This window comes from Lithobates pipiens, unplaced genomic scaffold, assembly GCF_037356315.1.
Source record: "Lithobates pipiens isolate NorthernLeopardFrog02 unplaced genomic scaffold, aLitPip1_a1.2 Scaffold_1, whole genome shotgun sequence".
Taxonomy (NCBI): Eukaryota; Metazoa; Chordata; class Amphibia; order Anura; family Ranidae; genus Lithobates; species Lithobates pipiens.
In genome coordinates, this window is record NW_027507685.1 from 238,817,882 (window position 1) to 238,889,970 (window position 72,089).

A 72,089-nucleotide genomic window follows, 5' to 3' on the forward strand; every position below is an offset into this window, starting at 1 on the left:
CAGGAATAGAGGAGAAGAACATCCACTCGTGGGGCTGCCAGTGCCTTCAGGGCTTCAACACGGGTCTGCTTTGGGGGTGTCTGTGAATAGACTACATTGCACTGTGTCTGTCTCTCTGGCACAATGGACGGTATCACAACTCACAGGCAGCGGGAAGGGGGGGGGGGGGGGCGGCGGGGGCACTTATTGGTCAGAAGTTAACAAAATCTGCACCCAGCAGCCATGTTATGTGACACACTGTGACAGAGCCATGATAGAGTGCCCCCTGCCTTTGAGTTATCATAATGCTGATGATCTTAACCAGTTTCCGATCGCCTGATAGCAGATTTACTGATACAGGGCGGTCTCGCTGCACAGGATCACTTATATACGTGATCCTGCATTTCTGGGTATCAGAGCCAATCAGCGTATCCGAGCGGACTCACCTAGTGATCTGCCCAGGTAAAAAAGGCAGTTTGCCAGTCTGTCAGTGTAGAAGACATTGATCCTGTGTTCCTGTAAAGCAGGTACAGGGATCTATCTCTTCCCTTAGTAAAAGCACCTCCCCCACAGTGAGAAAACACTTTTTAGGCACAAATTTAACCCATTGATTGCCCTAGATGTTTTACCCTTCCCAGCTAGTGTAATTAGTACAGTGACAGTACATATTTTTAGCACTGATCACCATATTAATGTCACTGGTTTCCATAAAGTATCAAAAGTGTCACTTAGTATCCAGTTTGCCCACCGCAATATCACAGTCCCGCTATGAGTCGCTGATTGTTGCCATTACTAGTAAAAAAAAATGTCCCCGGATTTCATTTTGAAAATCTTGTCACCTTACTCTATGGCTCGCAGTTGGTTAGTTCGCCCGTTCATCCACGGCAAATGAAAGCGGGGATCATCAGGGATCTCCTGATGAAGTCATGACCTGTGATGTAATGCATTGGGAAGTTACTGGATTAAGGAACAACCGGAAGTGACGCATAGAGACGTTTGGAACAACACACATTGTTTGATCTGCCTGTCGTTTTCAGCATTGTTGTATGTAGCCATTTTTTAAATAAACCTTATTTGAGACATATTACGCTATGGGATCTTCCTGCTTATTCCCCGCTTTCATTTGCCATGGATGAACGGGTGAACTAACCAACTGGGAGCCATTATTGCAATACAGCACTCTTAAGGACATCATCTCTGGTTACCACACTCAGGAGGACTCATCATTAGAAATATCTAAGTGGCATTTCTTACCCATTTAGAGGTAAGAATTTAGAGAGCACCATTTAGAGAGCACTAAGTGGAGCACAGGAAGAGTACACAGTGGATGTCACCTGAAGAGTTTGCCTGTCACATTGCTGTACACCAGCATTTTCTGCACCAATTTGCACGTTTACTCTTTATGGATGGACTTTTATGGGCATCACTACTCAATATAAATAGGACTGTATTGGTACACCGACACACTTAAAGGTGTACACAAAGGATCATGTGATACTCAGCACTTTATGATAATCTGGCACCATTTTGCATTATTTAGTGTTCATTCAATTATTATTTAATATTTAGCACCTAATGATGATGATGATTTGCACAATTTTGCACTATATTAATTGTTTGTCTTAATTATCTGCACAGCAGCAGCTATTTTATTCACTTCATGAATTTATGGAAATGTGTTGTGCATTTTTTGAAAATAATTTGTTTGCATAGTTTGCACAGTAGCAGATTGCACAGTAGCTAAATAATTCCATGTACAGCAAACAATTTGTTTGTGTAGTTTGCACAGTAGCAGTTTTGCACAGCAGCTAAATAATTGCATACACAGCAGCAATTTGCATTAGGATTCACCATAATGCCCCGTACACACGAGCGGACTTTTCGACATCCAAACTCCGACGGACTGAGTCCGGCGGACTATCCGATCGTGTGTGGGCTGCAACGGACTTTAGCGAAGCTAAAGTCTGACGGACTTTAGAAATGAAGCATGCTTTAAATTTTCCCGACGGAACTCCGCCGGACCCGGTCCCCTTTGAAAAATCCGCTCGTGTGTGTGCTACTCCGACGGACTAAAACCGACGCTAGGGCAGCTATTGGCTACTGTCTAGGAACTTCCTACGTCGAATCCAGTCGTACGTCATCACGTTCGACTCCGTCGGAGTTTGGTGTGATGGTGTGTGGTCAAGTCCGTTCGGTCGAAAAGTCCGCCAGAACTCCGTCGGAACTCCGGCAGAACTCCTTTGGAGGTCTGTCAGACTTAATCCCTCTCGTGTGTACGGGGCATTAGTATTGATATAATGGATTGATCGCACTTTATCTATGAGGTAGAATACATATCAAAGATTTTCCATCTTAGTAGTAATATTTGGAATATAGTTTGCGCTGATCACCTTTTTTAATTATTTTTGTTCAAGTGCATGGTATACACTTTAGGTCTAGCAGCAATCTAACCAGCATACCACATTCAGATATTTTTCACTTTGATAGCGCGAGGGAACCCCATTTTTCTAATTTACCTGGGATATTGACGTTGTGTATGCGCCCCGCCCGTGGTTGCCTGGACACTGTCACACATGCGCCCCGCCCTGGTTGCTTAGACACAATTATGTGTGTGCCCCACCCCCTGCTGTTAACCATGGCTCTCGCTGCTGGCTCTTACTGCTGGTCGGTGTTCTGTCAAGAAATATGAGTAATCATATCGAGTAATAGACATTCCCAACCAGAATTGTGCATGTTCCCGTGTATGGATTTGCGGAAAGCTGCCGAACATCTGAATTTACGATCAGCTGTAGATGGCGCCTGCAGACAATAGCTGACATGAAGGGGGCATATTTTGTAATGATGGGCAGTGCTGCTAAGGTGGGGGTGGAATTTTTCACGAAACTCAAACACATCTCCTAAACAAATCTATCTCTGCTAACACTGGAAACCTTCCCTTCAGTTGATTAAACATGCCCCGCAAACACATGTAGGAAGAATAGCAGAGATATATTTGTTTAGGAGATGTGTTTGAATTTTGAGAAAAATTCCGCCCCCATTTTAGCAGTACCGCCCATCATTACTGTAAGGGTAGGGAGAGTCACCCTTTAAGTTTAAACTCGTCTTATTACATTTAGCTGCTTGAACAGAAATTTAGTGAAACACCATGCTTTGCAAGTTACTTCTGAAGTCTGCAAGAAACAGGATGCATTTGTGGTCAGAGCTAGCTGTTAGAATTTATAGGAAGTAGGAAATATTCATAAGGTGAAATGACGCTATGTGGTTTAATTATAGATGATTTCTTAAGGTCATTTATATAAATATATGTCTGTATGTCTGGAGACTTTTGATCAGAATTCCCCTAAAAAAGTCCGTTAACTGTATGACGCACTAGATGTTAATGTTTCATGATTGGTCAAATGTCTTGAATGTCTTGTCTAAATCTGATTGGCTGACAATGCAATTTGAGGCACATAAAAAGTAGTATACAGGAAATAAAGAACTCGTAGTCATGATAATCCTCAACTCGTGTGATTGTCTGATTTTACCCAATCGATTGAAAGGGCTTTCCAGTGGTCACTAAAGTCCAGCTCGGGCGAGATAAGACAGGGGCGCTCCTTACAAGTGGTACCAGAAGTGGGGTTTGAACCCACGCGGACATATGTCCAGTCTCTTCGGAGGCGTGGGCGAGATAAGACAGGGGCGCTCCTTACAAGTGGTACCAGAAGTGGGGTGCAGTCATTTGAACAGGTAGGATTTCTTTGAAATTACTTTTTATAAGTCTTTTTGAGAAACTTGCCTGTTTTAATGCTGTACCTAGAACACGTCATGTACTTGATTGTGGTTTTCAAAACAGTGATATAATCTGTCTCTGTCTTTGAAAAAAGGAAGCTCGCTAAGTTAAAGAGTTATAAGAGTTGAGACCCTCGCTAGGCGGGCCGGGGTCAGTAATAGGAAGAAAAAAATCCTCGCTAGGATGGCTGGGATGAAGCATAAGAATATAGACAAATAATTGAAAATTTAAGTTTTCAATTACAAAGGACTGGTCACTGGAAACCTCTAGAATTAATGTCAGGACATTTTCCTGGGTATTTGTTGGCAGGACGCTGCCCTGAGTGTTTAACAGGCTTATTATTTGTATACAAATAATCTCAAACCTATTTGGTTGCTAATGTTGATGATGGTTATTATCACAAGGTGGGAAAAAGGGTCTTATGTTCCGTGAAGGTGCACCATGGATACAAACATTAAGGTTTAATATATATAATAATTTTGTGTTTCAAGAAGGTTTAACTGTTAAAAGGTGTCAGGAGTATTATTGAATTCACAACAAGTGAACAATTTATAGTCTGTCCAAAATCATTAAGAGTGTGTTCTGCAACTAATGTATATAAATAAAAGTAATATTATAAGTTAAAGTATAAGAATTGAACATGGGAAATCAGCTGGGTAAGGGAGGTCCAGGAGGTAAGCTGGAACAGCCTACCCCATTTGATTTTGTGTTGGGAAATTATGGAAAACATTGTACTGAACCCTTTTGGGCAAACATACTATCCAGAGCTCATATTCTTCAAGTTTCAGGTTTAACTACTGACGGCCCTTGTTGCCAAGAGGATTGGGAGGAGGTTACTAAATTTTGTGGGCAACACAAACAGTACAATTATCCACCATTTCCCCATAATAATGATTATGTGATTGAATGTTATAAAGCATGGTCTAAAACATTGAAGGAATATAGAAAACGGTTCCCTCATCCCCTAGATGCATGCCCCCTGTCCCTTACGTAATGACCCCCATTTTATCACTGAGAACTATACCGAGGGCTGCTCTATGGGAATAAATGGGACAGATGTTACAGAAATACATACATACATAGTTCTAGAAGTCGTTCTCGCTCTCTTGTCAGAGAGCAAGGAAGAAGAAATAGAGGAGTCACAAGATGATGACCTCTCTTTAAAAATGAGTCACCTTAAAATGCCTCTCCAAAAGTCTGTAAATGAAACAGAATTAGTGTCAGAAGATGTAACAGGGGAAGATTTTTATTCCTTTGTGTCACAGTTGATTAAAATTTAAACATCCTGTGAAATTGGTAGCCCACTATTGTTTGTCAGTACAGCCATGAATAATGGAGACCCTAAAGTCACACAAATTATAAAATATGTTAATTCTGATTGGGCTACACAGAGTCCTAAATATTTTATGGAGGACGTTAAAAAAACGAGCATCCTCCGGGTTTTTTTCATACAAAAGGGGGATTATTCACACAAACCACACCTGAAATCTCCCCTGGTATTTCTGCCATGTTTCCTGCTCTCAATGACAAACCACGAGGGTCATATCCTCAGCCCTATGACAATCAAGGGTGTTTTAACTGTGGGGATTCTTCCCACTGGAAATCTGATTGTCCTCAAAGGAAGGGCTATAGACCACGGTGAGGTGTCCAAGGAGAGCTGATTTCAGAGGCAGATATCAGGGAAGGAGTCAACAACACCAACAGGGATATCCGCAAGAACGGAAACCTCCTCACATACAAAGGGAAAGTAGAACTCCCGGTCGATCTCCAAATCAACCTAATGACAAACACCCCGTAGAACCACTTCAGGTGTCAGACTTGCAGGATAGACCCTTAACCAAGCAAAGTTTTGCCATCCTCACTGATTTCCCTTTATGTCTAATGGGACGGGACCCTATGTCCTCATTGAGGATGGCGATAGCCATTAAATTTGACTTACAAGGGGGTATGACAGCTAAAGCAGTTAACTGTGACTTAACTATGCCTAAGCGAAGGGACCTGACATTTTACTTCATGCCCATACCAGCCTCCCCCCCCCCCCCCCGGAGACTCACCCAATTTGGGCGTAGTCCAAGACAGATGTAGGACATATCAAATGCACTTCATATGTCCCTACTTTCAAGCCCGGCACCTCTTGCATCTTTCAGAAACAATACACACTACACACTAAAAACTACAGAGTATACAGCCACAAATTGTATTTACAAAGGGGAATCCTTAAACCCATCATTGGTCCCTGGAATACCCCCATAAATCCTGTCAGAAAGGCCAGTGGGGAGTGGAGGATGGTGCAGGACCTGCAGGGATTAAACAAATAGTTTCAGACATTACCGGGATCTTAAAAAATTTCTGCCACATCCACCATTTACACGGTACTAGACTTATCCAATGTTTTTTCTTTAGCATTGATGTACATAAGGATTTTCAGGAAATCTTCCCTTTTTTACCTGGGGCCCCTGGCCAACAACTGACCTGGACATGTTGTCTCCCTCAGGGATGTGTGGACAGTCTGGCAGCCTTTTCAATGGTTTTGAAAGTCACCTTGGATGGGTATCACCCCAGGGATCTGTCCTACTACAATATGTAGATGACCTACTGTTGTGTAGTGTGAGCGGGATGCAGTGTGCAGCAGACTTTGAAAAGCCTGATGAATCACCTGTTTCTCAAGGACCACTTGGCGTCTTGGAAAAAGATCCAGTGGTGCAGGGACAAGGTGGAATACCTAGGATGTATTATCTCAGGCGTGACACGACAGGTGTCACCTGAACAAGTCACAACCCTGACCTGTCTCGGTCCCCTGAAGGATAAGGCAGCGTTCTTTTCCTTCTTCAGCTTTATCATCTACTGTAGGCGATGGATCCCAGACTGTTCTTTTTATGACTCAGTCCTACGCCCTGCCACTGCATTGACTGCCCCAAAACAGGTCACATATACTGAGGAAATGACACAAGCTTTTAACTCTTTGTTTCAGTCCTTGGCCAGTGCCCCAGCACTGGGCTTGCCAGATTACAGAAAATCCTTTGTAGTCAGGGACCCTGCATTCGCTGCGGTTCTAGCGCAAATGCCCGGTACTCACTACCGCCCCGTGGCCTACCTTTCAAAAAAAAAAAAACTACCAATTCAAGTCCAGGGCCTGCCTGCCTGTCTACAAGCTGTGGCTGCTTTGCAATGACTGTAAAGGAGGCATGTAAAATTACTCTCGGCACTGACACAACTCTGTATACCAGACACACTGTAGTGCATCTTCTACAAAACATGTCAACTCAACACATGACAGCTCAGAGATCCAGTGCAATCACTCCCACCCATGACTGTTCTAAAGAATTGACTGATACAACTTCACCAAGACTGACACTCTCAACCCTGAATTTTAAGACATTTTTGTTGACGGAAGTTGTTCCAGGCCCTCAGATAGCATGTACAAAACAGGGTATTCAGTAGTTACTTTGCCTGACCAGTTAAGCACAACAAGCTGAGCTACATGCCTTAACTAGAACATGTCAGTTATTTCAGGGACAGGAAGTGAACATTTACACATTTACACTGACAGCAAATACGCTTTCAACGTGGCCCATGATTATGGAATGATCTGGACTAATCGGGGTTTTAAAACTGCAGACAACAAACAAATTGCCAACTAAAAATGGGTGGTAAACCTCCTGCAAGCACTCCATTTACCATCCAAAGTTAATGTTATAAGAGTGAAAGGCAATTCTTTTGACAAAACAGAAACTACTAAAGGTAACAATTTATCTGACAGAGCAGCCAACAAGATACCTTGTACAAAGAAAAGCACAACCCAAAGACATGGATTGCTGGGTTCATGCAGGTTTGACACGCAATCCGGATGGATTGTGGTCAAACAAGGAGAGAGTGATAGGGATCCCAGAAGATCATTGGATCAGTAGGTTTGGTTTACCTGCTACCATATACTCTGACCAGGGGTTTTGGGGATATGGAAGTTCCACATTCCTTACCATTCACAGAGTGCAGGAGTAGTGGAAAGGATGAACAGGAACATTAAGGACAAGCTAAGGAAGGCCACACAGGGTACTATGAAGAACTGGCTTCATTTCTTGCCAGGGGTACTCTTCCAGATAAGGACCACCCCTCATGCCAGGACAGGTCTCTCTCCCTTTGAAAACCTAATGGGTAGGCCAGCACAAAAGCCCTAAAATATGTGAGGAGTCTAACTTATTTTCCTTACAGGAAGAGCACGTGAAACATTTGGTAGGTAGCCTTACTGAAAACTATGATAAGGTTGCTGGCACTTTCTCTCCTATTTTCACAGAGCTCAAGCATCCCTTCATACCAGGAGACAAAGTGTTGATCAAACAACTTGCAGTCCGCAAGCAACCGGGTCCTGTCTTCCAAGGTCCTTTTGAAGTCCTCAAGGTCTCCAGGACAGCAATTCTGACGAGCAAAGCCCGCAATGGATCCACGCATCAAGGATAAAGAAAGTGCCACAGCAGCAAGAACCAGAGATGGTCCCAGAACCAGAGATGGACCCAAAGCCAGGACCAAACGGATCTGAAGAGACACTGACCCAACCACTCCCTGCCACCCTCTCCCTCGTATTCGAAGAGACTCTGATCCCATCGCTCCCTGCCCCTCTCCCCTACAGCCCCTTTGTCCCACAGCCAAGCTGCCTTCCTTCTAGGGTCCCCCAAGCCCCAATTCACAAAGCCCAGAAGGTGCAATGTTAAAATTATTCTTATTTTGTCAATTGCATTAACCATGAAGGTATTCTTATTAACTGTTTTTGGGTGCTGGCTTACATCTTCATGCGGAATGAGTAGGAATAACAGTATAGGGGTCATGGGTAGAGCAACATTTACAGAAATGAGTTACGGTATAATTATCCCTGCTGTATACAGACAGGAGATATAATGTCAAAAGCACAAATTGCAGCAACAACTGAGTATCACATCCAGAGGAGGGATGGGACATGTAAAATAACAGCAATCATATTGTTAGCAACATATAAAGGGACACAATGATGAGAGGGCGAAATTGCAGGACCGAATGAGACGTCTGGGAGACTCCTGGAATCCATTCTCTGGAGTGGGAGGTTGGTTTGGTTCGTTCTGGGATAGTATCATGAATTTCTTTAAGAAAGTAGGAATGATCCTCATCATCATACTTATCCTGGGAATTGCAATTTATGCCACCATTAAGATTGTATTTTGTCTAAATGGGTAGAATTACCAAAATCAAACTTTCCACTTCAGACCCATACACAGCCAGCCATAGGTGGTTCTGAGAATGATCAAGAAAGGACTTTGTCCTTCATGATCAAAGGAGGGATTGTAAGGGTAGGGAGAGTCACCCTTTAAGTTTAAACTCGTCTTATTACATTTAGCTGCTTGAACAGAAATTTAGTGAAACACCATGCTTTGCAAGTTACTTCTGAAGTCTGCAAGAAACAGGATGCATTTGTGGTCAGAGCTAGCTGTTAGAATTTATAGGAAGTAGGAAATATTCATAAGGTGAAATGACGCTATGTGGTTTAATTATAGATGATTTCTTAAGGTCATTTATATAAATATATGTCTGTATGTCTGGAGACTTTTGATCAGAATTCCCCTAAAAAAGTCCGTTAACTGTATGACGCACTAGATGTTAATGTTTCATGATTGGTCAAATGTCTTGAATGTCTTGTCTAAATCTGATTGGCTGACAATGCAATTTGAGGCACATAAAAAGTAGTATACAGGAAATAAAGAACTCGTAGTCATGATAATCCTCAACTCGTGTGATTGTCTGATTTTACCCAATCGATTGAAAGGGCTTTCCAGTGGTCACTAAAGTCCAGCTCGGGCGAGATAAGACAGGGGCGCTCCTTACAATTACAAAATATGCCCCCTTCATGTAGGCATCCGCCCCTCACACGCGCCCCCATCATGAACAAATCCACCCCTTGCAGACTTGCACGAGTATCGGGAGTGTGTGGCACAATGTTGGCTATTGTGCACAGGCGCCGTCTACAGCTGATCGGAAATTCAGATGTTCTGTGTTTTTTGGCAGCTCGATACTCGCAATATCCAATATCGCTGGAAATTCCCGGTTTGCCTCTCCGTTTCTGTTAGAAGCTGCACTGCACTGCTTCTGACCCCAGAGGACTTACCCTCCTTCTGTGAGCAACTAGACCTGCCTCCTGCCTGAATGGTACTCCTTCTACTTCCCTACGGAGCCATGGAAGCCAGTCTCACACAATGAATTGCCCAAGGCGCAAAGACATTGATCCAGATGTCGTAGGCTTGACCCCATGTCACCAGAAGAGAGGTCCTCTCGTAGAGATTTATCACTCCGCAGCCCGGATCCAGCAGTCACAACATGACGGAACCACCCTTTGGCTTAAGAAGGCGTAGACACGGGTTTCTCTGCACACACACAGACCAGCCTAACCTTTTCCCTTTTAAAAAATTTTTTATTTAATTTTTTTACTTGGTTTAACCCCCCTTAGCTTGTTTCAGTCTATCTTAACGTAATTATCACTCAGGGACCCGGTACGCTTTTGGAAAACTCACCAGGCACAACAAGTTCATCGCCAACATGATATCAGGTACTTTTCTTGCCCCCATGACACCTACGCGAAGACCTCTATGCCCCTTTGATCTTTTCTCCCTGGCGTCTATGGCACTTGCTACGGCACTCCCTAAGGGACTATTGGGGAGGAGGGTTTCTTGGATCCCATCCCCCAACCCCCCCTTTTTTTTCTCTTTTTGGAGTGGCTTTTTAATTTTTCTTCATATTTGTGCTATAATAAGGATGTACATCACACACAGAGAGCTAGCAAGTGGAGGAGGATGGGGCTCTAGACAACAAGGGGTGACCCTTACCTTAACATGATTCATGAAACCACTTAGTGGTGCCAAACGTAGTTGCTAGACATGTGCATTCGTTTTCGTCCGAATGCATTTTCGTCCGAATTTCAGCTATTTTCGTTTTCGTTTTGACAAACGATAACGAAAGCACAAAATCCGAAAAACGAAAGATCCGACATAAATAAATGCTTTATTTTCGTTTTCATTGTTACAACAGTTCGATATAGAATAGGAGATTCGACATGACTCTGACAACAATCTGTGTCTATAGAACCTGTGGTCGAATGTGCCTAACCTTACCTCTATTAGTCCAAGATTATATAGAGAAAATATTCGACAGAGAAAAAAGATTTGACAGAGAGAAAAGATTCTGCAAGATACTGTCCTAAAAAGTGTTTGGGGACCCGGGTCCTGCCCCAGGGGACATGGATCAATGCAAAAAAAAGTTTTAAAAACGGCCGTTTTTTCGGGAGCAGTTATTTTAATAATGATTAAAGTGAAACAATAAAAGTGTAATATTCCTTTAAATTTCGTAGGGGGGGTTGTCTATAGTATGCCTGTGAAGGGGCGCATGTTTCCCGTGCTTAGAATTGTCCCTGCACAAAGTGTCATTTATGCAGGAAAAAAAGTCCTTTAAAATCACTCGCAGCTATAATGAATTGTCGGCTCCGTAATACAGAGAACACTCATTGAAAGTCATTGATATAAAAATAAATAAATAAATAAAAAAAAAAAAGCGTGGGGGTCCCCCAAATTCAATTACCAGGCCCTTCAGGTCTGGTATGGATATTAAGGGGAACCCTGCCTCAAATTTAAGAAAAAATTTGACGTGGGGTTCCCCCTAAATATCCATAACCAGACCCTTCAGGTCTGGTATGGATATTAAGGGGAACCCCGCGTCAAATTAAAAAAAAAATTGACGTGGGGTTCCCCCTAAAAATCCATACCAGACCCTTTATCCGAGCACGCAACCTGGCAGGCCGCAGGAAAAGAGGGGGGGACGAGAGAGCGGCCCCCCCTCCCTCCTGAACCGTACCAGGCCACATGCCCTCAACATTGGGAGGATGCTTTGGGGGTCTGTGACCCCTCAAAGCACCTTGTCCCCATGTTGATGAAGACAAGGGCCTCATCCCCACAACCCTGGCCGGTGGTTGTGGAGGTCTGCGGGCGGGGGGCTTATCAGAATCTGGAAGCCCCCTTTAACAAGGGGACCCCCAGATCCCGGCCCCCCCCCCTGTTTGAAATGGTAAGGGGGTACAAAAGTACCCCTACCATTTCACAAAGAAAGTGTAAAAAATGTTTAAATAAAACAAACACACTTTTGAAAAATTCCTTTATTAAAAATAAAAAAATAAAAAAAAGATTCCAGCGGCGGTAATCCACTCTTGCTATCCATCGACGGACGGTCATATCTCCAGCGATGTCTAATATCATCCAGCGCAGCGCAGCATCCTTCTTCTGTCTCCGTGGAGGAGACACTACAGGCATTCCGGCGGCTGACGTTTGTTATATACGGAGGGCGGGGCCACCCGTCACCTGACCCCGCCCCCCTCTGACGCAAGGGGAAACCCGGGGTTCCCTGTGACGTAGGGGTGACCCGCACCCCTCTGATGTAACACAGGCAGGTTTCCGTTACATCAGAGGGGGGCGGGGTCACCCCTACGTCACGGGGAACCCCGGGTTTCCCCTTGCGTCAGAGGGGGGCGGGGTCAGGTGACGGGTGGCCCCGCCCTCCGTATATAACAAACGTCAGCCGCCGGAATGTCTGTAGTGTCTCCTCCACGGAGACAGAAGAAGGATGCTGTGCTGCGCTGGATGATATTAGACATCGCTGGAGATATGACCGTCCATCGATGGATAGCAAGAGTGGATTACCGCCGCTGGAATCTTTTTTTTCATTTTTTTATTTTTAATAAAGGAATTTTTCAAAAGTGTGTTTGTTTTATTTAAACATTTTTTACACTTTCTTTGTGAAATGGTAGGGGTACTTTTGTACCCCCTTACCATTTCAAACAGGGGGGGGGCTGGGATCTGGGGGTCCCCTTGTTAAAGGGGGCTTCCAGATTCTGATAAGCCCCCCGCCCGCAGACCTCCACAACCACCGGCCAGGGTTGTGGGGATGAGGCCCTTGTCCTCATCAACATGGGGACAAGGTGCTTTGAGGGGTCACAGACCCCCAAAGCATCCTCCCAATGTTGAGGGCATGTGGCCTGGTACGGTTCAGGAGGGAGGGGGGGCCGCTCTCTCGTCCCCCCCTCTTTTCCTGCGGCCTGCCAGGTTGCGTGCTCGGATAAAGGGTCTGGTATGGATTTTTAGGGGGAACCCCACGTCAATTTTTTTTTAAATTTGACGCGGGGTTCCCCTTAATATCCATACCAGACCTGAAGGGTCTGGTTATGGATATTTAGGGGGAACCCCACGTCAAATTTTTTCTTAAATTTGAGGCAGGGTTCCCCTTAATATCCATACCAGACCTGAAGGGCCTGGTAATTGAATTTGGGGGACCCCCACGCTTTTTTTTAAATTTATTTATTTATTTTTTTATCAATGACTTTCAATGAGTGTTCTCTGTATTACGGGAGCCGACAATTCATTATAGCTGCGAGTGATTTTAAAGGACTTTTTTTCCTGCATAAATGACACTTTGTGCAGGGACAATTCTAAGCACGGGAAACATGCGCCCCTTCACAGGCATACTATAGACAACCCCCCCTACGAAATTTAAAGGAATATTACACTTTTATTGTTTCACTTTAATCATTATTAAAATCACTGCTCCTGAAAAAAACGGCCGTTTTTAAAACTTTTTTTTGCATTGATCCATGTCCCCTGGGGCAGGACCCGGGTCCCCAAACACTTTTTAGGACAGTAACTTGCAAATTAGCCTTTAAAATGAGCACTTTAGATTTTGAACGTTGGAGTCCCATAGACTTTAATAGGGTTCTAAAGTATGCTATATACTAGCTCCGTCAAATCTTCTTTATACATTCGACAGACACCATAAGCCTTCAAAGACAGATTCGACCGTGATTCATGTGGATTTTCGGACGAATGCAATTTTTGAACGAAAAATGAAATAAATAAAAACGAATTTCAGGAGTAACTAAATAAATTAAGTTTTCAGACGAAAACGAAATTCCGAAACGAAATATTTTACTCTGCACATGTCTAGTAGTTGCCCCCCTGGTGTGGACTTCAGCCTCCTCCACACAGCTCACATATATAGAGTATTGTTTATAGTAGATATTGCGCTCTGGACGATGGTATACCCTTATTCCTCTAGTAGAATACTAATCCTCTTTTCCACAGGTGCGAGTAGTGGTAGATTAAGTTTCCGGCTAGCCAGAGAGAGGCAAATAAAATACATCTTCCCCCCGTGCGCTAGCCACCGGCCACCACCTTTTTGTTACCCAGCATTGATTGGCATACCTTTCTCCACGTAAAATAAAATAAAATAAATTAGACTTGGTGGACGGTCGCGACCTCCCTTATTGGGACATCGGCTACAACACCTATTTACAACTAGCCACCAGAACATAGAGGGAGTCCCACATATGGAAATCTGTGTTTGACTTTATATGGCCTTCCATACCTTATAAATCATTCACACTACCACTTCTCTCTGGAGGAGAGGAAAATTAAAGCAGACGTAGTCCTAGCCCCGGGCTATTGACATTAAGGCTGCATTCACACCTGAGCGTAGCTTTTTCAAGCGTTTGTTGCGGCGTTTTTTACCGCGATTCGCTGCGTTTTTACCGCAATTCGCTGCGTTTTTTACCGCGATTGCGGCATTTTTTACCGCAATTCGCTGCGTTTTTTGCCGTGTTTTGTCGCGAATTTGTGCAGGGCAAAAGGTCACCAATGTTAAAAGAAGAAAAACGCCCAAATCAGCCTGATTTGCGCGACAAAAAAGGGTCCGGAACTTGTTTGAGCTTCAGACGTAGGGCTTCAGGCGACTTTGAGTGGAGATGTGAACCATCTCCATTGAGAATAATGGATTTTTTCCCCTCCAGCGTTTTGTAGCTTCAGGCGTAGGGCTACAAAACGCTCAGGTGTGAATGGGGTCTAAGACCCTCTGGGTTCGTGACCAATGAAAAATTGACCCAGAGCGAGTCTCCCTTCCTAGAAACCTGATTGCACCACTGCCCCCAGTAGACCTTATGTTTCGGCTTCCCTAACTAATAGGGTCAATCGTGCACACCAGGTCCCTTTGATTCTCTGAATCTTTGAATCTCTGAGTTACTGATCTACTGAATTACTGTTATAAGCAGTATTAACTGTTTGATGTCTGTGTGTCGCAGAGTAGCATGTCTGATTTTGTTCTGTTCAGTTATTTCAACTATTTCTTTGTTTAGGAGTTCAATCATGCCCCTGGTATCTCCCTGAGGATGCTATACCTAATGATCAAGGGCTTAACCCTTCTATGTGCCCCTTGCCCTCCCCAAGGAATCAATCCTTATCTTTCTACCCCCTCTACTGTTTCACATTTAAAAGTTCGCCCTCTCCAATGCCGGAGCACTCGTTCACCCTCGGGTTTTGAAATAAATTGATATTTGTAAAATATTTCAAAGTCTTAAGTATATATGTTGAGATCGATTAATCTTGTGCGACGAATTTCCTTAATTAGATCTGAGTCAGCGTAATTCAAAAATGTGTATTTATTGTACACATTTAAATAGAAAAAGTATACTTACAAAAATAGTACAATAATAATAATTAGTATCTTTCTTTCTTATTCAATATATCATTTGTATCTTTAAAAATGTCTTATGAAAATGTAAGGTTATTTCCAGGTAACTTCTATTGTCTAAAATGGCGGAATAACCCTTTGTATGCTGGAAGGCTGTGTGCAAGACATGTGTCTTTCTTCTAGCTGCTGCTCTTCCAGAGGCACATCTGCCTAGTTGTGAGTAAAAGATTCAACAGGAAACCCCCCTGCCAGTCTTACCATTATATATTAACCTACACCTAAAGTTTTTCCCCACATGGATACACTATTACTAAATCTTTTCCACCAATTACTTCCTGAAAATTCTGACCATTGATGTGATATTTCTTGCAAATTACCTTGTTCATGTTTAAACAATACTTCTGCATTCTGCAATTCCTTAGCCAAAGCTATTAATAAACCTTGATCCTTTTGAATTATATTTGCCCATTTTTCCCATGGAAATTCATCTATTTGGGAAATATACTGTGTAGATAAAGCGCTAATAATTTTCATAAACATATTTGTTAAATTTGTTCTCAACCCATTAATACTTATTGCAACAATATCTCCTTCTATACAATACAACCCTTGATTTAGGTTTTCTGTATTTGTACAAGAAGAGAAAAAAGTTTTAACCCTTTCTGTATCTGACATAATCTGAAAGCAAACCTTCTTTTTATCTACACGAGTAATTAATTCAGAATTAATTTTATTTTCAATTCTTGCTGAACATAATGTATGATTATGATAACAAGAATGAAATATGCTTTTATCTTGATTAGGTAAACATATAATTTTAGACTGGAATTGTAAACATGATGACAAATCTAATTGTTCTAATTCAGAATTTTCATTGTTAAATACAAAATCTGTATACTGTAATTTATAGTATAATAATTGTGTATTACTGACAGGTAATCCCAAAACAGTGATTGGAACCAAAATTTGTTCTTTTCCGGCTATTGGAATCATAGAAGAACTATAACATATGTCCTGCTTGCATCCTATCCATTTATTTACCCATAAATCTGTATGATTTATCGCATATAAATATTCTTTGGGCAAATACTGTAAAATGCCAAGAGGAGTTATTCCACTCTGAAATGCTTGCGCAATTATTTTAAAATTAGTGGAATATTCCGTTTGAATCTCTAAGCATGCTCTGACTATATGAGAATGTTGTTCACTTCTCATCAAATCAAGAGTAATATTTTGAAGATGTAAAATAGATGGACCCATTATATTAGCAGTTTTAATTACCATATTTTCTAAAATCTGATTTAAATGTCTTTGTATTTTAATACCGTTACTTCCCACTAAACCAGCGGTTTCTAGATCAGACTTTAAAGTATTAATATCCATACTATTTGTTATACTCCCGATTGTGCCAATCCCTCCTAAAATACCTTCAACAATACCACGCTTATTTCTGTTATGATTTCTATTATTAATTCCAAACCATCTCTCAATACCCAATTCCATATTAACCAGATGTCCTTGACATTGTGGAAACCTTGTAGAAATTTTCCATTCTGAAACATTAAAGTTCCACAAAACAATGACAAACTTTCCTTCTCTCAAAAGAGTTCTGGATTGGAAATGGTTAATCTGAAAAGGGCTTGCAGAGAAACTTTTCTTATTAACACATGGAGTTTTCCTTGGAGACATAACAATAACACTTGCCTTTGCACATTTCACCGGATAATTTTCTATTGATATGCAACATTCATATATGCCAGTATCATTCAAAGATACTGTCACGTACCTGGTTGGAGAGCCCAAATGTGCAGGGAGCGGCGCCTCGTAAGCCCCGGCTCGAGAGCCCCTGGAGATGGGAACAGGGATTCAGGAGTCCGGAGGGCACAAGTGCCAGACTGGTTAGCTGGTAGAAGAGACCGGAGCGGATGGTGCAGCCAGCGCAGGGTGCTGGGCAGGAACGGCTGGACAGCTGGCACAGGTGAACAGACAGGAGCTGCAGAAGTAGTAGTCAGTGCAGGTCCGTGGGCTGACTGGCAGACGTGGTCAGGAACGAGCTGGGTCGGCAACAATCGGGCAGCAGAGGTACAAGGCAGAAGGCAGAAGCGTGGTCAATCAGGCAAAGGGTCGGAGGCAGGCGGCAAACAGGCAAAGTCCAGGAACAGGCCGGGTACAGAATCAGGAACACTTTCACAGGAACAGATAGCAGGAGTCACAGGAACGCTGTAGACGAGACAGCACAGAGGAGCAGGAGCAAGTCCCTTAAGTAGGCAACTGGGCGCCAAGAACGGTCGCACGGTACGTCTACGTACCCCCGCGGGTGACCGTGCTCCCGTTAGTGACCCCGCGTACCCGCGTACGTCCGTTCGGCTCGTCGCGCACCCGCGTGCGCCCGCTCGTGTCAACGCGCACCCGCGTGCGCCTGTTGGGGACTACGTGCACTCGCGTGCGTTCGTTAGCGCCAACCCGCGTCCGAAGGCACCGACGATCCCCTCGTACAGGGAACCTGCGGGTAAGTCTTACTTGGGTGACCGGGGTGGTGGAACGACCGTGACATTGCCCCCCCCCAAGGGGCAACCTCCGGATGCCCAACTGTGCCATCTTATCCGGGTGAGCTCTTTTGAAGGCATGGATTAGTCTTTCAGCATGCAGGTTGGACTCCGGTTCCCATGAATTCTCCTCAGGGCCATATCCCCTCCATTTAACCAGAAACTGGGTCTGGTTGCGTCTCCTCCTGCAGTCCAAGATAGCTTCAACCTCAAACTCCAATTCCCCATCAATCATCACGGGTTCTGGGGGGTTGGTACTCCGGTCAGCAAAGGGGTCCGGAACCGCAGGTTTGAGCAATGAAACATGAAAAACCGGGTGGATCCGGAATGACCCCGGGAGTTTCAGCTCAAAGGCTACTTCATTTAATTTCCTCAGGATGGGGAATGGACCCACAAACTTCAGACCCAGCTTCCTGGAAGGGCAGGCCAACTTCAAGTTTAGAGTAGACAGCCAGACCTGGTCCCCGACCTGGAGGTTAAGTTCGCCCCTTCTCTTCCTATCGAAGACTTCCTTATAGTGTTCCTGGGTCTTAGCCAGCGTTTCTTGAAGGATTCTGTTGTTATTCCTGAAGAAGTTAAGGTCCTCCTGGACCGCCGGTACTGAACACTCAGGAAGGTTACCGGGCAGAAAAAGTGGGTGGAAACCAAAGTTCGCAAAGAAGGGGGACTGTTTGGTGGCCGAGTGGACGGAATTATTATATGCGAACTCTGCTAAAGGTAGAAGCGATACCCAATCGTCCTGGGAGAAGGAAGAGAAGCAACGCAGATACTGCTCCAGCGTTTGGTTGGTTCTCTCGGTCTGGCCGTTAGTTTGGGGGTGATAGGCCGAAGATAAGCGAAGCTCAATTTTCAGGGCCCCACAGAGAGCCTTCCAAAACCTGGACGTGAATTGAACTCCCCTGTCCGAGGTGATGTCAGCAGGAATGCCATGGAGCCTCACTACTTCTTTAATAAAAGTCCTGGCCATCTCTGTAGCCGATGGAGTCCCCTTCATGGGTAAGAAGTGAGCCATTTTAGTAAACCTGTCCACTACCACCAGAATCGAGGAAAAGTCTTCAGAGGGGGGCAGTTCCACGATAAAATCCATGGATATCATCTTCCACGGCCTATCCGGGATGGGTAATGGCCTCAGCAAGCCCCAAACCTTCGACTTACTCCCCTTATTCCTAATGCAGGTGGTACACGCTTCCACATAATCCCTGCAGTGTTTCTTCATCTGGGGCCACCAAAACGTACGTTGAAGTAAGTCTGAGGTTTTGAATGCCCCAAAGTGACCGGCCAAAGGGTGATCGTGGCAGGAGCTGAGGACCGCAGTACGTAACTCCTGGGGGACAATGATTCTGTCCTGGTGCCAGAGAAGACCATCCTTGGAGGTTAAGGAGGTGTCAGAAGAAAGAGCCGGATCACTGGAGGCCTGTTTAATTCGGGACAAGAGATCTTCTTGGAGCAGAAGAAAGTTTCCTGGGGGAAGAATGGTGTCTGGCGTAGGAGAAACCACTGGCTCATTGTACATCCGGGAGAGAGCATCGGGCTTCACGTTCTTCGACCCAGGCCTGTACGTGATATGGAACATGAACCTGGAAAAGAAAAGTGCCCACCGGGCCTGTCTTGGCCTCAGTCGCTTGGCAGATTTAAGATACTCCAAGTTCTTGTGGTCCGTATAAACCAGGATCGGGTGAGAAGCACCTTCAAGGAGATAGCGCCATTCCTCCAACGCCGCCTTGATTGCCAGTAATTCCCGGTCTCCGACGTCGTAGTTCCGCTCAGCTTCAGAGAGTTTACGGGAGAAAAAGGCCACAGGGTACAAAAGTGACTTAGGCCCCTGTCTCTGGGATAATACCGCCCCAACAGCTACTTCCGAGGCATCTACCTCCAGGATATAGGGCAGCGTGGCGTCGGGGTGTCTCAGGATCGAGGCAGAAACAAAGAGATTCTTCAGGGTTTCGAAGGCTTCTTGCGCCTTGGGAGTCCACAGGAATCTTTGACCTTGTTTGGTCAGCTCCGTGATGGGGGAGATAATGGATGAAAATCCTCTGATAAACTTTCTATAGAAATTGGCAAATCCCACGAACCGTTGGACCCCTTTCCGGTCCGAGGGAGCGGGCCAGTCTAGGATGGCTGAGACTTTCTGGGGATCCATTTCTATTCCATTTACCGAAATGATCAAGCCCAGGAATTGAATGCTCTGTTGCTCGAAGACGCACTTCTCTGGTTTGGCGTACAGGCCATGGAGACGGAGACGAGCCAGGACAATCTTCACGTGTTCCCGGTGTTCAACTAAAGAGGAAGAAAAGATTAGGATATCGCCAAGGTATATGACAACAAACAGGTCTAAGTACTCTCTGAAGACATCATTAACGAAATGCTGGAATGTAGCAGGGGCATTACAGAGTCCGAAAGGCATGACAAGATACTCATAATGCCCGAAGCGGGTACGAAAGGCGGTCTTCCACTCATCGCCTATGCGGATACGGACCAGATTGTAGGCGCCCCGCAGATCCAGCTTGGAGAACACTCTAGCCGACCCCAGTCTCTGGAACAATTCAGGCACCAACGGTAGAGGGTAGCGGTTTTTCACAGTAACCTTATTGAGTGCCCGGTAGTCTACACATGGTCGTAGGGAATGGTCCTTCTTCTGGACGAAGAAAATCCCTGCACCTGCCGGGGAAGTGGAAGGTCGGATAAAGCCTTTCTTTAAATTATCATCCAGGTAGGTCTTTAGAGCTCCCAGCTCGGTCTCAGATAGGGGAAAGATTCTCCCGAAGGGAATCTCCGCTCCCGGAAGCAAGTCTATCGGGCAATCATATAGTCTGTGGGGAGGTAAAGTCTCTGCGCCCTTCTTACTAAAAACGTCCAAAAACTGATGATAGACTTCGGGCACTGCCTGCCGGATCTCGGTGTCTGTCTCCAAGCAGAGCAAGGAAGGAGGGTCCGTCTTGATGGCTGGAAGGCAATACTGACGACAATAGGCAGATGGAAACTTGATCTCCCCAGTGAACCAGTTTATCAGGGGATTGTGGGCCTTCAACCAGGGTATGCCAAGAATTATGGGAAAGAGAGGAGACTTGATAATGTCCAGACATAGGTGCTCCTGGTGGTCCCCCGTGATGGAGACAAGGAGGGGAGATGTTTCCTGGGTTACAGGTCCGGATCTCAGAGAGGAACCGTCGGCCAAAAAGATTGGAAGTTCCTTGGCCCTGGGCCGAAGGGGAATGTTGTTTCTCAGGGCGAAGGATAGGTCCATAAAACCGCTACAGGCCCCAGAGTCAATGATCGCGTTGACGCTGATAGTCTTGCCGGAGAACTGTAAAAGAAGAGGCACAGCCAGGTGAGAGATGGTACTGGTACTAGGCAGGGTAGGAGCAGAGGCGGGAGGTATAAGAAGGCACTTACGTGACTTGGCGGGGCAAGTGCGAACATAATGTCCAGATCCCCCGCAGTAGAGGCACAGATTACCAGATCTTCGGCGTTGACGCTCTTCGGGGGTCAGAGGTGAACGTAGTAGTCCCAGCTGCATGGGTTCCGATAAATCCGGAGAAGAAGGACCAGGAAGAACCGGTGGATTGGCACTTGGAACCCGTGGCATCATCCAGACTGGGCGAGAGGTGGAGGAAGAGCGCTCCAAACGACGCTCTCTTAACCGCCTGTCGATCTGGATAGAGAGGTCGATGAGCGCTTCAAGGGTCTCTGGAGTTCCTACACGGGCCAGTTCGTCCTTCAAAGCCTCCGAGAGTCCCATGCGGAACTGGTAACGGAGGGCTGAGTTGTTCCACTCTGTGTCGGCACTCCAGCGCCTGAACTCAGACACATAGTCCTCTACTGGCCTGCGACCTTGCTGGAGTGCATGCAAGGCCGCTTCTGCGGTAGCTGCGAGCTGGGGGTCCTCATATAGACAAGACATGGCTTGGAAGAAGACATCTAAAGAGTCCAGAGAGGGGTCTTTTCGTTCAAGGAGGCGATGTGCCCAGGCCTGGGGTTCATCGGTAAGCAAGGAGATAACGAACCCTACTTTCGTAGCCTCGAGAGAAAAGGTCCGGGGTTGAAGGGCGAAGAAGAGCTCGCAGGAATTCCGGAAGGCCCTAAACTTATTCCGGTTACCGGAAAAACGGTCTGGTGTAGGGACCCTTGGCTCTGGCGGCAACATGACCACTGAAGGAGGACCTGGAGGTCCTGAGGCGACTGGAGCTGCGGCAGATAGGGCTTGAACCCGTTCCTCCAGACGACCGTAACCCTCTTGCAGGTTCTTCACGGCCTAGGTGAGGCCGGCTAGATGGTGGCACAGTTCATCCATCGGAGATGCTCCCTGCGAGGGCTCGGACATGGCTGTCTCGTACTGTCACGTACCTGGTTGGAGAGCCCAAATGTGCAGGGAGCGGCGCCTCGTAAGCCCCGGCTCGAGAGCCCCTGGAGATGGGAACAGGGATTCAGGAGTCCGGAGGGCACAAGTGCCAGACTGGTTAGCTGGTAGAAGAGACCGGAGCGGATGGTGCAGCCAGCGCAGGGTGCTGGGCAGGAACGGCTGGACAGCTGGCACAGGTGAACAGGCAGGAGCTGCAGAAGTAGTAGTCAGTGCAGGTCCGTGGGCTGACTGGCAGACGTGGTCAGGAACGAGCTGGGTCGGCAACAATCGGGCAGCAGAGGTACAAGGCAGAAGGCAGAAGCGTGGTCAATCAGGCAAAGGGTCGGAGGCAGGCGGCAAACAGGCAAAGTCCAGGAACAGGCCGGGTACAGAATCAGGAACACTTTCACAGGAACAGATAGCAGGAGTCACAGGAACGCTGTAGACGAGACAGCACAGAGGAGCAGGAGCAAGTCCCTTAAGTAGGCAACTGGGCACCAAGAACGGTCACACGGTACGTCTACGTACCCCCGTGGGTGACCGTGCTCCCGTTAGTGACCCCGCGTACCCGCGTACGTCCGTTCGGCTCGTCGCGCACCCGCGTGCGCCCGCTCGTGTCAACGCGCACCCGCGTGCGCCTGTTGGGGACTACGTGCACTCGCGTGCGTTCGTTAGCGCCAACCCGCGTCCGAAGGCACCGACGATCCCCTCGTACAGGGAACCTGCGGGTAAGTCTTACTTGGGTGACCGGGGTGGTGGAACGACCGTGACAGATACTCTCATTTGTTGATAAACAAATGTATCATTGATCCAATTCACACTACCAAAAATTTCTTTATGAATTATGATAGTAGAACTATAAAGAAAACTACCCAAAAACTCATCATTCCTTTTCCAAGTCAACAATGAATTTTGAGGTAAAGATATTTTTGTATCACATATCAAATGCAAATTATCTTTATCTTCCATAATTTTCAAAGATTGTGGGAAAATATTAATTTCTGGAACAATCTTATCAACTATAAAGATATCAATTTTGACCCTTATTTCAGTAAATTTTCTTATTACTTTAAAATCCCATGTTCTTACAACATCTCCTTTTTCATCTCCAATGATGTCTAAATATTTTGGATTTAATATCTTTACAAAACTTTGAAAAAGATAATAAAATTGATCAAAGGAATAAAGTATTTTCCCAGATCTTGTCATAATATTAATAACATCTCCAGACCAAATTGTTGACTCATTACCTTTTAAAAATATAGACCAGAAACTCCTCAACAATATGTTACACTCAAAAGTTCCGGTTTTGTTATTTAGTCTATAAGATCCTTGCATTTCAACAAACTTTGTTTTGGATTCTATTTTAACTTTGATTTCAATATCATTGCTGTGAATGAAATACAATTGTAAACAACAATGATATCCATCTCCAATACATAAAAATCCATACAAATCTGCTGCTGTATTAATATCAACATCTCTAAAATTATGATTTTTATCATATGCACTAATATCAATAACTCTATCATTTTTGTCCTTTGTAATGATATCAATGTTCTTATTTTTCAGTTCATCTGCATTGATATCAATGTCTACATCTCTCTTATTTCTGAATAACATATGATCTTTGTTGTGTAATTCTTCATTCCTGTTAGTCTTTATATAACTTGAGCAGTTCTTGATATATCTTATCACAAATAAAATTGTCACTAGGGAAAAGATGCATCCTGTAATGATGATACACTTTCTCTCTTTAAAACTTTTCATTTGTTGTGCTGACATCTTTTTTTTCTTTTGGAATACGCACTTTCTTCAGGTTCGATTTTTATTTTTAATTCCTGAAAAAATAAAGGCAGCATCATTATCTTGGAATATAAAATTTGTTATACCCACATTTTTCTTTCTACATACTTGTTTCACTGAACTGAGAAAGTATTTGTACCCCTTGAACATCACAAAATGTCCATGAACTTTCCCAATTACTTTTCCATGTTTCAACTCCTGAAACTCTGTGACGCATTTCACCATCTCTGGGTGTGACCTCACATGTAACAATTCTTTAATCATTTTTTATCTTTTATTAAACTTGTGTCAACAATATCTAATTTTATCTTAAATAAACCTTTCTGTTCCTGGTCTACTTAATAGACCGCTTATCTTGTATAAAAGATAATTTTTGGTTTAACAACAAAATAACAAAATGTTACAAAAAACAATATCAATTGTAAAATATCAAAAAATAGATTATTCTTACAATGAAGATTAAATCCGATATGTGCGTGGATTTAATAACAATCCTTCTTGCTATATATAAATATATGTCTTATGTGTACTGGAATGAAACTATCACTGAAATGTGTGTACTCCATTGTCTGTGTCCACTCCTAAAACAAAAAAACAGCCCCCACCTTATTTTACTTCTAAAGGTTCATCTGAGCATGACAGTTCTACAGAATGAGTATTTTCCCTCCCACCTTTCTAAAACAATGGGTGTCTCATTCTAAATTCCTAAGGGTTGCTATGAATAACCCTTTGTATAAAAGCATTTTAAACATACACAAACCTTTTTACCTTATCAATATATATACAAATTATTTCTTAATCTCTTAATCAAGAAACATTGTAATATAAAAACTTATATTTTTGCTAGAACAAAGACACTTTTTATCATGAATTAACTTTCTTTTTCAAACTTAGAAATATGAGGAGGAACCATTTTGTATACCTTCTTCAACCAATTATGACTCCACGAGGCAACACAAACTCCATTTTACTTTCTCAACTGAAAATTTATAGAGAAACCATTTTGTATCTCTTCTTCAACCAATTTTGATTCCACGAGGCAATACAAACGCCATTTTACTTTCTCTTTTAAACTCAAAAGGAGAATACTTTGTAGCATCAGAAATTGTGCTTCTTACATCCATTAAAAATAACTGGAACAACATCAACCCAAATATTTCCTTTGTCCAACAACATTTATCAATCCTAGATTTAATTATCCGATACATCCTCACAATAATACCTACAGACTGTGAATGCTATCATACATGAAATCTCTGTTCTATTCCCAAGATATTACACATCCTCTTTCACTACTGAGATTTGCTGATATACCCCAAACTAGAAAAACATGATTACTCAACATCTAAACAATAGTTAAAGCATCATCATTAGTGAATCCCACCTGTAGGTGCTGTGAACTATAAATACACAATAATCCTTTTTCGTCATGACACAAACTTATGGTCTAATGACCCAAATAATAACTTTGTGGCAACCTATGAAGAATAAAAAAGATTGTGACCTTTTTTTCCTCTGAAATTAAAGGAATATGTGTGTCCACTTTCTTCACAACATTAATTGATACCATTTCAGGTTGAACTATTAACTCTCCATGCAAAAGCTGCTTCCTTTGCCAATGAATCTGCTGTTCTGTTACCTACAGATAACTCACTATCTTTTTTATGTGCTGGAATTTTTACAATAACATATGCAAAAGAATTACTCTCTGCAAGGTCAAAAATTACTTCTAATGTCTCTTTCTGCACAAGAGTCGTATTGGATGAATCCACAAAACCTCTACATTTCCAAATAGGTAACGTACAACATATGAACTATCACTATAAATCACTAGTGAACTTTTCTTCTCTTCCTTGTCAATACTCAATGCAGTTTTCATCAACAGATACAAGCTCATCAATTTTCTCTGTCTCTCTTTGTTGTCTATTCATTCAATTGCTAATTGATTACCATGCTGAAAATGGTCTTCAATTCCTGAAAACAAAACTATTCTTACTCTTCTTTTCAAGTGAACTAAACCTTTCAATGTTCAGCTTGAACAAAACAAAAACAAAAATAAAAACTTAATACTCATGACAATGAAACATTGATAAAAAAATAATAATCCAATAGATTATCCTTGAAAATATTAAAATTATATCAAAGTCCTCAATAATATTCCAAGCGTCAAAAACAAATATTTTAAACTCAACTCAATCCTTATTCATAGCCATTAAACATCAACCAGAAAAATCTTACCATATCTGCAGTTAATTTAAGGACTGCTGACTGTTTTCAGAGTATTATATGCTACATAATTAAACCTTTCCTGTCTTAATGGACTATTTTCAGTTTGCAATCTTTGTCTTTGGGTCTTAGAAGAAAAATGAATTTGCTTATTATGACCTCTATACCTCAGATTACTGTGCCAACGTACAGAATAAACTTCTTGACGCCTGGGCAAAATTTTCGGATAATACAACCTCTTTTGTGTATTATTATTATTCAACTTTTTATAGACTTTCCTCTGAGCATATGGCGATGAAAATCTACATTTCTGATTAATATCAGTATTATTGAAGTCAACTGACTTCCCACTCTCATTGTCTGAGGAAATATTAACATTTGACTCATCACAGGATATGACGTTCACGTCTGCCTTTGTTACATGTTCACCATCCTCCATTTTTGAGCACTGAGCATGTGCAGGAATCTCAGCTTGCATTAATTGAGTCTTAAGCAAATTTAAAATATTCTCATGTACACAGCTTTCCAAAAAACCTATTTGATTTTCATTTTCTTTCAGAGATTGCAATAATGCATCAATTCTATGTTCCAATTCAATTTTTTCAGTCAATAATTGTTCAGTATATTTCTTCTCCTGCTTTGCTGCAATTTCTATTGCATTCTCTAAATGTTCAATATACGTGCAAAAAGTTTCACAACTTGAACATCTAGGTTCAAAAAATACATTTTCAGTTACACTTTGACTTTGTTTTCCTGGCATATCAAACACCATAGTATTATAACTTTTAACAAGTTTCATTATATTACGTACTTTTTTCTTTGTTTTAACTAATGAGAATCTATCCTTCTCAATGTCAGCATTTGCCTGAAAGCATTGATCATACATTAATTTCCATAAAACAGCATCAGAGACCTGTTTCGATAAACCTTTAAATTCTAATGTACTTTCATCAGCTAAAACATCTACAAATTCCATATTACTTTTCTACTCACCAAATAAAAACTCGTCAGTTTTTTTCCTTGGAAATTCTCCGGTCTTTCACAATCAATCGATCGATTTTCCTTCTAGGTTCTTTTTCAATCTTTGCGAAGTTTAATCTCTGTTCATCTCTTCCCCTCTGATCAAAGGATGGAAGTTGAAAAAAAAACTTCCGACTTATGATTGACTGGCTGAAGTTCGCCAATGAAATAAATTGATATTTGTAAAATATTTCAAAGTCTTAAGTATATATGTTGAGATCGATTAATCTTGTGCGACGAATTTCCTTAATTAGATCTGAGTCAGCGTAATTCAAAAATGTGTATTTATTGTACACATTTAAATAGAAAAAGTATACTTACAAAAATAGTACAATAATAATAATTAGTATCTTTCTTTCTTATTCAATATATCATTTGTATCTTTAAAATTGTCTTATGAAAATGTAAGGTTATTTCCAGGTAACTTCTATTGTCTAAAATTGCGGAATAACCCTTTGTATGCTGGAAGGCTGTGTGCAAGACATGTGTCTTTCTTCTAGCTGCTGCTCTTCCAGAGGCACATCTGCCTAGTTGTGAGTAAAAGATTCAACAGGAAACCCCCCTGCCAGTCTTACCATTATATATTAACCTACATTCCTGAGTTCCGGCAGAAAGATAACTCCTCCTTACAAAAGTGTAGGTTAATGATTGATTACTATAGCAAAATAACATCTGTTATCACTCTAAGGTTTAAATGACCTATAACCTTAAACAACTTCTCAGTTACATAGAAATAGTTTTGTAAAAGCATATATATAATGAGGTGAGAAAGTAAAAACTAAACAATGTATCATTTACATAGCCCTTAAAAGCATATATAAGATATACAATATTCATCAAAATCCTGACAGGTTTTAAATGTTTACTTTTTCAATTATTGCAAGTCATAACATAGAATTAATTGATTCAAAGGTTCCTTTCACACAATATGGAAATATTATATTCTGAATAAAGTATAATAAAGCCAATTAAAATTTAGATATTAAGAATATAACAGGTTTACATCCACCCCACAGCTGCCCATACGGGCCTTAGCTGACTGCCCAGCCCAGATTTTCTTTTTAGGTCGACGGGAACCTCCACGTCCACATCTGGTAGTTGTATACACAGACCCCGTGTGTCCCCTGCAAGAATTAACACACACAGTCCTTTCCCGACCTACTATCCCACCCATCACTCCCACCTCACCCTCCCAGACACCTATCTCATGGTCCACCCCCCTTCTTCTTCTTATTTCCCTTTCCCCTTTTTTTTTCTCTTCTCTCACTCTACTTGTTTTTGTTCTATTCCTCCTTTCGAGGTGAGAGTGGCCTCCCCACCAGCCTCCCAGTCTTCCCGCTGATCGCCCGTGATCCATCCACTGCCAAAGCAGCCGGACTTGAAATAGTGTTGTCACTAGCTGATACCCCGACAACGTTTGTTCTTAGATTCCTCTTCCGTAGTTTAGAACGCAACCCTCTCTGACAATGCAGCAGCAACTAACCCTAAAATGCCTATCACTAAATGTCAAAGGTTTAAACCTTCCAGAGAAGAGATCACAGGTACTAACAGCCTTGACGAAACACAGAGCTCACTTTTCTATTCTTGCAAGAATAGAACGCCCTACCCAAGCTGGCAAACCACACTTATAATAAGTCGCTACATTCCACCAATCCAGAAGCCAAAACTAAAGGGGTCTCGATCCTTATTGCCAAACACACTGACTTCCAGCTTAAAGAGTCCAAAATAGATCCGGAGGGGAGATATCTCTTTATCAAGGGCACATATGCATCTAAACCAATTACACTGGCCAACATTTATTGTCCCAATGAACATCAACTATCCTTCCTCAGAGGCGTATGTGACTTGTTAGCCTCCTTCCAAGAAGGCTTAGTGATACTGGGGGGACTTCAACATTCCAATGAATCCTCTCCTAGACACCTCCACGGGGACGTCTTCACTCCCTTACTTTGCGCTATGCCAAATTATAATACAACTCCAAACCCTGACCTTACACAACACCTGGCGTACCCTATTCCCTACTGTCAAGGACTATACCTTCTTCTCCTCACCACACCAAAAATACTCTAGATTAGATTACTTTTTCCTGTCTCAACGTGACCTGAACTACCTCTCCCAAGCGTCCATAGAACCAGTGTTTCTATCGGATCACCATCCCATGACAATGACTCTCACTTTCGTGGAATCAACCCCCAAATCCAAAATGTGGAGACTGAATCCCTCCCTTCTAAAAGACCCAGCAATTCTGCAACAAATACGCTCTTGAATCCAACTATACTTCAAAGAAAATCTATCCCCTGACATATCGCCTCTTACACTTTGGGAGGCCCATAAGTGTGTCATCAGAAGGAAACTAATCTCCCTAGCAACCGCCTTGAAAAAGAAAAGCCAAGAACAGATTTAAACCCTTATTGAACTAATCCACAAACTCCAAAGGACACACAAACAGGCCACTTCCCTATCCACACTCCAGGATCTCACCTTAGACAAGTGAGGGAAACGCACCAGAAGACGATACATCCTGGGCCAAAAAATATTTTATGAGCATTGTAACAAAAGCGGGAGACTCCTTACCCGCATGATTCAGGCAGCCAAATCCCAGACTACAATCCACAAGATACGAGATAGCAAAGGTAACATACTCTCCAGAAACATGGACATTGCCAAACAATTTGAAACGTTTACTCTAAACTCTACAATCTGGTGAGAGACAAGACAGGGACACCTAAGATAGGCCACCGTAATGAAAAAATATAAGACTTCCTATCCCAATACTGTCCTAAACCACGCACACCTCAACAAGTGCAAGCCCTAGAGAGCCCTCTCTCTCTGGAGGAATTTCTCGTGGCAATCAAACAAATGAAAGTGAGTAGAAGCCCAGGACCAGATGGTCTTCCTCTTCTGTACTACAAAACCTTTACAGATGAACTGACGCCTTCCCTAATTCAGACATTTAATGCTCTAGCAATCCCCAACACCTCTCCAGGTCGAATGCTGGAAGCACACATAACAGTGATCCCCAAAACCAGCAAGGACCCAACACAAGTGTCCAACTATAGACCCATATCCCTACTTAATGTAGATATTAAACTTTAAGCAAAGATGCTCGCCAACAGACTGCTTCCCCTTATTCCTGACCTCATTTTATCCGACCAAGTGGGCGTCATCCCCGGTAGGGAAGCCAGGGATAACACTATTCGCACATTGAATCTACATCACTGGCTTACCTCAACACTGTCCCACGGGTTCTTCCTATCCCTCGATGCTGAGAAGGCGTTCGACAGGGTGGCCTGGGACTTTATGCAGGCAGTACTGAAAGGAGTGGGACTCCTGCCACGCATGTGCTCCCATATTGACGCCTTGTATGCAAACCCCTCAGCTAAAGTAAAAGTCAATGGCCTCCTGTTGGACACCTTCTCCATCAGCAACGGGGCGCAGCAGGGTTGCCCCCTGTCGCCCTTAATCTTCATTCTGACACTTGAACCCCTGCTAAACAGATTAAGAGCCAACCTTGACATAAAATGATGTGTTGTAGGTGATAGAGAGTTTAAGGTAGCAGCATTTGTGGAAGATATCTTGTTGTCACCACAATTCCCACGCACTTCCCTACCTAATCTTCTCAATGATTTGAAACAGTTAGGGGATTTATCAAACTTGAAGATTAACTACTCTAAATCATACGCCCTTAATGTCTGACTTCCTCCACAAGAAGCTACTCACTGTCAGGACTCCTTCCCATTTCGATGGCAAAAAGATAGCCTCACTTATCTGGGTATCCAAATTACATGTCAGAGTTATACAAACAAAACTTTCTACTTTCTATCTTTCGCGCTCTCCAAAATTCAAACAGAACTAACAGATTGGGCCAACCTAAATGTCTCCTGGTTCGGCAGGGCAGCTTTACTAAAGATGATCGTCCTCCCTGGCTCTTATACTTGATGCAAACAATCCCAATTCACCTCCCTCCCTCCTTCTTTGCAACACATAAAAAGTCATGCACCCCGTTTGGAAGAACTCGGCCCCTCGTATTAAATACTCCCGCCTAAATCGGGCTAAAACAAAAGAAGGGATTGGTCTTCCTGACCTCCCCAAATACCACTTAGCATGCCACCTAACCAGGGTGGTGGACTGGCGGATCCACAAGACCAGAAAGGCTTGGATTCCTCTGGAGAATCAATTCACAAATGGAGTGCTGCACTCCCTTCCCTGGATTACCCGGAGCCATTGGAACCAGGCCATTAAAACACATCTATTTATCTTCCCCTAACTAGTGGCCTTTACCAAGCTTTATGCCTCTTCAAAGTGTACTCGCGACCAGGACCTCTGACCCCCTTACGCAACAACCCAGATTTTCATCCGGGAGAACGCACTTCATTCTTAAAAAGAGAGTGGCCACATGCGGAGGTGTTAGCACACCACTTCTTCCACAAAATAGACCACGGTCATACGGAAACCTAGCACCACTCTCCCCGACCCCAAGCTTCCCCTTCTGGTCTTATAGACAATTGAGACATTTCCTCGCCTCAGAAAACCCATCCACCACGTGGTATAGACAACTTCTTCCATTTGAATGCCTATGTACAAGCAACACCTCTCTGAGACATTTAATATCTTGCATATATCTACTACTTCAAGACGAGCCTGACCGGACACAGACAGCACCCACACATAGCTCCTGGGAAAAAGACTTGCAGATCAACCTTACAAATGAGCAGTGGGAAGACATATTTACTTATGCCCATAAAGGTTCGATGAATGTAGCAATTCAAGAAAATGGATATCAAATTGCAACTAAATGGTACAGCACCCCTGCTAGGCTACATAAATTCTACCCCGCAATTCCCACCACATGCTGGAGATGCCAGACAGCGATAGGCTCTATGATTCATATCTGGTGGGAATGCCCCTTAATACAACCCTTCTGGCAGGAAGTTCATTCCATTATTTCACAGGTCACCACTTACACCTTAAACTATAACCCCACACAATATCTCCTCCACCTTACGACTCTCCCTAAAAGGACCTACATCAAATCACTAGCCATGCATATGGTTAACGCAGCCAGGCTGTGTATTCCTACACACTGGAGATCTACTGATGTTCCCTCCATTCGGGAATGGCTGACCAGAGTTGCTAAGATAGAGGAGATGAAAGAGCTGATATATACCACACAAGAACGTCTACAGAAATTCTCGACTATCTGGGCTTGCTGGAAACATTTTCAAACCACGGACAAATATAAGGCTTTCTTTCCCCCACTACATAGGGTTACTTAACCTATAAAACAAGGAGGCGTGATGTCAGCGGGGGAAGGGGGGAGACCGGGAAGGGCACCCACCTCCTCTCTCTTTTCCCCCTTATACCCCTACTCTCTATATCCTTTCACCCCCCACCCATCTCTCTTCTACCCCCTCCCATCTACCCAATCAAATATTGAATCCTCCCGTAGAACGCTTACCCAACCATTAATCTTGTAGAGTTGCACCAAGGCAGCCGTTTGCATTCCCACTCAGTCACAGGTGTCAGGAATAATACCATTTTAAGAACCCAAGTTGGAACGGATGATATTGGTCCCACGGGTTAGGCACTCAGACCTAGCACTACCTGTCATGACTCGAGTACGCCTCTTCTAATATATAATCATATTAGTTATATGTTTGTTTACAAGATATGCCTCTGTATAGCACTGTTATACTAGCCACGACCAACGCAGCATTGTTATAGTGCCTCCTTTACTGCGATTTGAAAGGGTCGTGGCAGTACTTTTTGTTCTTGATGTTTACCTATCTCGCATGTTTGTATGCTTTGAATCTTTCAATAAAATCTTTTAAGGAAAAAAAATATATATATATTTTTGATCGCATCGAATGTTACGATACTTGTTTGTTTCTGTTCACGTCCAACGGTCTACCCCAACAGCCAATGGAATTGCGTTGTATCAAAATTCAAGCATATAACTTCCTTCCTGTTCGCTCTGCGCTCCTAACGGTTCTGGTTATTCCATCAGCGACCCCTAACAGCTCTTTTACTATTGTCTTTATAATGTCTAATCTTTTCTGTCTATGTCAAATAATCTTGGACTAATAGAGTTAGGTTAGGCACATTCGATCGCAGGTTCGATAGACACAGATCGTTATTGTCACTGTCATGTTGGATCTTCTATCTATCATCTAAATTGAATTGTTGTCGCAACAATATGAAAATATAATGGATACGAAAATAAGAGCCTTTTCACACTGGGGCATTTTTCATGTGCTTTTGGCCTAAAAATAGTGCCTGTAAAGTGCCTGAAAAATACCTACCCTGCAGTCCCAGTGTGAAAGCCAGAGTGCTTTCACACTGGGACCATGCACTGGCAGGACGTTAAAAATGTCCTGCAAGCAGCATCTTTGGAGCGGTGAAGGAGCAGTGTATAAACTGCTCCTCCGCCGCTCCTGTCCATTGAAATTATTGTGCACAACTGTCGAAGCACCTGCAAAGTGCCTCGGCAACAATGCTACATGGGTACATTTAACACTTTATTTGGCTCCTAGAGGGGGTTGAAAGCGCCCTGCTAGCGGCCGAATAGCGCCGTTAAAATTACGTTTTACTGTCAATGTTTACCTGCCCCCGTGTGAAAGAAGCCTAAAGCATTTTTTTTTTATTTCAGATCTTTTGGATTTCAGATTCTGCGCGTTTGTTATTGTTTTGTTAAAATAAATGCAAAAATCCCTGACATTCGGAACGAAAATGCATTCGGACAATAACGAATGCACATGTCTAATGAACAAATAGGAGATGAAGGTGGGGAGAAAAGGGGTGAACATTGAAAGTAAAACCCCCTGTGTGGAAGTCAGGTGTTCCAAAATGGAGATGTCACCACAGGAAAGGTTCATCAGGATGATAATGTCACATAAATGTGGTCAATTATGTTTGAAGTGTAGCAAGAGAATTTTAATAGTAAAAACATTGCAGGAAGGATTTGTAGAAGACTAAATGACCAGCAGCATATGGCCAGACCAACAAAGACTCTTTTGTTCATGACAGATGAATAATGCAATGGTGTACAGATAGTGACATGCAGTGCATCCGGAAAGTATTCACAGTGCTTCACTTTTTCCACATTTTGTTATGTTACAGCCTAATTCCAAAATGGAATACATTCATTATTTTCCTCAAAATTCTACAAATAGCCCATAATGACAACGTGAAAAGAAGTTTGTTTGAAATCTTTGCAAATTTATTAAAAATAAAAAAAGGGAACAAAAATAACATGTACATTAGTATTCACAGCTTTCGCTCAAAACTTTGTTGAAGTGCTTATGGTACCAATTACAGCCTCAAGTATTTTTGAGTATGATGCTACAAGCATAACGCCTATTTTGGGCAGTTTTTCCATTCTTCTTTGCAGGACCTCTCAAGCTGCATCAGGTTGGATGGGGAGCGTCGGTGCATAGCCATTTTTAGATCTCTCTAGAGGTGTTCAATCGGGTTCAAGTCTGGGCTCTGGCTTGACTATTCAAGGACATTCATGGAGTTGTCCCATAGCCACCACTTTTTTATCTTGGCTGTGTGCTTAGGGCCATTATCCTATTGGAAGATGAATCCTTGCCCCAGACTGATGTCCAGAGCACTCTGGAACAGGTTTTTATCAAGGTTGTCTCTGTTCATTGCTGCATTCATCTTTCCCTTGATACTGACTAGTCTCCCAGTTCCTGCCACCAAAAACAGCCCCACAGCATGATGCTGCCACTATCATCTTTCATTTTATAGGGATGGTATTGGCCAGGTGATGAGCGGTGCCTGGTTTCCTCCAGACATGATGCTAGCCATTCAGGTCAAAGTGTTCAATCTTTCATCAGACCAGAGAGCTTAGTTTCTCATGGTCAGAGAGTCTTTCAGGTACCCTTTGTCAAACTCCAGGCGAGCGGTCATGTGCCTTTTACTGAGAAGTAGGGATGAGTCAAACATCGCCCTGTTCGGTTCGCAGCACAACATGCGAACAGGCAAAAAATTTGTTCGAACACGTGAACACTGTTTAAGTCTATGGGACACATGAATAATCAAAAGTGCTAATTTTAAAGGCTTATATGCAAGTTATTGTCATAAAAAGTGATTGGGAACCTGGGTCCTGCCCCAGGGGACATGTATCAATGCAAAAAAAGTTTTAAAAACTGACTTTTTTTTGCGAGCAGTGATATTAATAATGTTTAAAGTGAAGCAATAAAAGTGAATATTCCTTTAAATTGCATACCTGGGGTGTCTATAGTATGCCTGTAAAGTGGTGCATGTTTCCCATGTTTAGAACAGTCTGAGAGCAAAATTACATTTCTAAAGGAAAAAAAGTAATTTAAAACTACTTGCTGCTATAATGAATTATCTGGTCTTGGCAATACACATAAAAGTCATTGAAAAATACAGCATGGGATTCCCCCACAGTCAATTACCAGGCCCTTCAGGTCTGGTATGGATATTAAGGGGAACCCTGCGCCAAAATTGTAAGAAAAATGGCGTGGGGATCCCCCTCAAAATCCATACCAGACCCTTATTTGAGCACGCAACCTGGCAGGCCTCAGGAAAAGAGGGGCAAAAGAGAGCACCCCCCCTCCTGAACTGTACCAGGCCACATGCCCTCAACATGAGGAGGATGTCCCCATGTTGATGGGGACAAGGGCCTCATCTCCACAACCCTTGTCTGATGGTTGTGGGAGTATGCGGGCGGGGGGCTTATCAGAATATGGAAGCCCACTTTAACAAGGGGACCCCCAGATCCTGGCCCCCCTTGTGTGAATAGATAATGGGGTACAAATGTACCCCTACCATTTCACAAAAAAAGTGTCAAAAATGTTAAAAAAGAAAATATCCGGTTTTTGAAAATTTCCTTTATTAAAGAGTCTTCTTCTTTACCCGCTTCTTCTTCCATCTTCTTCTGCTCTTCCTTCGGTTTTCTTCTTGTTCTTCCCCCGCTTCTACCTCTATCTTCCTCTGCTTGTTCCTCCGGTCTTCTCCTCTGGCATCTTTCTCCAGTCTTCTCCTCCGGCATCTTCCTTTCTACCTTCCTTTCTCCCACTTTCTCCCACAAATGTTCAGTTTGGCCAGGCGGCCCGCTCCGCTATAGTCTAGTATGGTCAGAGACACACCTGAGCTCAATTTTGAGTGTCATGGCAAAGGTTGTAAATACATATGTACATAGATTTTTTCAAAGAAACTTCTTTCACATTGTCATTATGGGGTATTGTTTGTAGAATTTTGCGGAAAATAATGAATTTAATCCATTTTGGAATAAGGCAGTTGTAAGGAGCGCCCCTGTCTTATCTCGCCCGAGCTGGACTTTAGTGACCACTGGAAAGCCCTTTCAATCGATTGGGTAAAATCAGACAATCACACGAGTTGAGGATTATCATGACTACGAGTTCTTTATTTCCTGTATACTACTTTTTATGTGCTTCAAATTGCATTGTCAGCCAATCAGGTTTAGACAAGACATTCAAGACATTTGACCAATCATGAAACATTAACATCTAGTGCGTCATACAGTTAGTGGACTTTTTTAGGGGAATTCTGATCAAAAGTCTCCAGACATACAGACATATATTTATATAAATGACCTTAAGAAATCATCTATAATTAAACCACATAGCGTCATTTCACCTTATGAATATTTCCTACTTCCTATAAATTCTAACAGCTAGCTCTAACCACAAATGCATCCTGTTTCTTGCAGACTTCAGAAGTAACTTGCAAAGCATGGTGTTTCACTAAATATCTGTACAAGCAGCTAAATGTAATAAGCGAGTTTAAACTTAAAGGGTGACTCTCCCTACCCTTACAATCCCTCCTTTGATCATGAAGGACAAAGTCCTTTCTTGATCATTCTCAGAACCACCTATGGCTGGCTGTGTCTGGGTCTGAAGTGGAAGGTTTGATTTTGGTAATTCTACCCATTTAGACAAAATACAATCTTAATGGTGGCATAAATTGCAATTCCCAGGATAAGTATGATGATGAGGATCATTCCTACTTTCTTAAAGAAATTCATGATACTATCCCAGAACGAACCAAACCAACTTCCCACACCAGAGAATGGATTCCAGGAGTCTCCCAGACGTCTCATTCGGTCCTGCAATTTCGCCGTTTCATCATTGTGTCCCTTTATATGTTGCTAACAATATGATTGCTGTTATATTACATGTCCCATCCCTCCTCTGGATGTGATACTCAGTTGTTGCTGCAATTTGTGCTTTTGACATTATATCTCCTGTCTGTATACAGAAGGGATAATTATAAATCATTTCTGTAAATGTTGCTCTACCCCTGACCCCTTTACTGTTATGCCTACTCATTCCGCATGAAGATGTAAGCCAGCACCCAAAAACAGTTAATAAGAATACCTTCATGGTTAATGCAATTGACAAAATAAGAATTATTTTAACATTGCACCTTCTGGGCTTTGTGAATTGGGGCTTGGGGGACCCTAGAAGGAAGGCAGCTTGGCTGTGGGACAAAGGGGCTGTAGGGGAGAGGGGCAGGGAGCGATGGGATCAGAGTCTCTTCGAATACGAGGGAGAGGGTGGCAGGGAGTGGTTGGGTCAGTGTCTCTTCAGATCCGTTTGGTCCTGGCTTTGGGTCCATCTCTGGTTCTGGGACCATCTCTGGTTCTTGCTGCTGTGGCACTTTCTTTATCCTTGATGCGTGGATCCATTGCGGGCTTTGCTCGTCAGAATTGCTGTCCTGGAGACCTTGAGGACTTCAAAAGGACCTTGGAAGACAGGACCCGGTTGCTTGCGGACTGCAAGTTGTTTGATCAACACTTTGTCTCCTGGTATGAAGGGATGCTTGAGCTCTGTGAAAATAGGAGAGAAAGTGCCAGCAACCTTATCATAGTTTTCAGTAAGGCTACCTACCAAATGTTTCACGTGCTCTTCCTGTAAGAAAAATAAGTTAGACTCCTCACCTATTTTAGGGCTTTTGTGCTGGCCTACCCATTAGGTTTTCAAAGGGAGAGAGACCTGTCCTGGCATGAGGGGTGCTCCTTATCTGGAAGAGTACCCCTGGCAAGAAATGAAGCCAGTTCTTCATAGTACCCTGTGTGGCCTTCCTTAGCTTGTCCTTAATGTTCCTGTTCATCCTTTCCACTACTCCTGCACTCTGTGAATGGTAAGGAATGTGGAACTTCCATATCCCCAAAACTTTCACTAACTGTTGGGTGAGTTTTGCTGTGAAAGCAGGCCCCTGGTCAGAGTATATGGTAGCAGGTAAACCAAACCTACTGATCCAATGATCTTCTGGGATCCCTATGACTCCCTCCTTGTTTGACCACAATCCATCCGGATTGCGTGTCAAACCTGCATGAACCCAGCAATCCATGTCTTTGGGTTGTGCTTTTCTTTGTACAAGGTATCTTGTTGGCTGCTCTGTCAGATAAATTGTTACCTTTAGTAGTTTCTGTTTTGTCAAAAGAATTGCCTTTCACTCTTATAATATTAACCTTGGATGGTAAATGGAGTGCTTACAGGAGGTTTTCCACCCATTTTTAGTTGGCAATTTGTTTGTTGTCTGCAGTTTTAAACCCCCCGATTAGTCCAGATCATTCCATAATCATGGGCCACGTTGAAAGCGTATTTGCTGTCAGTGTAAATGTGTAAATGTTCACTTCCTGTCCCTGAAATAACTGACATGTTCTAGTTAAGGCATGTAGCTCAGCTTGTTGTGCTTTAACTGGTCAGGCAAAGTAACTACTGCATACCCTGTTTTGTACGTGCTATCTGAGGGCCTGGAACAACTTCCGTCAACAAAAATGTCTTAAAATTCAGGGTTGAGAGTTTCAGTCTTGGTGAAGTTGTATTAGTCAATTCTTTAGAACAGTCATGGGTGGGAGTGATTGCACTGGATCTCTGAGCTGTCATGTGTTGAGTTGACATGTTTTGTAGAAGATGCACTACAGTGTGTGTGGTATACAGAGTTGTGTCAGTGCCGAGAGTAATTTTACATGCCTCCTTTACAGTCATTGCAAAGCAGCCACAGCTTGTAGACAGGCAGGCAGGCCCTGGACTTGAATTGGTAGTTTTTTTTTTTTTTTTTTTGAAAGGTAGGCCACGGGGCGGTAGTGAGTACCGGGCATTTGCGCTAGAACCGCAGCGAATGCAGGGTCCCTGACTACAAAGGATTTTCTGTAATCTGGCAAGCCCAGTGCTGGGGCACTGGCCAAGGACTGAAACAAAGAGTTAAAAGCTTGTGTCATTTCCTCAGTATATGTGACCTGTTTTGGGGCAGTCAATGCAGTGGCAGGGCGTAGGACTGAGTCATAAAAAGAACAGTCTGGGATCCATCGCCTACAGTAGATGATAAAGCTGAAGAAGGAAAAGAACGCTGCCTTATCCTTCAGGGGACCGAGACAGGTCAGGGTTGTGACTTGTTCAGAGGACACTTGTGTCCCGCCTGAGATAATACATCCTAGGTATTCCACCTTGTCCCTGCACCACTGGATCTTTTTCCAAGACGCCAAGTGGTCCTTGAGAAACAGGTGATTCATCAGGCTTTTCAAAGTCTGCTGCACACTGCATCCCGCTTACACTACACAACAGTAGGTCATCTACATATTGTAGTAGGACAGATCCCTGGGGTGATACCCATCCAAGGTGACTTTCAAAACCATTGAAAAGGCTGCCAGACTGTCCACACATCCCTGAGGGAGACAACATGTCCAGGTCAGTTGTTGGCCAGGGGCCCCAGGTAAAAAGGGAAGATTTCCTGAAAATCCTCATGTACATCAATGCTAAAGAAAAAACATTGGATAAGTCTAGTACCGTGTAAGTGGTGGATGTGGCAGAAATTTTTAAGATCCCGGTAATGTCTGAAACTATTTGTTTAATCCCTGCAGGTCCTGCACCATCCTCCACTCCCCACTGGCCTTTCTGACAGGATTTATGGGGGTTTTCCAGGGACTAATGATGGGTTTAAGGATTCCCCTTTGTAAATACAATTTGTGGCTGTATACTCTGTAGTTTTTAGTGTTTAGTGTGTATTGTTTCTGAAAGATGCAAGAGGTGCCGGGCTTGAAAGTAGGGACATATGAAGTGCATTTGATATGTCCTACATCTGTCTTGGACTTCGCCCAAATTGGGTGAGTCTCCAAGGGGGGGGGGGGGCTGGTATGGACATGAAGTAAAATGGCAGGTCCCTTCGCTTAGGCATAGTTAAGTCACAGTTAACTGCTTTAGCTGTCATACCCCCTTGTAAGTCAAATTTAATGGCTATCGCCATCCTCAATGAGGACATAAGGTCCCGTCCCATTAGACATAAAGGGAAATCAGTGAGGATGGCAAAACTTTGCTTGGTTAAGGGTCTATCCTGCAAGTCTGACACCTGAAGTGGTTCTACGGGGTGTTTGTCATTAGGTTGATTTGGAGAACGACCGGGATTTCTACTTTCACTTTGTATGTGAGGAGGTTTCCGTTCTTGCGGATATCCCTGTTGGTGTTGTTGACCCCTTCCCTGATACCTGCCTCTGAAATCAGCTCTCCTTGGACACCTCACCGTGGTCTATAGCCCTTCCTTTGAGGACAATCAGATTTCCAGTGGGAAGGATCCCCACAGTTAAAACACCCTTGATTGTCATAGGGCTGAGGATATGACCCTTGTGGTCAGTCATTGAGAGCAGGAAACATGGCAGAAATACCAGGGGAGATTTCAAGTGTGGTTTGTGTGAATAATCCCCCTTTTGTATGAAAAACCCTGGAGGATGCTCGTTTTTTTTTTTAACGTCCTCCATAAAATATTTAGGACTCTGTGTAGCCCAATCAGAATTAACAAATTTTATAATTTGTGTGACTTTAGGGTCTCCATTATTCATGGCTGTACTGATAAACAATAGTGGGCTATCAATTTCACAGGATGTGTAAATTTTAAACAACTGTGACACAAAGGAATAAAAATCTTCCCCTGTTACATCTTCTGACACTAATTCTGTTTCATTTACAGACTTTTGGAGAGGCATTTTAAGGTGACTCATTTTTAAAGAGAGGTCATCATCTTGTGACTCCTCTATTTCTTCTTCCTTGCTCTCTGACAAGAGAGCGAGAATGACTTCTAGAACTATGTATGTATGTATGTATTTCTGTAACATCTGTCCCATTTATTCCCTTAGAGCAGCCCTCTGTATAGTTCTCAGTGATAAAATGGGGGTCATTACGTAAGGGACAGGGGGCATGCATCTAGGGGATGAGGGAACCGTTTTCTATATTCCTTCAATGTTTTAGACCATGCTTTATAACATTCAATCATGTAATCATTATTATGGGGAAATGGTGGATAATTGTACTGTTTGTGTTGCTCACAAAATTTAGTAACCTCCTCCCAATCCTCTTGGCAACAAGGGCCGTCAGTAGTTAATCCTGAAACTTGAAGAATATGAGCTCTGGATACTATGTTTGCCCAAAAGGGTTCAGTACAATGTTTTCCATAATTTCCCAACACGAAATCAAATGGGGTAGGCTGTTCCAGCTTACCTCCTGGACCTCCCTTACCCAGCTGATTTCCCATGTTCAATTCTTATACTTTAACTTGTAATATGACTTCTATTTATATACATTAGTTGCAGAACACACTCTTAATGATTTTGGACAGACTATAAATTGTTCACTTGTTCTGAATTCAATAATATTCCTGACAACAGTTAAACCTTCTTGATATATATATTAAACCTTAATGTTTGTATCCGTGGTGCACCTTCACGGAACAAAAGACCCTTTCTTCCACCTTGTGTTAATAACCATCATCAACATTAGCAACCAAATAGGTTTGAGATTATTTGTATACAAATAATAAGCCTGTTAAACACTCAGGGCAGCGTCCTGCCAACAAATACCCAGGAAAATGTCCTGACATTAATTCTAGAGGTTTCCAGTGACCAGTCCTTTGTAATTGAAAACTTAAATCTATATTCTTCCCGGCCATCCTAGCGAGGAAAATTCATCCTATTACTGACCCCGGCCCGCCTAGCGAGGGTCTCAACTCTTATAACTCTTTAACTTAGCGAGCTTCCTTTTTTCAAAGACAGAGACAGATTATATCACTGTTTTGAAAACCACAATCAAGTACATGACGTGTTCTAGGTACAGCATTAAAACAGGCAAGTTTCTCAAAAAGACTTATAAAAAGTAATTTCAAAGAAATCCTACCTGTTCAAATGACTGCATCCCACTTCTGACACCACTTGTAAGGAGCGCCCCTGTCTTATCTCGCCCGAGCTGGACTTTAGTGACCACTGGAAAGCCCTTTCAATCGATTGGGTAAAATCAGACAATCACACGAGTTGAGGATTATCATGACTACGAGTTCTTTATTTCCTGTATACTACTTTTTATGTGCTTCAAATTGCATTGTCAGCCAATCAGGTTTAGACAAGACATTCAAGACATTTGACCAATCATGAAACATTAACATCTAGTGCGTCATACAGTTAGTGGACTTTTTTAGGGGAATTCTGATCAAAAGTCTCCAGACATACAGACATATATTTATATAAATGACCTTAAGAAATCATCTATAATTAAACCACATAGCGTCTTTTCACCTTATGAATATTTCCTACTTCCTATAAATTCTAACAGCTAGCTCTAACCACAAATGCATCCTGTTTCTTGCAGACTTCAGAAGTAACTTGCAAAGCATGGTGTTTCACTAAATATCTGTACAAGCAGCTAAATGTAATAAGCGAGTTTAAACTTAAAGGGTGACTCTCCCTACCCTTACAGCAGTAACATAAAAAAAGTGGAAAAAGTGAAGCACTGTGAATACTTTCCGAATGCACTGTAACGATCGTAGCTCATGGCCGTAAGCAAAATAAATTCATTGCCACCATGTGAAAATATAAACCTGTGCCATGCATTCACTGAAAGACACCATATTATCTCCTGTTACAAACATTATAAGGACCTTGTGTAGTGTAACTGAGCTATAAGATATGTAGCACTGCCCCCCGAAGGAGCTTCTGGTTTTTGTTGGCCTTGTACTCTGATCTTACACCCCCAGTAACTTGACTCAATGCCCTTGACACCGCTGTGGCACAGTATGGTGTGACGGTAACAACAGAGGTGGACCCCTCATGTACAATACAACAATAATGTACCTTTACCTGTACCTGGGTATCCACTGCTTCACCTATGGGAGAAGGAACAATGCTTCACAACAATTGTAGTTAACCAGAACGTGTTTTTACTGAAACTGGTAGAAAAGTAATAATTACATTAACTGTACTGTCACACCAATGTAGGGCAACAGCACAGCAGATATTCACAACAGTTTTTTTACATATAAAGAATTCTTGGATGCACACACGTCTCCAAGGAGGACCAGTGCTCAGAGGGACAATGCCTTACTGTGGGCACCATCCCACTTCCAGCACACCGTATTAAACACAGAAATGTAAAACCAGCAACACAGTAGAACACACTAGCTAGGGAGCTCCCCCTTTATAAACAGTTCTTTCTAATTGAGATGAATGCAAGGCCTTGCAATGAAGATGTAGTCTTTATTCTTCTGTCTTCTGATAGCTATTGTGTTGAAATAATTGTAATTCAAAACGGTTTAGTAAACAAGAACGGTGCAGAATGAGTATGGAAACTGTTATGTAATGTGGCACACTTATAACTACCTCCGGTGTAGTCATCTCTAATCCACACAGTGTCAGTTTTCAGTGAAGTATAGGCTTGAGGCCTGCTGAACTCTGATAGTCTGATAGTGTACAACCGCCACTATGGGACTACAAGTCCCAGCAACACTGTGAAATGAGTCTAAGTGTGTAAAAGTGCATTAGAAATTGTGGGCAGTAGCCCTCTCACCAAACCAGGCCTGGAAGAATAGGAGCCCTTTACTCTGGCTGTCTGAATCCTGCTTTAAGCCAGCACCGTCATGCTGCTACTCTTCTGCAAGATGACTGGGACTCTCAGGTGGCTCCGTCAGGCATCTCTAGATCCTTCCCTGATCCAGTCACACCACTGCTTCAGTACCCGGGTATGAAGCAGAGTCCCTGGCTGTTCCACTCCTCAAAGCCGGAGGCTGTGCTCTCCGGAAGGCCTCCTCATATATTAGCAGGCAAAAATATCAGTGCTACAGATACATCAACAATGGACAGGTTGGCCAGGAAGAAGTATATGGGAATGCGGAGCTTAGAATCCAGGCAAATAGGAGGGGCAGCAGTGAGGGAAGATGGCCGCATAGTAAACTGGCTCCGTGACAACGGAACTCCCTGAAGTGGCTAGAAGCCATTTAAACCAGCCCTAGACACACAAAATAACCCTGAAATTAAAGGGAACCTGACAGACATGACAGGGCAAAAGAAGAAAAGAGACTCGCCCCACAAATTGAGTGAATACAGGCATTTGGCCGGGACTCAGAGAATGGAAGATGGAGCTGAAATCTCCTCACTGCAAGGCGCAAGCAGTATAAAAGTACAAGCTGAGGAGAATGTAAAAGTACAAATGGAAATACATTCTAGTGACAATGAAGAATCTCATGATGACACTAATTACCCACCTAAACAGAAAAGAAAATTGGACAAACCTGCGGTAAATCTGACTGGAAATTTACATGGTCCTGATATTATATTAAGTTAATATCCTTATGACGCTAAACTGAATGCCACTCCTACCACAGGGCAGCCTGTTTCAGACTCGATGATTAAAGAAATTGTAATGTCTTTAAGGGGAGCCCTGCAATATGGCATGTTTAATTTCATGCAACAATCTAAAAGGGATATAGTGGAAATTGGTGATAGAGTAGACTATGTTGAAAACAAATTGTGTGAATTCACTGATGCACACAATGATCTGGTTGAAGCCCATTTTGATGTGGAAGAAGAATTAAAAAATCTTAAACTTAAAGTGACAGATTTGGAAGATTGAGCTAAAAGGAACAATGTTAAGTTCCGAGGCATCCCAGAGGATGTAAAACCTCCAGACTTGAAGAAATTTTTAAAATAAATAATTACCGTATATACTCGAGTATAGGCCGACCCGAATATAAGCCGAGGCCCCCAATTTACCCCCAAAAAACTGGAAAATTTATTGACTCGTGTATAAGCCGAGGGTGAGACATGGCTGTCCATCCCTGTGTGTCCGTCCATCCCTGTGTGTGTGTCCATCCATCCATCCCTGTGTGTGTGTCCATCCATCCATCCATCCCTGTGTGTGTGTCCGTCCATCCATCCCTGTGTGTGTATCCATCCATCCATCCATCCCTGTGTGTGTGTGTGTGTGTGTGTGTGTGTGTGTCCGTCCATCCATCCATCCCTGTGTGTGTGTCCGTGCAGCCTTGTGTGTGTGTCCAGCCTACCTGTGTCCCGAGCCTCCGTCCCGAGCCTCCTCCGCCCCGAGCCGTCGTCCCGAGCCTCCGTCGTCCCGTGCCTCCTCCGTCCCGTGTCGTGCCGATGGATCGCCGCTCCAGGATCGCCGCTCTTCTCGGCGGCCATTCTACAATTCAAAAGCCGCGCCTCCGCCTCCGCCTGTGATAGGCGGAACACTCAATTTCCCAGCAGCCTGTGTTCCGCCTATCACGGACATCCTCTCATCCTCGTCCGTAGTACGAGGATGAGCGGATGTCCGTGATAGGCGGAACACTGACTGCTGTGAAATTCAGTGTTCCGCCTATCACAGGCAGAGGCGGAGACGGAGGCGCGGCTTTTGAATTTTAGAATGTCCGCCGTCTGTCTGCTCGATACGCTGATCGAGCAGTCAGACAGCGGTGACTCGAGTATAAGCCGAGGGGGCACTTTCAGCCTCAAAAAAGAGGCTGAAAATCTCGGCTTATACTCGAGTATATACGGTACAGCATTATTACCCATTGTCTCTCAACAGGAATTAGCAATTGACTGAGCATACAGACTTCCTAAGCCCTCATATTTGCCGGAAAGAATTCCCAGAGATGTAATTGCTAAAATACATTTTTTTTCAAATAAAGGATCAGTTACTGCAATATGCATGACATAACTCTCCTCTCCCTGACCCTTACGCAGGAATAATACTCTATTCAAATCTTTCCCAAGCAACGATATTAGCACGCAAAAATCTGAGCTTAATAACCAAAGTACTCCGGAATCATAAGATACAGTATAGATGGGGATTCCCTACTAAAATACTAATCGTGAAGGTATTTCATACAATATCCATAACATGGAAGAAGGTCTGAAGATTCTGCGTCAATGGGGATTACTTCCAAGAAAACAAAGCTCCAGACAAATCCCTACTTGTCACTGTACCTCGACAATGGCAAACCAAACAAGGAAGACCATCATTCTCCCTCTCCAAGGATCCCTTTAAATTACCTATAAAAACTATTCTGCTGAATATATGGGTATTAGGTTTAGATTTATTCACCTGCATTAACCCAGGGTCTCTAAATACAGGGAGTCCTGAGTCTGGGTAGATCGGTTTCTCCCTCTATCCTAGGACATCCTAGGATATTTAGTACATTAGCAATGTACACGGGAGTTGCATATTAACTCCTAGTTTCTTATCTTAATTTGTTTATGTTGTTTATTTGAATGTTACTTACTTTTCTTGTGCTTTATAAGGCTCAAATCCACTATCTACTGTTTACAGAAGGTAATAACTACTACTGCATTAAAGAGGTAAAGTTTTTTTTTCGATTAATGTAAATTAACCTTGTTTAGCAGCGATTACCACCAACACTATGGGCATTAAGTGTATGCTCCCTGATGGTGGCTTGCATGTGGATTTTGTGAACACAAGTGAAATTTTGAACTAAAGTGGAGAGTTAATAACCAGGAGTTGAAAACAGGAGTTAAGACAGGCGTCTCTAACCTGTAAGTAACATCTTAAACTTCCTTTAAGTAATTGTATTGTAACTGGGAAATGAGTGCTAGCAGGGTTGAAGGTTTTGCACAGTACACAGTGTGCCACATGTATGCAAAACTGGTGCAACAGCTCCAGGATGCATACCGCTGTGACAGATGTGAGCGTGTTGCCCTTCTGGAAGCTCGCATTAGAGATCTGGAGGAGCAAGTTGCAACACTGGGCAGAAAGGACAACCTTGAAAGGGGTCCTCTGCTCGCTGAGCAGGTGATCAGTAGGGTTGATGTGGAGGGTGGAGGGGCAAGTCAGGATTATCACATAGGAAGATGGGTTAATGTAGTTAGAGGGAGTGGAAGGGGCTCACAGAAAAGGAAGGCTGGTCCTGTGTTTGTGCATCAAAACAAATTTGCTGAGTTGGGTGAAAATGTGGAGGTGGCAAACACAGAGGTGGCAGCCCTAGATGTCACTGCTCCCCCTAACAGCTGGGAGAGTAGCCCATCTAGTAGAGGAGGTGAGGGGAGTGCAGATAGGCCTAGACAGTTGGTAATTATAGGGGATTCTATAATCAGAAGGACTGATAGAATAATTTATCGCCAGGATCGCCTCAACCAAATAGTTTGCTGTCTCCTTGGTGCTAGGGTTCGGCATGTGGTGGACCGGGTGGATAAATTACAGGGAGGGGCTGGGTATGACCCAGCGGTCTTGGTTCACGTTGGAACCAATGACCGTATACATGGAAGGTGGAGGCTCCTTAAGAATCAATTTAGAGAACTAGGCTGCAAGTTGAAGGGAAGGACTTCCAAGGTGATATTCTCTGAAATATTGCCTCTGCCATGCGCAACACAGGAAAGCCAGGGGGTGATTAGAGAGCTGAATGCATGGCTAAAGACCTGGTGTAGGGAGGAGGGTTTTGGGTTTCTAGAGTAATGGGCTGACTTTTCATTGGGGTGCAACCTATATGCTAACGATGGTTTATACTTGAATGGAAGGGGGTCTGCTGTTCTGGGGGAGAGGTTAATGGGAAGGCTAGAGGAGTATTTAAACTGGGTTTGAGGGGGAGGGTGAACCAGAATTACACTGGGCAGACAGGTCAGTTAGGAGTCAGACATTAATGGAGGGTGGAATGGGGATAGATGGGGGTGGGATATGGCAGGTGACAAGAAATTTCCCATGCTGCAAACAGCTATTGAAAACTATAGTGCAATTTGTACTACTAAAAATAATATGAAAAACACCAGAGCAAAATGTAATAATACTAAAAATAATATGAAAAACACCAGAGCAAAATGTAATAATGCATTTAAGTGTTTGTACACCAATGCCAGAAGTCTGCCAAGCAAAATAGGTGAGTTGGAAGCTGTGGTGCATGAGGAGAGCTATGATGTAATTGGTATTGCTGAAACTTGGCTTCAATCCTGACATGACTGGACTATTAATATTCCTGGCTATGCACTCTTTCGGAGAGACAAGGTAAAAAGGAAAGGTGGCAGGGTCTGTCTCTATGTGAGAAGTAATCTCAAAGCAAGTGTGAAAGAGGACCTGGTGGATGGAGAGTGTGATGAGTCTGAAGCATTATGGGTGGAACTGCATTTAGATGGGTGTAGTTCAAAGTTAATCATTGGAGTTTGTTATAGATCACCCAATGTTAATCAGGAGGTGGAGACTCAGCTCCTTGTACAGATGAAAAGGGCTGCAAGGGCTGGGACAGTGATAATAATGGGGGATTTTAACTACCGGGAAATTGACTGGAGTAATGGCACTGCTGGGACAGTTAAAGGGCAAAAAATGATAAACCTATTACAGGACAATTTTATGGTCCAGTTTATTGAGGCCCCAACTAGGAATGAAGCTCTGTTGGACCTGTTAATCTCAAACCATGCAGAGCCTATTACTAATGTCCAGATAAAGGAACACCTGATCATAACATGATTTCTTTTGATGTTAGTGCTAAACAAGAAATACATATGGGTAAGATAAAAACACTTAACTTCAAGAGAGCAAATTTTCCAAGGATGAGGGCTGCTCTCCAGGACTTAGACTGGGAGAGAATATTTACTTCAATGGGCACAGAACAGAAATGGGAATTCTTCAAAAAGACTGTTTGGGACCTCACTGCAAAGTATATTCCCATGGGCAATAATTTTAAAAGGCTAAAAACAAAACCTATGTGGCTCACAGCCAAAGTTAAAAAAGCTATAAACTATAAGAGAAGAGCTTTTAAAAAATATAAAAATGAAGGATCACTAGTGTCATTTAAATGTTACAAAGATAGTAGGACAAATCCCCAAAAAATCTTCAAATATATTAATAGTAAAAAGGTCAAGTCTGAGCATGTACTGTAGGTCCTTTACAAAATAATCTAGAGTGGGTGACTGGGGACAAAGAGAAGGCTAATTTATTAAATACTTTCTTCAGCTCTGTGTTCGCAAAAGAGCACATGTCCATAATGGGGGTGATAGTGACACAGCCCCAAATGATCCACAATGGCTCAAAAGTGATATGGTCCAGAAATATTTAGACAGAATAAAGGTGGATAAAGCACCTGGCCCTGATGACATCCACCCATGGATCCTAAAAGAAGGGACTTAGGGACTCATTAATGACGGGCATAGTCCCACTGGATTGGTGCAGGGCGAACATGGTGCCTATGTTTAAAAAGGGATCAAAGTCTTTACCAAGTAACTATAGACCTGTTAGCTTAACTTCTATAGCTGGGAAGATACTGGAGCATTTAATAAAAGACCGCTTCGGCGAGTTCTTGTTGAACAAAAACCCTTTAAGCAACAGACAGCATGGATTCATGAAAGACAGAAGTTGTCAGACAAATGTAAAGTTATGCACTTGGGGGCTAAGAAGATGCATGCATCATACATGTTAGGGGGAGTACAACTGGGGGAATCCATAGTGGAGAAGGATCTGGGGGTTTTGGTAGATCATAAACTCAATAACAACATGCAATGTCAAGCTGCTGTTTCCAAAGCGAGCAAAGTCCTTTCTTGTGTTAAGAGAGGTATGGACTCCAGAGAGAGAGATATCATTTTGCCCCTGTTCAAATCATTAGTAAGACCTCACCTGGAATATGCAGTTCAGTTTTGGGCAACTGATAAGAGGCATGGAGGAGCTCAGCTATGAGGAGAGATTAGAGGAACTGAATTTATTCACTCTTGAGAAGAGGAGAATAAGGGGGGATATGATCAACATGTTCAAATATATTAGGTGTCCATATAGTGAACTTGGTGTTGAGTTATTCTCTGTACGGTCAACCCAGAGGACACAGGGGCACTCTTTACGTCTAGAGGAAAAGAGATTTCATCTTCAAGTACAGAAAGGTTTCTTCACAGATAGAGCTGTGAAAATGTGGAATAGACTCTGGCCTGCTCAGTAGATTGCTTTAAGAAAGGCCTGGATACTTTCCTGAATGTACATAATATAACTGGGTACTAACATAGGTAAAGTTGATCCAGGGAAAATCCGATTGCCTCTTGGGGGATCAGGAAGGAATTTTTTCCCCCGCTGTAGCAAATTGGAGCATGCAGCATGAAGGGGGGTTTTTCCGCCTTCCTCTGGATCAATTGTGGGCATAAAATTGGGTATATTGGATTGTACGATTATTTTCTATTTTATTTATTTGTTTTTAAGGTTGAACTGGATGGACTTGTATCTTTTTTAAACCTGACTAACTATGTAACTATGTAATAAATACTAATGGTCTTAACAGCCCATATTAGAGAAGAGTGCTATGGAAGGATGCGATTAAATTCAACTGTGATATAATGTGCATACGGGAATCACATTTTTCAATGAATAAAACACCTAATTTCTCTCATCGTAGGTTTCCACATATTTTTGTTTCCAACAACAACAAAAAAGAAAAAAGGTGTGGCCATAGCTATTAAAGATACTGTTACTAGGTTCTACTAGATTTTAAAACAGATGATCAGGGTAGATACATCATACTGATGGCAAATATTGACAATACATATATACTAGTGTTAATATCTATGCACCTAATAAACACCCTCAAAGATTCACGAATAACAACAATACTTTATGGAGAAATAATACTTTCATTCTATCTCAAAAGGACAATATAGCTGTGATAAAGAAAAATCTAAAATACATTTTTGAATTTAATATTCTGTAAATATAACAAATGTATGGTCTTCCCATAAAGCATTTATAAGGGGAATATTGATTCAAGTAGCACCCAGAGAGAAAAAAACAAAAACAAATTACATTAAACAAACTATTGCAAGATATTTCTGACCTAGAGGAAGTACACAAAAAAATCTCATAGATGTCAATCTGTCTCAGCAATTAAACATCTTTAGAATGGAAATGAGATGTGGCTTAATAGCAAACCATGATAAATATCTAAAAAGAATTAAAACAAACTACTACTCCCAAAACAATAAGGCTAGCAAATTATTAGCATATCGATTACGAGAACGCCAAAACAAGAATAAAATTACAAAATGAATTCATCATACTACTCAAGAAACACATTATAATCCCCAGAAGATTGCATATTCGTTTTAGGCTTACTAGGAATCATTATATAATCTTAAAAAAGATAAAAACACTCCGCAACTTAAAACTGCTAGTATAACAAGTTTTTTGGACTTGGTAAATCTACCTAAACTAAAATTGATAATATCACTCTTGAGCAAATCATTGAGCCTATATCACGAGAAGAAATTCTTACTGTAATAAAATCCCTATCTAAAAATAAGGCACCAGGAATTGATGGTCTGTCTGCAGAATATTATAATGCATGTGCAGATATCTTAGTTCCACATCTAAATACATTGTTTAATCAAATCGCAAACACCAGACAATTCCCCAAGGAAATGCTAGAAGCAGTCATAATTATTATTCCTAAACCAGATAAAGACCCCTCATCCCCTAAAACTATAGACCAATATCATTGTTAAACACAGATCTGAAGACATATGCAAAAATCCTGGCCAATAGATTAATAAACATAACATCATCTCTCATAAACCCCGACCAGATAGGTTTTATGAAGGGATGGCAAGCTCCGGATGGCACAAGAAGAAAGTATAAACCTAATCAATCAGATAGAAAATAGTCAAATGCCTTCTCTTTTTCTCACTCTTGATGCCGAAAAGGCATTCGACAGGAATTGGGAATTTATCTCAAATTCACTTACAAAATTCAGATTTAATGGATGTATACATTCAGCCATAATGGCACTCTATACACAACCCTCAGCAAAGGTCTTCACCTCATGCATAATATAAAAAAGTTTTGATTTCACTAATGGAACGAGACAAGGGTGCCCCCTATCCCCCCTTATTTTTCATTAGCTATTGAACCTTTAGCAGGATTATTTCTAATAACATTAGAAAATTAGCTCCATATAATTTGGAGGAAGGGTAGGCAAGATTGATTCCTAAATAGGCTATATATAATTCCTCCCAAGTATAATCATATTTTCCACGCAAATTAACTAGAGTAGCATCAGAAAGATTCATAGGTAGTACATGACATTTATTACGGTTGATCTTGTAATAGGATGCAATTCCATACATTTCTAAAACTTTGTGTACTACCGGTAACAAAGTATCAGGATTGGTTATTGAGATTATAACATCGTCCGCAAATAATCCTATTTTATGTTCATATTGTCCTATTTTGATCAAGCTCAGATATAAAAGGGATCAACGAGAAGTAACTTTGGGATATGATATGTATGCGTTATTGCTGGCTTCCTATTCTCTAAAAAAATTGATATTCCAAACTTACTTATTATTAAAGCCACTTTAATGGCATGGAAACATATCCTGTCCAAATCTAAAAGTTGGAGTGAAAAATCTTTATTATATCTTCCTGTAAGAATAGTAGATTATTGTAAAATCCACGTTAAGACAAGAGATTGGATTATACATGGTTACAATATGTATAAGGATTTACCCTCAAATTATAAAACAATGGTTTTGGGTAAAATTTAAAATGCTCCCACTTAAAAAACTTTAATCCTAATGATAAGATGGAACTGTTTTCAACTGTCTGGGAATTTCTATATAACCATAGGAATCAAAAGAGGAAAGTGATTTCACTATTCTATGATCTCCTCTCTTAATATCCTTTAGAATACAAAAGCCCTCATAAGATTAAATGGGAAAAGTATTTATTGCAGGCCTATACAGGAGAACAATGGAGGAAAGCAAAATTAATTTCTAAAAAGGCCTCCTCTTGCATAGAACATTGGGACAATTCCCAAAAAATACTGAACAGATAGTATCTTACACCTTATAAATTTTCTAAAATGTATCCTTCTTCTTCACCCTTATGCTGGAGATGTAATGAACTCTACACCAAACCCTCTGGAGTTGTAAGAATTTACAAAGTTTTTGGAAAACTATATCCAAATTTATAACAGGTCTTACTGGTAATCTTATTGAACTTACTCCAGCAATGGCCCTCCTAGGATTAAATTTAGATTCCTATCCGAGTATGTTTAGAACTAATTGCTGCTAAAATATCAATCTCTACTCTATGGAAATCCTGTGAAGCTCCAAACTTAACCACTGTTATTAGATTAAATATACAAGCACAATATGAATTCATGTTGGCCTGTAAAAATTATCATATGACTACATTAAAAAAATGGCAAACCTGGATTGCTCACCCTAGAGCCTCTCATTTTTTTTTACAAACCTGTAAACTTTAATTAAATTTGGATATTATAACAAACCTTCAAATTTATCCTGCAGTTCAATAATAAGTTATCTCTTATTCACTATAAATGTTTAATAATTGATCTCCGCTTAAAGCTTGAACCCGCTTGGGGTAAGCGAAGATTAATATCTTGTAATTAATATTATATTGTTGACTTATTACCATTATACCTTACATATGATTCGATACATATATCTCATTTTGTTTTATTTTGCTGTTTATTTTAACCAAATGATTTGTTTAGCACAAATGATATTGAATTACTGATGCTATATTTACATGAATTTGAATTCTATTACTTGGAAAATTAAATAAAAGATTAATGTTTAAAAAAAAAAGAATCCAGGCAAATCAATAGAAGAATGGTCATGTTGCCTCCAAGGGTGAAGAGGTAAAAAAGAAGAACCAAGAGAAAAACTGTAACCTGCAACTGGGGAACATCTGTATTTCCTAAAGATCCCTTTCACACTGGAGGTGTTTTTCAGGCATTTTAGAGCTACAAATTGCGCCTGTAGAGCGCCTGAATAATGTTTCTCAATGCTCCCCAGTGTGAAAGCCTGAGTGCTTTCACACTGGAGTGGTGCGCTGGCAGGATGTTGGAAAATGTCCTGCAAGCATAAAATTCTATAAACAATACCCCATACTGACGACGTGAAAAGAAGTTTGTTTGAAATCTTTGCAAAGTTATTAAAAATAAAAAACAAAAAATTAAAAATAAATAACATGTACATAAGTATTCACAGCCTTTGCTCAATACTTACTCAAGTATTTTTGAGTATGATGCTACAAGCTTGGCACACTTATTTTTGGGCAGTTTTTCCCATTCTTCTTTGCAGGACCTCTCAAGCTCCATCATGTTGGATTGGGAGCATTGGTTCACAGCCATTTTCAGATCTCTCCAGAGATGATCAATCGGGTTCAAGTCTGGGCTCTGGCTTGACCATTCATAGACATTCACAGAGTAGTCCCATAGCCACCCCTTTGTTATCTTGGCTATGTGCTTAGGATCATTGTCCTGTTGGAAGATTAATCTTTGCCCCAGACTGAGGTCCAGAGCGCTCTGGAGCAGGTTTTTATCAAGGATGTCTCTGTATATTGCTGCATTCATATTTTCCTTGATCCTGACTAGTCTCCCAGTTCCTGACACTAAAAACATCCCCACAGCATGATGCTGCCACCACCATGTTTCATTGTAGGGATGGTATTGGCCAGGTGATTATTATTATTAATATCGATTTATATAGCGCCAACAGTTTACGCAGCGCTTTACAATGTATAGGGGGACAACACAATTACAGTACAATACAAAAGGTACAGGAGAGCCCTGCTCATAGAGCTTACATTCTAAATGGAGGGGGTGGTGGTACAAAAGGTAATAGCTGCAGAGAATGATTTGATGGGGTGATGAGCTGAATGAGGTGATGAGCGGCGACTGGTTTCCTCCAGACAAGACGCTAGCCAATAAGGTCAAAGTATTTAATCTTTATTTAATCAGACCAGAGAGTTTTGGTTCTCATGGTCTGAGAGTCCTGCAGGTGCCTTTTGTCAAACTCCAGGCGAGCTGCCATGTGCCTTTTACTGGAAAGTGGCTTCTTCCTGGTGACTCTACCATAGAGGACTCACTGGTGCAGTACTTCATAAATGTTTGTTCGTTTGGAAGGTTCTCCTCTTTCCACAGAGAAACACTGGGGCTCTGTCCATGGGATTCTAGGTATTCTCAGTTTGGCCAGACGACCCGCTCTAGTAAGAGTCCTGGTGGTTCCAAACTTGTTCCATTTATGATGATGGAAGCCACTGTGCTCATTGGGAGCTTCAACGCTGGAGAAATTTTTCTGTACCCTTCCCAGATCTGTGCATCGATACAATCCTGTTTCGGAGGCCTATAGACAATTCCTTAGACTTCATGGCTTAGTTTGTGCTCCGACATGCACTGTTAATTGTGGAACTTAATATAGACAGGTGTGTGCCTTTCCAAATCATGTCCAATCAACCGAATTTACCACAGGTGGACTCCAATCAAGTTGCAGAAACATCTCAAGTATGATCCGTAGAAACAGGATGCACCTGAGCTCAATTCTGAGTGTGATGGCAAAGGTTAATACTTATGTACATGTCATCTTTTTCATTTTTTATTTTTAATACTTTTTTAAAGATTTTTTCAAACAAACTTCTTTCACGTTATCATTAAGGGGTATTGTTTGTAGAATTTTGAGGAAAATAATGAATTTAATCCATTTTTGAATAAGGCTGTAACATAAAAAAAATTGGAAAAAGTGAAGCACTGTGAATACTTTCACTGCAGTGGATGCACTGTAACGATCGTAGCTCATGGTCGTGAGCAATATAAATTCATTGCCACCTAACCATGTGAAAATATAGACCTGTGCCATGCAGTTATTCAAAGACACTATATTATCTCCTGTTACAAACATTATAAGGATCTTGTGTAGTGTAAATGTGCTATAAGATACATCAACAATGGACAGGTTGGCCAGGAAGAAATATATGGGAATGCGGATCTTAGAATCCAGGCAAATCAATAGAAGAATAGTCATGTTGCCTCTAGGGGTGAAGAGGTAAAAAATAAGAACCAGGAGAAAAACTGTAACCTGCAACTGGGGAACAGCTGAAATTCCTTAAAGCGGGATTGCACCGTGGAAAAAAAAATATAAAAAAAAATATTAAAAAAATATTAAAAGCCAGCAGCTACAAATACTGCAGCTGCTGACTTTTAATAAATGGACACGGGGTCCAGCGATGCCGGCAGCCAAGGCCGATCGATCGCTCGGCGCAATAGGAATTGTCCGCTCTGTCTCTGGGACCCGTGTGTGTCCCAGCATGGGAGTCTATGCCCGGAAGTGAGTGTAAATACCTGTCTTTGACAGGTATCTGCACCCCCCTCCCCCTGAAAGGTGCCAATTGTGACACTGGAGGGGGGAGGGTTCCGATCAGCGGAAGTTCCACTTTAGGGTGGAACCCAGCTTTAAGATCCCTTTCACACTAGAGGCGTTTTTCCAGGCGTTTTAGCACTAAAAATAGCACCTGTAAAGTGCCAAAAACATCTCAATGCTCCCCAGTGTGAAAGCGTGAGTGCTTTCACACTGAAGCGGTGCGCTGGCAGGATGTTAGAAAAAGTCCTGCAAGCAGCGGCTTTGGGGCAGTGGAGGAGGTGAATAGGCACTGCTGCCGAAGCGCCTGCAAAGTGTCCAGCTAGTGGGCGAAAAGCACCACCAGAATGATGGTAAAGCGCCCTTAAAACTAGTGGTGCTTTACCCCTAGCGCGGTCATGCTAGCAGTGGAAAAGGGCTCATAAGAATGAAGTAGGTCACCAGCGTTGTATTTTTTACAGTCATGTTTTTCTACTTATAAAGTTAGGTTCTCTTCACTGGGTTTAATGAAGAACAATCAGTGACATCAAAGATCATTCTGAGCAAGAATTACCAAGATGTCTTCTTTTCCTTAGGTTAATAAATGGGGTAAAAATGTATTTTGCAAAGAATACCCAATCACATCAATGTTAATTAACCACTTCAATACCGGGCACTTTTACCCAATTCCTGCCCAACCCAATTTTCAGCTTTCAGTGCTGTCACACTTTTGAATGACAATGCAACACTGCACCAAAATTACATTTTTATCATTTTGTTCACACAACTAGAGCTTTCTTTTGGTGGCATTTAATCAATTTTTCTAAATAAAAAAAAAGACTGAATATTTAAAAAAAAAAATAACGTGTTTTTCTCCGTTTCTGTTATACAATTTTACAAATAAATAATATTTCTTAATAAAATTAGGCCAAAATGTATTCTGCTACATTTCGTTGGTGAAAATAACCCAAGTCAGTGTATATTATTTAGTCTGCAGGAAAGATAGAGTCCACAAACTATGGTATATATCTGAAAATTGATCAATCCTGATATACTGATGGCCTATCGCATTTCACGAGGCTCTAAAATGCCAAGACAGTACAAATATCCCCCATTTTACCCTTTTTGGAAAGTAGACAGTCCACAGTATTTAGTAAGAGGCATGGTCGTTTTTAAAGTTGTATTTATTTGTCATAATTTTGGGGAAAATTAAGAAATTAAAAGAAAAAAAAGCTCACAAATTTAAAATTTGTACATACTGTGCAGTACAGCATCATCATATAACTGGTGTGGCAGGGATCAGGGACACTGACTGGTGGCAGTACAAAAAAAACATTTCATTCTTTTTTTTTCAATTATTTTTTATTCATTCATTTTATTTACTACAAAAAAATATATATATATTTAACACACTGTGACCAGAGCAACATAATGTCACCATAGTAACATTGTACTACTCTGTGGAAGTTATCAGGATATCTTTTTTTATGCATTATGATTGCTTATAACAGTAAATTACTTTCCTATAAGCAAGCATTTTACTGAATGAAACTAATTTATTCATACTTACATAGTTAGTCTGACTGAGAAAAGTCCATCTAGATGAACCAATAATAATAATAATAATAAATATATATAGATAGATATATAGATAGATATAGATATATAGATAGATATAGATATATATATATATATATATACCTACACACTTGTATACATATACATTCATCTATATACAATCCTATACAAACAGTTGATCCAGAGAAAGGCAAAAAAAATCCCCAAAAATGTATGATCCAATTTACTCCATCAGGGGAAAAAATCCTTCCTGATCCCCCAAGATGCAATCGGATTTTCCCTGGATCAACTTTACCTATAAATATTAGTATCCAGTTATATCATGAGTGTTTAGGAAAGGATCCATGCCTTTCTTAAAGCAATCTACTGAGCTGTGAAGAAACCTTTCCACATTTGGAAATAAAATTGCTTTTCTTACAGACATAGGTGTCCTTTTATGAAACTGATATCAGCTGAGATCCCAAGTCTATATATATATATATATATATATACATATATATATATATATATATATATATATATATATATATATATATATATATCAGGGGCGGATCCAGAGTCTAATCTCGGGAGGGGCACTGCTATAAAATATGTTTTTTGGGGGGCAATTTATATGGGAAATGGCTGGTATTGGCGCTTCAATCATTACGGCACCATGGTTGTTATGGTGTCAGGATGATTGAAGTGCATTATTTCTATTAATACATTGTAATATAAAATTAAATGGTTCAACTCACCATATTGCAGAATCAGTGGGAGCCCTGAGGATGTCACTTGCCAATGTCGCCTGCCACCAAATGTGGATTGTCACTTGTCACCAAATGCGGATTGTTACTTGCCACGTCAGCTGCCACATATTGCGGATTGTCACTTGCCACGTAGCCTGCCACACATTGCAGATTGCCACTTGCCACGTCACCTGCCACACATTGCGGATTGTGACTTGCCACGTCACCTGCCACACATTGCGGATTGTGACTTGCCACGTCACCTGCCACACATTGCGGATTGCCACTTGCCACGTCACCTGCCACACATTGCGGATTGTCACTTGCCAAGTTGCCTGACCCACATTGCGGATTGCCACTTGCCACGTCACCTGACACACATTGGGGATTGTCACTTGCCACGTCACCTGCCACACATTGCGGATTGTCACTTGCCACGTTGCCTGCCACACATTGCGGATTGCCACTTGCCACGTCACCTGCCACACATTGCGGATTGTCACTTGCCACGTTGCCTGCCACACATTGCGGATTGCCACGTAGCCTGCCACACATTGCGGATTGCCACTTGCCACGTAGTCTGCCACACATTGTGGATTGCCACTTGCCACGTAGTCTGCCACACATTGCGGATTGTCACTTGCCACGTCACCTGCCACACATTGCGGATTGTCACTTGCCACGTCACCTGCCACACATTGCGGATTGTCACTTGCCACGTCACCTGCCACACATTGCGGATTGCCACTTGCCACGTAGTCTGCCACACATTGCGGATTGCCACTTGCCACGTAGCCTGCCACACATTGCGGATTGTCACCTACTGGTGGTCTTTTGTTGGGTCCCAGAGTGAAGATAGGCAGCAGAGAGATGATGCAATCTCTCTGCTGCACACAGCTTCCTACACAGTGAGGGCAGAACTGGAGGGATGCAGGGCAGTGAGAGATGATGACATCTCCCTGCTCCCCTGCCTGCTGGCTTCCTGATTGGCCAGCAGCCCTCCTAAGCCGCCCAGCTGCCCCCCCCTCACCCGTCTACTCAGCGCGGGTACCCGCGGAACCGGCCGCGCGGGTACCCGCGGAACCGACCGCGATTGGACCCGCAGAACCGGCCGCGGGTATCCGCGGAACCGGCCGCGATTGGACCCGCGGAACCGGCCCGCGGGTACCCGCGGAACCGGCCGCGATTGGACCAGCTGGCGGTATTCTCGGAGGGGGCAATTGACCCGTTGCCCCCCCCTGGATCCGCCCCTGATATATATATATGTGTGTGTGTGTGTGTTTATTTCAATGTGTGTGTATATATATATATATATATATATACCGCTGGCAACAAAAGTGAGTACACCCCAAAGTGAAAATGTCCAAATTGGACCCAATTATCCATTTTCCCTCCCAATGTCATGTGACTTGTTGGTGTTACAAGGTCTCAGATGTGAATGGGGAGCAGGTGTGTTATCGCTCTCACTCTCTCTTACTGGTCACTGGAAGTTCAACAAGACACCTCATGGCAACAAACTCTCTGAGGATGTGAAAAAAAGGAATTGTTGCTCTACATTAAGATGGCCTAGGCTATAAAAAGATTTCCAAGACTCATAAACTGAACTGCAGCACAGTGGCCAAGACCATACAGCAGTTTAACAGGACAGGTTCCACTCAGAACTGGCCTTGCCATGGTCAACCAAAGAAGTTGAGTGCACATACTCAGCATCATATCCAGAGGTGGTCTTTGGGAAATATATGTATGAGTGCTGCTAGCATTTCTGCAAAAGTTGAAGGGGTGGGGGGGTCAACCTGTCAGTGCTCATACCATACGCTGCACACTGCATCAAATTGGCCTGCATGGCTGTAGTCCCAGAAGGAAGCTTCTTCTAAAGATGATGCACAAGAAAGCCCACAGTTTGCTGAAGACAAGCAGACTAAGGACATGTATTACTGGAACCTGTCCTGTGGTCTGATGAGACCAAGATAAACGTATTTGGTTCAGATGGTGTCAAGCGTGTGTGGCGGCAACCAGGTGAGGAGTACAAAGACAAGTGTGTCTTGCCTACAGTCAAGCATGGTGATGGGAGTGTCATGGTCTGGGGCCGCATGAGTGCTGCCGGAACTGGGGAGCTACAGTTCATTGAGGGAACCATGAATGCCAACATGTACTGTGACATACTGAAGCAGAGAATGATCCCCTCCCTTTGGAACCTGGGTCGCAGGGCAGTATTCCAACATGATAACAACCCCAAACACACCCCCAAGATGATCACTGCCTTGCTAAAGAAGCTGAGGGTAAAGGTGATGGACTGGCCAAGCATGTCTCCAGACCTAAACCCTGTAGGGCATCCTCAAACGGAAGGTGGAGGAGCGCAAGGTCTCTAACATACACCAGCTCCATGATGTCGTCATGGAGGAGTGGAAGAGGACTCCAGTGGCAACCTGTGAAGCTCTGGTGAACTCCATGCCCAAGAGGGTTAAGGCAATGCTGGAAAATAATGGTGGCCACACAAAATATTGACACTTTGGGCCCAATTTGGACATTTTCAATTTGGAGTTTACTGACTTTAGTTTTCAGCAGTTTAGACAATTTTGAGGGGACAGTAAATTTACACTGTTATACACACCATTCCCATTTAAATATATAAGTATATTGTGTAGGGGAAATTTAACTTTATTCTTTTATTAATATGTTGGGGAATAATGTGTGCTGATTTGTGTTCAACTTTGTATTTTACACCTCCTCATATTGTAATCCCGCTACATCACGCGAGATTATAGTGAGAGGAGCCGTTCTCAGGAGTTCCCGGCATTTGTAGATCGCTTCTCAACTCATCATGGGAAGTGATCTACAGTTCATCATAAACTTTCACTCAGAGGAGCGTGATCTCCTCTGAATATGCCTAAGAACTGAATAGCTGATGACCTTAAAGTGAATAACTCAACACCAAGATCACTATATGGACCTATTATGTATTTGTACATGTTGATCATATCCCCTCTTATTCTCGACCATCTCAAGAGAGAATAGATTCAGTTCCTCTAATCTTTGCTCATAGCTGAGCTCCTCCATGCCACTTATCAGTCTTGTTGCTCTTCTCTGCACTTTCTCCAGTTGCCCCGATATCCTTTTGAGAACTGTTGCCTAAAACTGAACTGCAGATTCCAGATGAGGTAAATAAATAATGATTTTTACCGGGGCAAAATGATATCTTTCCCTGGAGTCCATAACTCTCCTAATACAAGAAAGGACTTTGCTTACTTTGGAAACCACATCTCGGCAATGAATGCTATTATTAAGTTATTGAGCTACCAAAACCCCCAGATCCTTCTCCACCATTGACTCCCCTAGCTGTTCTCTTCCTATTATGTATGATATATGCATGTTTTTAGCCCCCAAGTAAATAGCTTTACATTTATTAACATTAAACCTCATTTGCCATATAGTTGCCCAATTAAACAATGCATTGAGGTCGACATGTAAGTTGGAGACATCTGTAAGGATGTTATTGCACTGCATAGCTTGGTGCCAACTGCAAAGACTGACAGAGCAATGAGGTCAGCCTGTAAATTGTGTAAGTCATTACCAAATTTGTTTTTTGTCAAAATTCAACAAATTCTTTCATTCGGAAATATTTGAATTAATGAAAACCCTTTAACACATTTTTCCCAAATTCAAAAATCCGAAGATTCAGAAATCCGAACAGCCAAAAACCGAAAATTCTGAAATTTAAAGATTCGGAAGTTTGAATATTTGGAAATTCGAAAAAATTCAGAAATTCAAAAATACAAAAATAGGAATGAAAATCTGACAATTCAAAAGAACGAAAATCCAAAAATAAAGTCTGAAAATCTGAAAATTTGAAAACCAAAAAATTAGAAAATCTGAAATAATAACCAACTAATGATAACTATTACTAACTATTAAATTATCAGTATTGGGACTGACTGCGGAGCTGTATGGACGTGTGAGCCCAGAGTTCCGAGTGAACGGGGACTACCGCGGCTAATAGCGACTCAGCTCAGTGGCCCTCTGCCTTGCTACAGCAGCGGGACACATCACAGCACTGTTCGCCATGTCGGGGAGAAGCCGCCCGCATCGCAAGCCACAGTGCTTAACCGATTTTTAGCAGCTCAGCGGGTGAGAGGTGGACCAAGATGGCGCCGAGGCCTACACGCCGCGGAGGACGGCATCTAAGCACAAGCCGATGAAATTATCGGTATTGGAATTTCCTTTCAAATTTGGCTGGTAGTGAATGTAATGTATGCAAATTTATCCGAATTTACAAATTATCCAAAATAACGAATGCTGCATCTAAACGAATGGAACGCAATGAAATAATAGTAATAAATAATAATAATAACTTTTTGTTATTATGTGTTCTTGCATAGCAAGACCACTTACTGTTATCTCACATATATATTATTATTATCATAGCCAAATTTACCACCTTAACACCTCCCACAGCTTTTACACTACAGAAAGTAAGGTTTAAAGAGACAGAGGAATAGGAAATAGACAGGATTAAGATCACATGTGGATGGGTTAGGGCCTATGGAGTATGGATAAGGAATATTTGATATTGCCCTACATGTGTTTTTTTTTTTTTGCTGCTGTTGTACAATCCTATAAATATGATTCGGTCTCTTATTTTTACTTTATTTTATTTGTAATGATAAAAAATAGATTTAAATAAAGAATTAAAAATAAATAAATAAATAAATAAAACGTCAGTTATTTTTTTGGCACACAGCCAGAAGATTTGAAATTCCAACTGCCAGAGAGCTAAAAATAGCTCAGCTCATGCTGCTATGGCAGCTTTGTGAATGGAGGTCCATATGACAGTCTGTGGCTGGAGGTGAGGTGTATGTTGTCATGGCAACGCCAACTGCCTTGAGATGGCCCTATATAAAGGGATCTCCCGACTCTCTGAACTTCATTCAGAACTTTTCTCTGAAGGAGACAGACACACTTGTTTTTGCTCCAGCATAACTTATTTGAAATGCCGCGTTTCAAAGCAGCTAGATGTACTAATGTGAACAACATGAAACATCAAACAGCAAGGGAAAAAAAAGCAGGACTAACCTGCCAACCAGCCACACAGCCCCAGAAAAAGCCCCCACAAAGGGATGTGTGTAGGGAGTTAGATGGGGAGCCGTCAATTCAACCAAAAACCAGGAAAAATGCCACTGGTAAGAATTATAATAGAGAAATATACAATATAATGAATGTCACCTACATATATATTATATACAGTGAGGTCACTACATAGAGTAGGGAAGTGTTAGAACCTCTGGCAGGTCCCCATTAGGGAGATTCTCCATTTGGTCACCAATGACACCAGGAGAGAAAGTGATGGAAGATCTACCAAGACATGAATAGAGGGGAAATCGTCAGATGGGGACACGTCTTCCAGTGACAACGGTATAGGAGGGGACCGAGATATTTCTTCCCAAGTCTTGCTGTGTTTACAGAACAGATAATGAAGGGAAATCTCTCCATTGGAACCCTTAGACTCCTTTCACACCACGCCGCCCATAGCTTCGGTGTTAAAATTCCACTATTTTTAGCGGCGTTTTACTGTCGGATTTGCAGCACATTTCGGCCATTAGCGGGGAGATTTTACCCCCGCTAGCGGCCAAGAAAGGGTTAAAACCCCCGGCAATATGCCACAATAGCGGCGTTTTGCCGGCAGTATTCCAGCAATGCCCCATTGATTTCAATGGGGAGCAGCGGTGGAGGAGTGGTAAACACACCACTCCTTCACAGCTCCAAAGGAGCTGCTGGCAGGACGTTTCCTGACGTCCTGCCAGCGCACCGCTTCAGTGTGAAAGCCCTCGGGCTTTCACACTACAGACAATGGTGCAGCTGTTTTAGGGCAGATTGCAGGCGCTATTTTTAAAGCTATAGCACCTGCAAAACGCCCTTGGTGTGAAATGGACCTTATAGGGAATACTGAGACAATGACTTGCAATTATCAGCAGAATTTGTCATTTGGCTGACTCTTCAGTTGACCGTTGGGCAGCCAAACAGATTTGAAAGTGACAGGCGTGAGGTGATAAGTACTGTATCAGGTGTGAAGGAGATGTACAGATCTGACAGGCAGCCCAACTGTAAATTAAGGCCCCTTTCACGAAACGCCCTAAAATAGCTGCTCCATTCATTCCAGTGGAGTGGTGCGCTAGCAGGACAGTAGAAAAAGTCCTGCTAGCTGCATCTTTGGAGCGATGAAGGAGCGTTGCATTTACCACTCCTTCACCACTCATGCCCCTTAAAATGAATGGGGCAACACGGCTATACCGCAGGCAGAGGCGTTTTGCAGTGGTTTGCAGTGGTAAACCCCCCCGCTAGAAGCTAAATAGTGCAGCAAATCTGACGGTAAAACGCCACTAAAAATAGCAGCGCTTTACCCACGACGCACCTCCCACCCCAGTGTGAAAGGGGCCTAAAGGATTGTACACAGCAGGCTGACAGAGCTACTAACCCCATCATTGTCACTGGGAGTAGTCATGTGGACAGACATGTTCTGGGCCCTGTATGGGGGCTGCACAAGAAGATTCCTTCTATTTCATCATATAGTGTCCAGAACATAACTGCCCACATGACTCCCCCCCCCCCCCCCGCTCCTGCAGACCCCCCACTCTGTATTGTTCAATTATATCATTATAATTGAAGTAAATGTAGTGTGTATCTATCACAGGGTGGTCCTGTGGATACACTATAAAATAGAACACAAATTCCACATCCTTATTATATCTTGACAGGAAGAGAAAGGGAAAAGGGGAGAGGACAACACGCAAAAAAATAAAATAAAAAAAAAGTGTTGATTGTGTTGGACTTTTTAGGCATAATAGTATATTTAAATGTAACAAAAAAAGAGAGGAAAAAAGAAAAAAGTTTTTTAAAATATAAAAAAAATGTATTTATAAAAAGGAAAAAAGAAAAAGGATATATATAAAACATACCAAGTACTGTTCCATATCCTATCTATTCTAGTACATTATAACAGTATCCATATATATTTCCATTAGGCATGTAAGCCCAAAAAAGTAAACAGACATTTATACTCAATATGAAAATGATTACAATAGACAGGATAATAATTATAGAACTGATTGCATGTATTCGGATGCTCTACATGTTTCGCGTTTTGATTAACGCTTCCTCAGGAGCTTTACCAATTTTATTTTTTGGGCTTAGCCCAGAATAAGGGAAGGAAGTGCAAGAAAGACAAAAGGGGAATATTTTTCTACACAAATAGAATGATTTTCATATCGACATCAGGTTGTTGCCTGTACATGAGTTTGCAAATAGCAACAAAGCTCCAGATATCTATGATGTAAGACAGCAGGAGAAGGTGGTATGAACCACAATTTTTAGTGCAATACGGGTTGCTACATACACCTCTTCAGCGAGATAAAGATAGACTTGTTCCAGTAGTTTTGAAGAGCAAGGGGGACAGATCAACCCCTCCGGTGCCTTCTTTCATCAAGACCGCTGTGCCTGAATCATTTTAATGAGATCGCTATATAGATTTCTGTCTCTAGATCATAACTAAAGTTCAGGTGGCCCCCTTGTTGTATCAACTGCTGAGATAAAACCAATATAGAATATCGGAATGATTATTAATTAGGATAAACAGAATTATGGGATTGCAATGAGAGGGAGGAAGAGTAAATCACAAACATACTAAAAAGCAGGAAACACAGCCTGTGTATGTAATGTCGCCAATGATATTCATTTAGATATGTCAAATTAAATTACATTTAAATGTATAAAGATTCTGTCATCAATAAATGAAGTGTAAATAGCAGGAATTAAAAATATATATTTTTTTTTTATATTTTTATATTTTTCCAGAAAATAATAATGGCAAGACTAAAAAAACAAAGAAGAAACATCCAGCAGTCCCAGCCAGCAGTACCACGGAGGAAGAATTATACAAACGATCGATCAGAAGATTAACTTTCCATGCAGTACTTGGAGAGGGGACCTTTGGGAAGGTGGTTTTGGCCTCTCATGAGGCCCTTCAACAAAAGCTGGCCATTAAAATCATTAAAAAAAGAAAACTACTGCAATGTGATATCAAGGAAATTACTGCAGAGCGTGATGTACTGCAAATGTTCAGGAACAACCCCTATATCACTAAGCTATATGGAACATTCCAGACAGAGGTAAGTATTTTTATCTTCCAATGTCTTTATCCTATTCCTGTACTGTGCCCCCTACTGCTCTAGACCCTCTAAAATAATTATTAAAATTACAACTTTATTATTAGGGAAAAAAAACATATAGAAGTTTAAGCCCCCCTTCCCCAATGACATTAAGTGCCAAACTGTGAGAGGCAGAGGGGAGCCCCACTTGTACAACCACACCAGCTTTTCTAAGGGCTCTGGCTGCAGTCGGGGAAGCAGTATAGGTAAGAGCAGAACTCTAGAGTGCCTCCTACAAGGCTGGAGGTTGGTGGAGTAATCTGTACTGAGTAGAGGTTTTCTTTATGGAAACCGTTTATTAAGAGGCTGTCTTTGCTGGCCTACTTCTGAAATTGCTAGTTGCCTGGCTGCCTCTGGCCTCAAACATTAAAGCCACTGAGCTAGGGGGACTAGAGAAGTCAGGCCTCCTCATCTACATGAGACTTCCAGAATGGTGACCAAAGTAATGAAGTGACTGGATCACCCTAACAGACAGAAAAGACTAGTATTGTGATCAGGATAGTCCAGCCATGGTGGCCTATGTATTTCCCCTTCTCTTGAAGGAAGATTCCACATTGCATGTTCTGCCGGTGTGTGTGTGCCTTCCTATATTCCCCCACAAAGGGAAATCTTACTTGTCTCTAATGTAACCTTTATCTCTTATTTTCACACAGAGTCATCTATTCCTTGTCATGGAATTCCTAGATGGAGGAGATCTTCGGAAACTGTTAGAAACTTCAGCCCCACTTGAAGTCAACACCATAAGGTAAGTCCAATAACAGGGTTGTGATGGAGTCAGGGGTGGCTGACCACTGAAAACAGTCAGTGACACAGCCAGGCCCCTCCCACTGATCCCGTCCATCCACACTCCTATGTATTATAGGGGGAAGTCTCTTCATCTTTATCTTTTATTGGTCTGTGATGATTTTGATTACTAATTCATATTTTTCTTTCTCCTTCAGATGTCTCACTGCCGAAATCATCTGTTGCCTGCAATCCCTGCACGCTGGTGGGGTCATCCATAGGTAAGTATTGGATTAGCTGACTAACAATCACCCCTTGGCTTCTGTTATTTTTTGATGAATCAGGAAGACTTTTCAGTTGTGTTGCGTCCTGTAAAGTCTCCTTCCATCTGCTGAAGAAGTCTCCCTGCTCATGCTATATTCCACTTAATGTACTATTTATACAAAATCCAGCAAGAGGAGTGAGACCTTCTCATGATGAATATAGCACAAGGGCAGAGCTGGAAATCCCGGAACAAAGATCTTCCTGTAGGCAGATATAAAAGAAGCCAATGTCCACCCATCAATCTTCATTCTTCTTTGTATTCATGTATGTTTGTATCTTTAATATAATGTGGGATATGCAGAGCTAACGGTTCACTTATTTTCTTCACAGAGATCTCAAACCTGAGAACATTCTTCTAGACAGTGAAGGTCACATCAGGATTGCAGACTTCGGCTTGTCACGGATCGAAGTCTTTAATTACAAAAAGATCACAGGATATGTAGGTACAAGACGTTACATGGCCCCAGAGGTAAGATTCCTGATATCCTGATATTAGACTGAATTTTATTGTTTATTATGGGATATAGAGAAGACATAAAGGGGCTCCCCTTTCATTAAATGGAGAATTCCTCCACTGGGGCCCCGGTTGTTTTCAGTGGATCTCCAGGCCAGAACTATATCCAACAAAATGAGGGATTCTGAGAGTTGCAGCAGTGTTGGAGCTTCTTTGTGGAGGACATTGAGGTGGGTGTAGATTGAGGGATTTGTCCGCTCCGATTCACACATACAAATGGGATAAAAGTTTCAGGCTCACCTGCTGAATTCCTACTCTATGCCATGGTGAGAGCTTGTAAACATTGAGCTATTGGGGTCCGTATTCCTTTATCTATCCCCATTTAATATGAACAATTAAAGTGTACCTCAAGGCAAAATGGTCTTCTTTTAGTTTTGGATAGAATGGGGAAGATTTAGACCCTCTCTCTGGTTTTTATTGGTGTCCTCATTAATGAAGTCACACTCTTTATGTGTACTGGTGACTGTTGCTCGTGAGAGAGAAAATAAATGAAATGAGAAATGTTACAGCTGTCCCCAGATCAGGGATAGAGGGAAAGTCTTCCAATGGTGACACCTGTTGCAGGGACAAAACTCTAAAAGAAGAATTATTTTCACTTTGGGAATTGTCATTTGACTTCCTCTTGAGTCTCTGGGACAGGAAGTGAAGGGACGTTTCCCCAACAGCACACAGACAGCAGAAATAAATTGGCAAGGGCCTTAATCCTTCCATACTCTATTCAAGACTTAACAAAATGTTCTGATTATACGTAAAATTTAATGTGGTAATAAACCCCAAACCAAAAACTCCCATCAGTGATAAATGGTTTGTAACATCTCTCTAGCTGCTACATATGCAGAATAGCTTGTTATTTTGAAAAACAGCAGACTAACTGGCACAATCACCAGGTGAAAATAAAGGAAAAAAGCCTAAAACAGTAAACAAATGCAGCTATCACATCTAATGATTGGAAAGCTGCAATATAATAAATGTTTGTTTTTGGGTTTAATACCACTTAAAGCCCCACCTCCAATACTCACAAGCTCCACCTTTATTTGATGTATTTAAAGCACAATTTTAGGACTTCTGGAGGCTTTATATATCACATATGTCAGCATGGAATCATCTGTGTCCTCTACCTGGCCAAGGAATGTTCTCATCCTTTTTTCTCATCTTATGTTTCTACAGGTCGGTGATGATTTGCCATATACCACCACAGCAGACTATTTCTCGTTGGGATTGATAGTGTATGAGATGGTGATGGGCAAGCTTCCATTGGATAATGATATACAGAAAGAAGGAAAGGACATGGACTCTGATCTCCATAATCTCTTACTTAATGTAAGTATACGCAGAGCTTTGCCTTCTCTTTACACACAAAACTCTTTTCAGGTTATATAGACCATGATAGGCGTTCAGAACACACAACTGTACATTGTTCCCGGCACACATTCATGTGGCTCATAGCAATACTTTTAGCACACTGACTGCCTATTGGAAGGATCTGCCTTTACTTATAGTCCACCTGAGCAGTCTCAGTGTTGTCATAAGGAAAGTAGCAGCCTTTGTGTGACTTTAGCAGTCGTAGGAACCAGGGCTGGTGCAATAATTTTTGACACCCTAGGCGAAACCTCATTTTGCCGCTCCCCCTATTGGCTCCACCCATGACTCCACCCCCTTTGCAATATGTGACCCACCTGACCATTACACATACACTGACCTACCTACCTGACACATACACTGACCTACCTGACCATTACACATACACTGACCCACCTACCTGACACATACACTGGCCCACCTACCTGACAATTACACATACACTGACCCACTTACCTGACACACACTGATCTACCTACCTGACCATTACACATACACTGACCCACCTACCTGACTATTACACATACACTGACCCACTTACCTGAAACACACTGACCTACCTACCTGACCATTTCACATACACTGACCCACCTACCTGAAACACACTGACCTACCTACCTGACCATTACACATACATTGACCCACCTACCTGACACATACACTGACCCACCTACCTGACCATTACACACACACTGACCCACCTACCTGACCATTACACATACACACACTGATCTACCTATCTGACTCCTATTTCCTGCACTACTCACATCCCCACTCCTCCACCCTCCACACACAACTCGCTGTAGATAGGGAGGATCCTCCCTCCTCCTTACCTCTGCTTCATCCATCACACCCAGGCTCTCCTCAGCACTGGGTGGGCGGTGTTGCTCTGGTGTCCCCGCTGGCCGGGAGGTCAGCTAACAGATGCTGCACCTCTCGATGATCTGATCTCCACTAAGCCCCGCCCCTCCGCTGCACACACACACACACACACACACAGCGCCGCTCCAGAGGGACAGGCTGGAGCAAAGTAGTCCTGAAGCGGCGCTGTGAGCTTTTACTCTGAAGAGAGCGAGGGAACAGCGGGGTGCTCAGCAGGACACATCGGGGGATTGGAGGCATGATACAGAGGCCGTGGCTGCACCCTGCGGGGTAGTGCACCCTAGGCGGCTTCCTACTCCGCCTAGTGGTAGCACCGGCCCTAGAAGGAACTTAAACATTACACCAACAAAATTGAAAATCCTATTACAGAGGATGGGTAAGGAAAGAAGCAACCCTTCTGTCCCTGAAAATTACATTGCAGAGGTTGTTTATGACTTGAATTCATGCTCTATATCAGTGGTCATCAACCCTGTCCCCAGGGCCCACTAACAGGCCAGGTTTGCAAGATAACTGAAATACATCACATGTGATATCATTTGCTGCTCAGTGATTGCAGCATTCTAGTCTACATCTTCCCAAGGTAATACATAAATCCTGGCCTGTTAGTGGGCCCTGAGGACAGGGTTGATGACCACTGCTCTATATGATTCCTTTGAAAAACCAACTGCACATACAGAAAATTTGGGCCATTTCACACACGCGACTGAGTGCGGTGACTGGTGTTTTTCTGCATTGACAGAATGCCAGTCATGGCTCACACCACAATGCAGCTTGGAGCTGAGCTGCAGTTATCGCCAATAAAATGCAGACATGCTGAATTGTAGCAGCAGCATTCTAAGCTAGATCACATGTCACCACAGCACACCACACTGCTGTAAAGTGATATGAATGAAGTGCCACTTTGTGCACTTCAAATAAAGTTTGTAGAAAAAAAGGCAGATGTGTAATGCACTGAAATGCACACCATACTGCCCCCTACTGCTGGTTCACTGTAGCCAGAGTGGATGGCTGCCAGACACTGAACTGCTCTGCTTTCTGTTACTGTGGGAATGGACCCTTCGATTCCTGGAGATAATCCTTACACAGAGAGCAAATAGAATTCCCCTGGGACTGCCATCTCTGGAAGAACAAATCATGGCAGCTGTAGAATGAACAGAAAGATTTTTTTTTTTTTACATTCTTCATAACAATTCATTGTGAACTCTAATGTGATTCA